The sequence below is a fragment of the Cyprinus carpio genome, chromosome B7, assembly GCF_018340385.1.
Source record: "Cyprinus carpio isolate SPL01 chromosome B7, ASM1834038v1, whole genome shotgun sequence".
Taxonomy (NCBI): domain Eukaryota; kingdom Metazoa; phylum Chordata; class Actinopteri; order Cypriniformes; family Cyprinidae; genus Cyprinus; species Cyprinus carpio.
Window position 1 is genome coordinate 5,096,529 of NC_056603.1, and position 65,535 is coordinate 5,162,063.

At 37.1% G+C, this 65,535-nt stretch overlaps 2 protein-coding genes across 11 annotated transcripts in view; both read right to left on the reverse strand.

Annotated features, from left to right (window-relative positions):
* Window positions 1-6,804, reverse strand: part of LOC109082624 — a 6,850-nt gene extending 46 nt beyond the window's left edge. Inside the window, exons 1-3 of the mRNA XM_019097475.2 lie at window positions 6,707-6,804; window positions 615-920; window positions 1-479 (exon numbers count right to left, since the gene is read on the reverse strand). The exon at window positions 1-479 is cut by the window's left edge and continues 46 nt beyond it. Coding sequence (XP_018953020.1) covers window positions 187-479; window positions 615-920; window positions 6,707-6,767 — 660 coding nt within the window. The 5' untranslated portion in view covers window positions 6,768-6,804 and the 3' untranslated portion in view covers window positions 1-186. The remainder of the gene's footprint in view (window positions 480-614; window positions 921-6,706) is intronic.
* Window positions 6,805-17,354: 10,550 nt separating this feature from the next.
* LOC109081467 (B-cell receptor CD22-like) lies at window positions 17,355-51,204 on the reverse strand. 10 transcript variants are annotated; one of them, XM_042726756.1, is made up of 13 exons: window positions 50,749-51,199; window positions 48,551-48,586; window positions 48,115-48,381; window positions 30,555-30,857; window positions 28,301-28,612; window positions 20,395-20,685; window positions 20,059-20,163; window positions 19,812-19,892; window positions 19,502-19,555; window positions 19,360-19,422; window positions 19,124-19,192; window positions 18,933-18,983; window positions 17,355-18,716 (listed from the first exon to the last, which is right to left on the reverse strand). In XM_042726756.1, exons 1-13 carry the CDS (start codon window positions 50,777-50,779, stop codon window positions 18,709-18,711), a joined length of 1,671 nt encoding a protein of 556 aa, XP_042582690.1. In that variant the 5' UTR covers window positions 50,780-51,199; the 3' UTR covers window positions 17,355-18,708. The 10 variants fall into 10 exon arrangements, with proteins under 10 accessions (XP_042582690.1, XP_042582688.1, XP_042582689.1 ...); XM_042726754.1 differs by having other exon boundaries at window positions 20,059-20,169; window positions 50,749-51,197; XM_042726755.1 differs by having other exon boundaries at window positions 19,502-19,552; window positions 20,059-20,169; window positions 50,749-51,194.
* Window positions 51,205-65,535: the final 14,331 nt, after the last annotated feature.

A 65,535-nucleotide genomic window follows, 5' to 3' on the forward strand; every position in this document is an offset into this window, starting at 1 on the left:
TTTATATACACAGATCCTGAAACTGCTCATGTACATATCGTGATAATTAGGCTAACAAGATCATTTTAGAGCAATGTAACTATAACCTTGGCATTCAGATGAGTCTCAACAAATGTTTCTGGGCATTGGAGTGTTACTTAGTTTGTCTGTATTTATTTCAAAGTATGTTTAGAGATCCTTAGAAATTTAAGCATTCATTTTTATGCAGAACCTTTGACCCTCTGATTTCTCTCTGCAGACTACAGTCTCAGTAGTGTACTTGACGCTGTAGGTGTTGTTGGCTGTGCAGGTGAGTGTAGCGCTCTCTGCTGGACGGAGGCTGATATTCAGGTAACCTCCTTGGGTCTGGATCTGATGACCGCTCCAGCTGTAGGAGGGATTGGGATCACCGGACGCCAGACACCGAAGATGAAACGTGCAGATGTTTTCTGATTGCAGCCAGGAATCACTGTACTCAATCTGTACATCTCTGATGAGCTCTGTTGAGAACATTAATTATATTAGCATACTGATTCCTTCTTAAAGGAAGCATTTAAATTCAGTTAAATAAGCAGTTCTTGTTTCCAGGAATTTGCTATATTGCATCATGATGGCATTGAAGTAATTAAACTTACCATGAACATGTAGCATAATAATTTTTGTTGGATACTGAACAGAATTTGTATTTGCAATAATAGAGAAGCTTCCAGAATCGCGGAGTTCCAGGTCTTCTACTGTAATACTAATACTGTCCTTTTTCATCTTTAACCTTTTGTGAAATAACTTAGGCCTCACTAAATTGATATTAGCTTCATCAAACTCTGCAAATACGGTCTCATTATATGTCCACTGCACTTCAAGACCATCTTTTGGATAATCAGCGATTAATTCCAGTGAGTCTCCGACAGCTTTGTGCACAACCCCTGGATCAGAACATGACCCTACAATACAGAAAAAAGGTTATACTATCACAAATTCATGTCGTATTTTTTCACATTCAACATAAGACAACGTGTCCATCAACACACTTAATTAAAAACTAGCCAGACTACAAGAAAAGGAACAGAAAGTTGACAAAATAAATAAGCCATGAAAGGAAATATAGGCTTTGCTATCAGCACAGACCAGCTCACACTTCTTATTCTGTCCTCACACTCCTGTCTTCTTAAGGAGCACTCCAAGAAATCAAGACAATCAAGATGAAATTGAAGTGCAGACTTTTAATTCAAGGGGTTGAACAAAAATATAACATAAAATGCTTAGGAATTACAACCATTTTTATACACAGTCCCCCCTTTTCCAGGGGCTCAAATTGGACTATTAAATATAATCATAAATAAAATGTTAATTTTTTTTGAGAATCCATTGCAGGCAATGACTGTCTTAAGTCTGGAACTCATGGACATCAGCAGAGACTGGGTTTCCTCCTTTGTGATGCTTTTCCAGGCCTTTACTGCAGCTGACTTCAGTTGTTGTGTGTTTGTGGGTCTTCCTGCCTTTAGTTTTGTCTTCAGCAAGTGAAATGCTGCTCAATCGGGTTGAGATCAGGAGATTGACTTGGCCATTTCAGAATATTCCACTTTTTACCTTCAAAAACTCCTGGGTTGTGTTTGCTGTATGTTTTAGGTCATCGTCCATTTGTTTTGTGAAGCGCCATCCAATCTTTGCTGCATTTGACTGAATCTGGCCAGAAAGTATATCCCTCTATAGGTTCATCTAAAAAAAATTTAATATCGTGAAAAAGTAATTTTTTTTCTTGTAACTTATTTCAAAAAGTGAAACTTTCATATATTCTAGATTCGTTACATGTAAAGTAAAACATTTCAAAATGTTTTTTTTTTATTTTGATGATTAGAGTTTATAGCTTATTACATGACCATCCCTACAGTATAAATTCCGGGTAGCTCTTGTTATTTGAAACCACAATAATGGGGAAGACTGCTGACTTGGTAATGGTCCAGAAGACGATCACTGACACAAAGAGGGTAAGTCACTGAAAGTCATTACTGAAAGGGCTGGGTGTTCACAGAGTGCTGTATCAAAGCATATTAAACCCAAAGTTGACTGGAAAGAAGAAATTGGGTAGGAAAAGGTGCTCAAACAACAGGGTTGACCACAAGCTTTAGAATACTGTCAAGCAAAGCTTATTCAAACACTTGTGAGAGCTTCACAAGTAGTGGACTGAAGCTGGAGTCAGTGGATCAAGAGTCACATGCTCAGCTGTCTTCAGGAAAAGAGCGACCAAGCCACTTCTGAAACAGAAACAATGTAAGAAGCATATTACCTGGGCTAAGGAGAAAAAGACTGGACTGTTGCTCAGTGGTTCAGAGTCCTCTTTTCAGATAAAAGTAAACTTTGTATTTCATTTGGAAATCAAGGTCTGGAGTCTGGAGGAAGACTGGAGGGGCACAGAATCCAAGCTGCTTGAAGTCCAGTGTGAAGTTTCTGAAGTCACAGATGATTTGGGATGTGTGACGTCTGCTGGTGTTGCTCCATTGTGTTTTATCAAGTCCAAAGTCAATGCAACCGTCTACCAGGAGATTTTGGAGAACTTTATGCTTCCATCTACTGATTTCCTTTTCCAGCAGGACTTTAGCATCTGCCCACAGTGACAAAACCACTTCCAAGTGGTTTGCTGACCATGATATTGCTGTGCTTGATTGGCGAGCCAACATGCCTGACCTGAACCCCATATGGAGTCTATAGGCCTATTCGGACAGTAATTGTTTCTCAGGGGGACGTAAGTGATTTTCACCATTTACAGGGGTAGTTGGTGGTTTTTTTTCCATCCGAATCCAGGATTTATTTTTTTTTTTTTCAAATTACTTTTGTGTAATTCCCGGCCGAATTACCTACTGTTTGTTTGACAAACACCGAGGTTGTGTGGTAATTTAATTGCCGTCCAAATCCACATCTCTGAGTTTACAAGAAGAAAACAATTCAAAATTCAGTGCTTAAACACTTTTTTAGCACTCCTGAACACTGTAAGGTACGTTAACTGTTGAACTTCTGTGTAATTTGCATACTTATTTCTGAAATGCTGTAAATTATTTAAAAGAACAATACTTCATAACTGCTAACAGCGACTGGGAGCAGAAAGAGAAGAAAACCATGCAAACATTTGAAATGGGTCTTTATTATGGCAGCAGCAGGTATACAATACAGTTTTAAAATGTGTATTATAAACGGACAAACAGGCTGCATAACTATATCACATATAATTATATACAACTATATATAACTACTAGCATCACAGAACTCACTCCTCCACTGTGAATAGATCGCCATCCGAATCCATGAGTTTTATCACTGAGGCGATGTGTAAGTTTTTTTTTTTACAGACGTCCACATGAGAAACAATTACCATCCGAATCGGGCTAAAGCTGTCATTTTTTGCAGAGATGGTACATGAATGTAAGGCCTATGTTTGGATTGATGCTAAGAGTTTAAGACAATGTATTTGTATGCATTTTAGAAGGACTCTTTATTGGTGAGGTTACCACATCATGGTCCAGTTTGAATATGGATTTAATGTTCTTTTCGATGGGAGACCATAGTCTGGCTTGTTTTAATTACAAGAGGTTGGATTATTAATTTGCTATCAGTGAACGTCAGCTATGGACAGTGTTTGGACATTGATGTACAACAGATGAGACTTTCACACATCAACTTTCACATGACGAAATCCTACAATCTTACATTGTTTTTTTTTTTTTACTTTTGTGTATTTACATTTTTTTGCATATATGTAGCTGTATTAACCTGAATTGAATGTTTTCTATTTTGTATTTAATAAATCCATTGGTTTGAAATCCCTTTTGACTACTGTACATTTTTGACAATATAGACATTAGTTATTTGGTGACTGCATCCATTTCAGATGTATAATAACTGATTTCCCCAAAGACTTAAGTTATAATAGCTGGAAGGTATTTAAAGTGAAACAGATGTGTTGTTATAGATCAGGGGTGCATCCTGTTCCTGTAGAGCTTCCTTCCTACAGAGTTCAGCGCCAACCCTGATTAAACAAACCTGTCTGTAATTATCAAGTGCTCCTTCAGATCCTAATTAGTTGGTTCAGGTGTATTCGATCAGGACCAGGGGCACGTTCAAGCTCACACCGGTGCGCAACGTTTTGCTACGTTTTCCGGGTTGAACGACACGTTTCCTGGAAACGGTGTGCAACGGTGTGCAACGGGTTTGAGATGCGTTTTCTCTTGTTTGGTGGGTGTGTCAGAAATGTCGGCCCAATCAGCGGCAGCATGTATATAAACCACGCGGTATTAAAGAGACACCTCGCACAATGGGTCCTAGTAAAGTAGTTTACAAATGTGTCCGCTGCAGCTCGGTATATGCAACATTTGAAGACAGTAAAATATAGCATATCACCATGATGATGTAGTTGTTTTATTTTTTAACTTCATTGCAAGGCAAGTTTATTTATATACCAAATTTCATACACAGTGGTAATGAAGTGCTTTTCAAAAAATGAGAATGATAATTAATACAAGGTATTTAAAAATTAAGAACTAGAAATAAAATAATTTAAATTAGAATTGATTAGCTACCAGGAGATAAAATAGATGTGTTTTCAGTCAGAATTTGGTAAGATGTGTGCTTTCATTCTGGACGGCAAGGGCAGTGACTGTAACATCGAGGGTACTTTGCAGTATTAAACAAGTATTTATATCAATATCATCAGGCTCCGAAAATTCTTCTAAAAGAACACAGAGAATGGCCTTCTCAGCTGCCATAGTTGCAACGCTTGCGTCATCACAACAGGGTGTTCAACACACCACCGTTTCCGTTTAAAAAACGTTTTGCAACGTTTTGTCGGGGCTGAACGCAGACCAGGTTGGGCACCCCGTTGTAGATTAACACTGCGTTCCATTTGGAAGGGCTCATCCCTATGCCCTAATCCCTATAAAGAGTTTACCCTTCCGGAGTGAGAGCTTCGAAGGGTTGAAGGGAGTAGTGGACCAAACAACTGTTTCTTGAAGTGCCCTTCTATTTCATCATACGTGCCCACACGGAAGCACCGTCATACAAAGAATATGCGCAAAGGATCATGGGAGCCCACAGTGTCCATCAGTTGTACCCTTTGAAATTCTTCTTTCCAAAGGGCCCTTTGAAGTGGCCAGTTTTGAGCACTTCGGTTTGGAACGACCCTTCAATATGGCAGCCATGATTGTTTTCACTCCGAAGTGCCCTTCGGAAGGCGATATATCCCGTTTGGAACACACCGTAATAGTGTGGGCTAAGTGAGGTCTGTCCATGCAGTGCCAGCACTATGGGGCCAATGTTTTGCCAATGAACAAAATCTCAGTGGCCCTGCGCTGGCAGCCCTTACGGTGCTTTTCCACTGCATGGTACAGCTCGGTACGGTTCACTTTTGGGGGGTTTTCCACTGGGTACAGTACTTGGTACCTGGTACTTTTTTTAGTACCACCTCTGTTGAAGTTCCAAGTGAACCGTACCATTACTAAGACGTGACGCGTAAACACTGCTGATTACGGATTGGCCGAAGAAAATCGTTGCTACCTGCGTCACTGAACTTGCGACACAAATACAAAAGAACCGCTAGATTTAAATCAGCACAGCCATGAGCCGTGTCGAGCAGAACTGTTCCATGCAGTGGAAAAGCGCCATTAGGCTAGCTCTAAGTGGGTCCGTAAAGGGCCAGTGCAGGCTTGTTTGCAGGGTTTTATGTTGCTGAGCTCACCAGTGCGTTCTCTTTTTCTCAGAATGTTCTGGACTGTTGATTTGGCCACTCCTAATGTTCCTGCTATCTCTCCGATGGATTCGTTTGATTTTGAAGCCTAACAATTGTCTGTTTCAACTGTACACAGAACCCCTTTGACCGCATGATGTGGTTCACAGCAACAGCTTCCAAATGCAAATGATACACTTAGAATCAACTTCAGAACTTTTACCTGCTTAGTTCATGTAGAAATAACAAAGGAATAGCCCACATCTGTCCAAGAAACCATTACTTATGGTACCTTGTAAAAGGGGGGAGGTACATACAGTATTAAAGTGCGGTAATTCCTTAACCTCTCCTCCAATTTTGGTCAGCAGCTAAAATAATTAAAATTGTGCCTGTGTCCATATATATATGGATCTATATTTGCACAGTGACTTCTGATCTGTGTCTGTATTTGGTAACTTATGTAACTAATGTCCATTTGTGCTCTTCTGCGTGTTTCACAGTACTTCCACCCATCGCACTGCACTTTTTTTTTATGTGTGAATTTTGTTCTAACTTCCACCACATCACTTCAACAGCTGCATGTCTTTCTGTAAGCGTTGGATGTTTTTGACATTTTGATAGCATAATATTCTTCTTCCAAAGCACTAAATGACAAATAAACTTTAAACCATGAAATAACAAAGCCTACTTTTTAAATTAGTCTAATGCTGTTTACAACAGAAAAAATGCTCTATTGCAGCTGGCCACCTTTGCTAAAGATAAGGCTTTAGGTTTCCTGAGCCGAACTGTTATTTCTTACAGATGAAACACTGACTGATGTGGCCTAAAGGTCCATGATAATTTGCCTTAATCAGTAAAATAAAAATACACAATACATTATAATTTTAAAACCACTTTAAGCATGCATTGAATTAAACACATTTTAGTTTCATCTTAAACATAAACATATTTAATTAATTGAAAATATTTATATTCATTCCCTATACATAGCTGTAGGCTATTTCTCGAGTCACTCACCTTGGAGAAGAAAAACCAGGAGAACTAAAACAGAGAAGCAGGACTTTTGAAAGTTGTTCATGTCCAGACGTTTAGACGACAGACTGAGGCATACGAGACGACACAGCAGAACGGAAGAGAGAAAAACAGACTTCCTCACATTACTCAAAAAAAAATTGGCGCTAAATAGCACTAAAAGTGGTTGCTCAAAACATCCTCATGAGGTGTAGTCTGTCCTCCGTCCTTTGTGAAGCAATTATTGGAACACTGGAACGTGGAAGTAAACGGTAACAGGATGGACTTGTGCATGAGAGACCACAAATATAATTTTTTTGTTCCCACAAAATCTTTGGGCCTTCCGGTGCAGAGTCCTGCACGGGTCCATTTTTGGAGACCCACCCCCACCCGTACCTGCAAAGTTCAACACCAGATCCGACCGTCACGTGTGATAATATCAAAATTAAATCCACACCCACCCAGACCTGTTAATATTTGGCCCGTTACCCAATCCGTGCCCGCGATAAATCACACACGCTAAAATCATTCCAATTAAAGTGCTTTATTTTTTATCTCTCACCTCTCTCAACATCACAACAGCGTCATTAATGGGCTAATGAAACAGGCTAAAGTGCTTTATTTTTTTGCGCATTCAAGTAGCCTACCATCGGCACCTAAATAGGCTATGGAACCTGATAAAAAAAAAAGAACAAGAAAAAATACAACCTGAGCCTGTCGCTCACAAACAATAGCCTTACTAGGCTACGAGGAGAATCAACAAAAGTCGCACTGTTGCAGTGGTGGTGACGTGATGGGTCAAATGCAGGGGCGATTTCAGGTTTTTCATCTTAGGGGGGCTCAGCCCCCAGTGAGGGTGTGTGTATATTTATATAACGAAAATGAAAATGGCAACATCGTTTTATACAGTATGTGTTTATATGTGCTTCATTTTCTCTGGGGAAACAGCTGTGGTGTGATGAGGGGTGAACGCAGTGAAATACATGTGGAACCGATTGCGCCCCCATGATATTTTGTAAACTGTATTTATGATAAAGAACTGCACATATGATATTATAAAAATCTATCGATAAACACACAACTTGTCCTCTGTTTCTCGCTCTGTGCCGCTGAGGTCTGGATTGAAGAACGCGCTGAAAGACGGGGAGGAGCCGATCGAAGTCTGCCGCCGTTTTCATATGAAATTAAAAGTAGGCTACAGAAATTTGTGTACAGTTAATGTAATCTCAAAATTTTAGGGGGGCTGAGTGGTCATTTTATATAGCTCCCCTAAAAATGGCCTAGCGACGCCCATGGTCAAATGTCATATCGTTGTTGTGTATGTGTAATGGTAATTTAGACATACAAATATTGCACATATTTTTCATCCGCGCTACTACCCGCCCACAAGGAGTTAATTATCTGCCCGCATCCCCACCCGTGCATTTTAGAATGTCACAATCCACCCATTTTAGCCACTTTTATGAGGGTACCTGACCCATTGCAGGACTCTATTCCGGTGTACCCAATATTTTATTTCATTTTGAAAAGACTATTATTGTGTAAATGTAAGTAAATCAGACATCTGCCCTCTGCTGGCTGCACATTGCTATATATTTAAAACGTTTATTTTAAGCAAGTACACCCGGCTGCAGCCTGCAGATCGAGGCGGGGCTGCATGTGTCGCCCCACCCCTTACCTACTCTGATTGGTTCGATCATCTTTCATAGACATACATGATAGGAAATGTGTGTGTAGTTGATGTAGGATGGAGTATGTTGTTTAAAAAGCTAAAAACGCTGTGCAGTTTTACAAAGCCTTCATTATAATGCATAGTTCTTTATTGTTAGCTTGACTCACTATGTCTGATTTATTGAATCACGAGATGTTAGCTGCTGCAAGTTTAATTTTCTGGACCACTCAAATTCACAAATGAATCACTGGGACATTCTAAAGCGCTTAACGTGAAAGTACGTGGCTTATTGCATTAAACCTGTGTTTTAAAAAGATCAAACTCAGTAAACAAATTATTAATAAAGCATTCTATTCACATACAAGCAGATATGATCCCATAATACGAACGCAACGCGATTAATTATGCGTTAAGCATTTTCCTTCCATTACCTGCTTATCTGTGAATAGAATGCTTTATTAAAAATGTTTACTGAGTTTGGTCTTTTTGAAACACGTTTTAATGCATTACGCCACATTAAGCATTTTCCTTTTAGGCCAATGGTTTTCCAAGATGGGTATCGGAAAAGATACACATTTAATACATTAATTTAATATAAATAGATGATACTTTATAAAGCTCATCTCAATATTTGACCGCAGTGGCTGTGAGACAACTGCACTAAAATACTATTATAGCAACAGATTACAGGTATGTCCTTTCAGAATCATCACTGGCCGGTAGAAATAAAAGTTTCTCGATTTCTTAACTTTCAAATATTGAGGAGCAGCATATTTTCCTGAAATAAAGGGGAGGAAAAGTCTTTACTTTGCAATGTAGTAAAGAAAATTTAAGTTTTATAAAAATATAAATGGCACACAGCAGATACATTAGCCTACTGCGGTGTCATTTATCAACTGCATGACAGATATTTATATGTAACAATAATTGTCTTGTCATGCTCATAGACTGTATAAAAACAGGGTCATGCTATATAAAAATACTGATATATTCTTTTTATATTCATAATTCATGCTTCTATCTGAAGAACTAATCCTCACACTGTGGATAATCAACCCAATTAATTTACTAAAAGTAGTGGGTTGTTTGTCGGTTAGCCTAAAGATCAGGTTAATTTAGGTAAACAAAAGTTTTTTTTTTCTTCTTCTGTGCATTATAATGAAGGCTTTGTAAAACGGCACAGCGTTTTTAGCTTTTTAAACAACATACTCTGTCCTACATCAACTACACACACATTTCTTATCATGTATGTCTATGAAAGACGATCGAACCAACCAGAGTAGGTATGGGGCGGGCCGACACATGCAGCCCCGCCCCAGATGCAGTCCCGCCTCGATCTGCAGGCTGCAGCCGGGTGCTTCACATTTCAAGCAACATGTTTACAAAATACATAGCCTACTCTGCAGCAAAAAAAAAAAAAAAAAAAAAAAAAAAAAAACTAAATAAAAAAATAACTACAACAAAAAACCTTGGAACAATCACATAAATTCTAATGGTTTCCACTACAAAAACCATTACAAACCTTACAAACCATCAACTTTTACCCATTAATACCATAAAACAATTCATTAGTGTGTTTTGGGACATTTCAATTAGAATTTAGTGGTTTTAAAAAGCCACCAATAGAGGGCGACCAATTACCAGTAGAAAGCCACAGGGTCCATTACAGTTTCCAGTAAAACCAATACAAGTCCCATTATAACCAGTAAAACCATTACAAATTCTTTGATGGTTTCTATTGTTTTTTTTGTTTTTTGTTTTCAGCAGTGTAGTTTTACTGTTGGATGTCTGATTTTTATTTTAACCTTTTAACTAGAATCTTAAATATTATTACCATCTTCAAGAATTGGCTAAAAACAAATCTCTTCCATCTTTATTTGACCCTCTAACTCTAGCACTCTATTCTAATTCTATTCTATTCTTAAAAAAAAAAAAAAAAACACGTCCTTTTTAGACTTGCACTCTATTCATTTGCTGCTTTGTGGAATACTTGATTCTGATTGGTCAGTCACGACATTCTGAGGTATGTTAACCTTCGATAACTACCGGTAAAAGCTAATAACACAGGCTCATCCAGCCAGGTAACTGAAGTCGGTGTTATACTTCTGCTAGGAACAGTTTTTCTTAGTGGAAGCTTTGTGTTTGTTTAGCTAATAAAATTTTAAAACTCAATTCAAAATGGTGTACAATTATTTAATTATGTCATCCTGGTGTCGCGGACTCGCTCTCGTTTCATACAAACGCAGCTGCTGCCATTTTGCTACGACTGTTTTGTACGCTGTAATGGATTATAAGAGAACTAACAAACTGGTAAGATTTTAAAATATTTTCATCTTAAATCTTTTATTGCCTTTGTTTATGTGGTGAAATGTTGTGTTTGACTGCACCGTTTCCCTTAAATGTCCATCTAGTTTGAATTTGCCGCTTGCTCGCAACTGCTGTGTTCACAGAAGCTTTGCGTTCAAATATTTCAACTCAAATCAATATTTTGTGTTTAATTATTTACTTATGTGGCAAATAGCCATGTAATAAGTGGGTTAATGTACATCCAGCTTTGCGTCGGGGTCCTGATCACCCTGTCAGGTTTTATTCTGAGCTAACAACCGGCTGGATGTACATTATACCTTATTTATTTAACCCATCCAAAGTGCACACACACAGCAGTAAACACACACACAGTGAACACACACCCGGAGCAGTGGGCAGCCATTTTTTTTTTCCCATCCAAAGAGCGTTCACACAGCAGTGAACACACACACGGGCACCTTGGTCGTGGTATTTAAGGTGGAGTGAGTGCTGTACATTCACTCCCCCCACCTACAATTCCTGCCGGCCCAAGACTCAAACTTGCAACCCTTGGATTGCAAGTCCAACACTCTAACCATCAGGCCACGACTTCCCCCTAAACTTCCTTTGCAACGATACAACGCAACGATACAACGACTTTGATACAACGACTTTGCGACCTGTATGGGATACAGAAGACATGCACCATGCCTTACCATCCCCAAGGCAATGGCCAATGTGAAATGTTTAAATGGACACTGCATGGCCTCCTTTGTACATTTCCCAAGTCTGCAAAAGCTGACTGGCCTAATTATTTGCCTCGATTGTTGTTCTCTTATAATACAACCATACATCAGACAAAGAGTGAGTGCCCACATTTTTAAATGTTTGGCAAAGAACCTAATTTGCCAGTTGATTTCCTCCTTGGGACAGTTTTACAGCCGACGGTATGGACAGTAATGGATTGGATGGAGGAACATCGGGAGCGTTTGCAAGTGGCTTTTAATGGTACTCGAGAGAGTATTCAAGCAGCAGCCAGACTGAGGAAGGAGAGGCATTATCAGAAGGGTTATAGCTGCCATTTGAAAGAAGGACAGTTGGTTTATCGAAGGGACTACAGTAATCGAGGTAGGAATAAAATACAAGATGTCTGGAGTCTGATAAAGTACAAGGTAATCCAAGCACCTATGGAGGGAGGAACTGTTTATTCAATTGCCCTTACAAATACCCTTGCACGAGTAAAAAGGTTACATCGTACTATGTTGAAACCTGTGCCTGATGTTTTTCCTCTGTATCCTTCTCCATATGTGGGCCCTGAGTCTTTGGGGTTTGAGAATGTTGGAAGAGAGGAAATGGAGGAGGGACAATGGATTCGTGTCCTACCGCCAGAAGAGACTCCACCTGCTACTGTCCCAGTTCCAGTTGTCCCCCCCCCCACCCCGGTCACACAGAATCGGTGGTTGGCCTACTGCATCCTGATGGCTGGCAGGAGATTTTAGGGCAGGTGGCTGATAGGTTGCCTTTTGCAAGCACTGAGGCATCAGACAGTGGACTGATCTCTCTACGCAGGTGGGCAAGAAAAACTGCAGGGAGACATGCCAGTCCTCACCACTTGCCTAGAGCTGTGGGGAGTAGTGCAAGGGGGCTGCGACTTCTTTCCCTAGTCAAAGTGCAGGGGTGACGGTTGTTTTTAGATGTATCATCGTATCGTAACTCTCATGACATTCTAGAGTAGAGCAGAATAACTTTTAATTGTGACACTAAAACAATTCTAATAACATAAATCAGCTTCTTTCCAGAGCAATAACCGACCTGAATATGAGCCAGATGGACAGCAGTGACTCTGATCTGAAGGAAACACACTTGGCTAAAGTTAAAAAGTCACTTTCCAGTTTTCAAGGGACACTGTCAGCAGGTGAGGAAACCTTAAACCAGGTTTCCTAACTAGATTAATTAACACAACTTCCTTGCTTATGCTGTTTCACACCAATTTTTTTTTTTTTCTGGTGAACCAAACCAGCCTGGAGCATGACAATCCATCCTGAACTTTACAGCAGAGAACAATTTAAATGTGGACTTTTTTATGCAGTCTTGGTAACAGTAAGCTGTTTGTTAATGAGTAGGATTTACCTTCTCTGCCTCCTCTCAGGATGTAAACGAGTTCTTCATGGCTTGTCTGTCCTGTCTGAAAGAGGAAAGCATGACCTTGATATCGTCTCATCCCTCATACACGTGCCCAGTGTGGAGTAAGCTTAAAAGTAAGCGCACCTGCAACAGGTGATGCCATCACATGACATTTCATGTGTCCAAACATTTGGCCTAAAGATGAATGCATTTGTATGAACTTATGGTCATTCAAAAGAAGCCTAACATTGAAATGTTTATGTTCACTCTGTTATTTTGGCTGTGGCGTCAAGTAGAGTTTCACAGAGGAATCAAACTGCCTCTCGCTGGTCATCGGCCCTCATGCGAGTCTCACAGACAGTCTGCAGCAGTACATGAATGTGAGTATCAGTGCTAAAGTGATATATTACATGAACAGGAGCCTCTCGTGTCTCTAATCAGCTGATGTCTGTCTCTGTTTTCCTCAGGCGTTGTTCATTGATTGCGTGTGCAGTCTGTGTGGTAGACCGCAGGCCTCTGAGACCCTGAAGTTTCTCACTCTTCCTCGGTACGACACACTGCTGATCAGTTAGTGATCTGAAGAACAGCTAAACATGAGCTGCTCTGTAACGTCTGATCTCTCGCATGTCTCTGCAGGGTCCTGGTCCTTCTGCTGCTGCGCTTTGACTTCACGTCCTCCATGATCAAGCTGAATAATCGACTGGAGATTCCTCAGGAGCTGACGTTGTCCTGCGTTAAAGTTACGCTGCTGTTTATCAAACATTGGTCAGTTACAGATAGGGTTGCAAAAAGGTGGAACATTTCCAGTAAATTTCGGAAACATTCCAGAAATTTTGGAAACTTTGCAGGGATTTTTGGAAAGTTTCCAGAAATTTCCAGAAAAATGTTCACCCCTTTGCAACTCTAGTTACAGAACAGCCATCCTGTCCATCATATAACTGTGAGTGATTACAGTGGTTATTCCTGTACGCATGACCTGATTGTTCGTGAACAGCCTTCTGTGCATCTTATTGTTTTGATGTCAGTCTCTTTCATTGATTTGCATGTTATTATTGAGCTATTTTTAATAGTGATTTGTTGCATGTCAGTGTGCATTAGGTTTAGATTTGTGCAAAGTGTAGAAATCATATTGCTGATTATTAGTTTACAAATGTAACTACTGGAATTAGGAAGTTATTTTGAAGACCAACCTGGGAAGAGAGACGCATCTTTTATCCAACTACTGAGTGATATTTCAGTGCTTGGGGGTTGTAGCCTTCGAAGATTGTAATTAGTGCAATTACAAGACAGCTTCAGAAATTAATTTCTTCCCCCTCACTCGGACTATCCCGCCCCCTCTCCCAAAATGGGTGTGAAAACAGATTTTAATTATGAAATATAATGGTTTATTTAAAAAATATAGTTGCCAAATGCATAGGCTTTCTAGCATTAATATGATGCTTACTATAGCAACAATTTAGGACAGTCGTTTCACAAAGCCGAATTTTAATTGTTACTCTGACACAAATTCCCGCGCAAGTGGTGTAACTAAGAAAGCAGCACTATGGAGTAAGCTATGATGAAATATTTCCTTCATGTTTAACAGAGGGATAGATGTTTGTAGTTTGTTAATTATTTCGCTGTATTGTTATTGTTTTTTGCTGTTCAAGTTGTTCTAACTTAAAATGATGCATCTGTTAAATGGGTCGCAATGAATGTATTATGTCAGGGAATCGGTCGGAGCTTGTGTTTCATTGTAAAGCAGACACAATTAAGTATTTCAGGTGGTTCTGGCGGTATCACTTGTCTATATTTATGGTAAAAGTGCTGCCTAAAACTGCTCACATTTTTATTTCCTGGATGTCAGATTTTTTTTTTAATTTGGTGGCTATGCGATTTTGTTTTATTTAATACTCTGCCATCTGTATTTGCTAAGTAGCATTTAATAGGTTAACTCACTCAGATTCAGAACGCATTTTCCATTCCACTGCTGTACTTTTCCATTCTATTTCAATGTAAATACACTACTCAACGTCTTGAATGCTGCACTCTCGTCTCAGGTCTTTAGCAGCTCCTCGCGCATAATTCTCGTGCATTATAGTCTACATCATTCCAAAACACAGCGCTCAAGTTCAAAGAAATTCAGCTTCTAAAACACGTCTCTAGACATTTTACTTAAAAAAAAAAAAAAGTAAAAAAAAAACTTCCACTGACCTGCTTCGCGATCAAATCTATCAAATCTTTATCTGTGTGAATCCTGTATTCTAATAGTTGTATTATCAGGCCAACATATACGTGAATGCGCCACAAAAGGTGTTTTTTTTTTAAATTTTGCTCTGTGCTATGTCATCGCCTCCTTTCATCACCTCAGCCGCCCCTCATCAGTGCTGAGTTGGTGCCGGCTCTGACAGACTCTCTGCTGTTGTGTCTCATGTGGGAAGCCATTTGTTTTTTGGTAAGAATTTTCATTGGTCCCACTCGTTGATTCACTGATTATGTGTAGCATGGACTGACACTGAAGTTTGTCTGTCTCACAGGACACTACATCAGTCAGATCCATGAGCGCAGCGACGTGTCTGTCAGAAGAAGCTGCTTTGGTGCTTTGCACTGATTTGAAGAAGCAAAGAGCAACAGATGAAGAAGATCCCTCCACTCAATGTGAAACAGCTCGTCCCTCAGTCCTCCCGATCAGAGAGAGTGGATCTTGAGAATGCTCTGGTTTCTCCCTTGTCTCCTGGTTGATTCTGGGTCAAACTTGCATCTGGTGGTTTGACTTGATCAACACCCGTTCTCTTGTGTCATAGTGTGAACCTCATCTCAGGATGAAGATATTTTGCAATCCCTACCAACTCCGCTGTACTTTAGCACTGTACAGCCGCTCCCCTTCCTGATCACCAGATGTATAATTATTAATTACATTACTAAGCCAGAGGGAGCAAAACATATATATATATATATATATATATGTAAGGATTCTAGGGAAATGTTCACAAAAAAGAGAATGCATTTTTATCCAAGTGAAAGAAATGCATTTACTGTATTTTATTCAGACACTTTTATCCAAAGCGACTTATGTTGCATTCAAGGTGCACTTCTAAAGTTTAGGGTTATTTGTTGGTCTTGATTGTTCCATGAAGAATCTTTAACATCCATGGAACCTTAACATTGCACAGAAGGTTTGTTATTTTATATATATATATATATATAATATATATATATATATATATATATATATATATATATATATATATATATATATATATATATATATATATAAATAAAGACCGAAAATATCAGAACTGAGAGGCATACTGTATATGCATGTAACATTGCAGTTAGGCTATATAATTTTCACATTTTCCATCCAGTCAGTTAGTACCCCCCCCCCCCCCCTTTTTAAATAATAATCCAGGAAAGTGCTTCAAATCTCTCTGAACTCATTTAATTCACTCTTGGTGAAGGAGAATATAATTTATAAAGCAATTTTTCACTATGTTTTCTTCAACCACTCAATAATTCCCAACTAGGAGCCTCAGCAAACACCTCAAGATGACTTGAAATGATTTAAAATAAGATAGAAATAAACATTAAAATGAGCTAAAACAATTGAATCAGAATATTTCTTTATTCAACAACACGTTTCTTGTGGTCTTGAAAAACTTTAATATATGAAGTAGCCTATTATGAAGTGTTCTTTTCATGCAAATTATTATTATTTTTTTTTTTGAAAACTTCAGCATTTTCCCACACACCCTCTTTAAACTCAGATACTTCATTAAATTTAAAATAAATAATAATAAAAAAATCTTAGAAAATATTTATTTGCTTCCATACACTATAAAGCATAAGGAATCATATATTTTCTCTATAGTCCATTCATTTAAAAAGTACTTGTTTTTAATTATATTTAAAAAAAAAAATATTGTATTAAAGTTTAAACTCCTCTGAACGTTTACTTGTATACATTTTAATAATATAAATAATTTCTGTAGCCTGTGTGATTTTTCTGTGGTGAATGAGTGTATCATCACTTTACAACACATCAGAGCTGATGATATTCTTCTGGTATGCATTGGTTTGTTTATCATGCATCTTAATTTAAGAATTTGAATCTCAAAGTCTGTTTAAAAATAATTCTATAGCTTCTAGTTCTTTTTTTTAGAAAGATGAAGCTGATTGTCTCTACTTGTCATGAAGATATAAGTCAGGTGTCTCTTCAGGAATCATAATGCTGGACTGTGACTGACTCCACAAGGTAATCTCACATAAGTGTTACTTCATGGTTTCCTCATCAGGATCTGATCTGCATGACTCATATCTGGTGCTGGATGCTAAAAACACAAACATGTCCTCCAGCTCAGAAAACAGACATTACTCTAATGGTGAACTGTCCAACCTATGGTGGTCATTTTGTTCACAACAATAACTGCATAATCAACGTGCACCCTCAAAATAAAATAAAAAAAATAAAAATAAAAAAACCTTCTCTACAGTCAAAGCAAATATGCTGACTTGTTGCTCACCTGAAATTACTTTTACCTATGGTTAAAATGGCAGTAGATTAACAATTGTGAAAAACTCATGCAAAGAAAATATGTATGTATTTTTATTTATTAAACATAAAACTCAAAATTGATTAACTGTAAAAAAGTGTGAAAGATATATTAATATAAAAAGCTGTATGTGGATATGTAAGAAAAATCTTCATCCATCTTAATGACTTGGCAAAAACACAAGCATTTATTAGTATGAAAAAAAAAAGATTTAAACAAAAAAATATTTAACTCCTTTTAACCAAGTGCCAATAACACTATTATTTTATACTATTTATTCTATATTTTATTCTATATTTTGAAATATTTAATTGCTATGATAACTTTTAGGGAAGTTAACACTGAATTGTGTTAAACAAAAGTGCTCACTGGTAAAAGTATTTTCCTATATACAGGTATTATAGATATATTTGTTTGCTTGCATGTGTACAGATAATACAGTAAATATACATCTCTAAAGTATTTTAATCAAGCATGTGCATAAGCAGTTCACTCAGATTTATTTCTTAAAGGGGTCATCGGATGCCTATTTTCCACAAGTTAATATGATTCCTTAGGGTCTTAATGAAAAGTCTGTAACATACTTTGGTTAAAATTTCTCAATGGTAGTGTAAAACAACACCCTTTTTACGTGTCAAAATCAGCTGTGCAAAAATCAACCCATTTTGTGTTTGTAGCTTTAAATGCTAATGAGCTTTGCTGACCCCGCCCCTCTCTTCTGTGAGGTGACGAACCCTGCTCTAAGACTGTTTACTAGCCGCAGAACTTGCTAACTAGCATGTTATTAGGAACAGCGATTGCAAAGATTCATAAAAAACCATATACTCACTTCTTCTGTTGGAGAAGCTAGATCATGAATGATTCGCGTGAACATAAACGCATTTAGTTTGATCGGGGCACATTCCCTTCAGAAACAAACATAATCCACTGTGTCTTCAGCGGCTCAGATGTTGTGAGTAAATGACGACTGCTATGTTCATTATTACATCCAACAACAAAACACCTCAATCGCTCTGGAGACAATCTTATTTACATCTGCTCCAGCGGTGAAACAATGTTGGACTGATGACAGTCACTCAGGGGGCGGAGCTAAGGTAAGACGCTAGTGTCAATCAACTTTCGTGGGAGGGGCATTCATCCGTGTGATGTCACACAGACAAGGAGCTGAGAATGGCCTGATTTGCAAAAGGGGATATTATTTTTAGGGATTAAATTAAAACCACTGTGTGGATTTTATCATCATAGGGTAGATGTGTACACACACTGCCAAAACACATTTATGTTAAACAACATATAAAAGTGAAATTAGCATCCTATGACCCCTTTAAGCAATGCAAGCGTCACTGTGTCTGCTGCTGTGAATCTCTTTCAGCCGTCTGTTATCTTCACTGCACTCAGGGACCTTTAACAGATAAAACAGATACAAGATGATGCAGGTGATGTGAATAATGCAGATCTAAGAAGTAACTGAAACCCTTATAGTAGATTTATAATGTAAAAGAACCAATATATGCCACAATCTGCGACAACAAATTGTGAGCTTGCTGTCAGTTATTATAAAATTATTGTACAATTATAACACAATTATTATTTTATTTTATTTTATTTTTTTGATTACCCTTCTTCCTAACAGAAGCATAAGTTGCATCACCAACTCCAGCATCAGCATCTGAAGAACACAAATCATCAATAATAAAATAATGATAAAATGTAAGATTTATATATTTCTTCAATGAGCCAGATGACTTTAGGAGTCAGTATAAGAGATAGTTCACCCCCCAAATTTAAAATGTTCATAATTTTGCACACCTTTGCATTTCTTTACTTTTGTTATGACTTCTGAATATGTCACATCATTTGACTCTGCCATGGAAACATCTGCAAAAAAATAATAATAATAAATAAATAAATTATATAATAAATTAATAATTAAAATGTGTGTGTGTGTGTGTGTGTGTATATATATATATATATATATATATATATATATATATATATATATATATATATATATATATATATATATATATATACAGGTATATTACCTTTATCCAAATATGACCATAAGACCTCTGAATATGTGACCTCCAAAAATGACTCTGGATCATCTGAAACAAACAGGTCAACATTAATGACTGATATTTGCTGATTATGAATAGTATGTGTTAAGATGGTTTAAAACTCAACCTTTGTGTCTCTTCTTCACTTCAGTCACGTCGTCATAAATGTGATCAGGACCTGCTGGACGGCAAACAAGCATTTGAGGATAAAAGGTAAAAAGCAAAGCAGTCTTGAAGGGAAAAAAATAATTATGAAGCTTAAAGGGATGGCTCAAAAATATGTTTTGAAGAATGCTGGGGTCCAAACTGAACCCAACTGATTATTATTTTTTTGTTCCACAGATGTCAAAGTCATATGATTTGAACTGATATGGGTAATTCTTTGTGTGTGTGAATGTGTGAACTATCACTTTAAATGATTAGTTAGTGAGGCTGACCAGACTGTAGAGGAGAGTTTTCTGGTTGAGATTCTGCAGATTGATTTGGGACTGATGTCTGGTTAATGTTATGCTGCTGATCTATAATAGAAACAGAGAGCATTATGGTCACTCAAGAGTATCTGCAGTGATTACACTGACTCTTTATGCTGATATTTAGATCTTCTCATGAGCCTTTATTCATAAACTGTATCTTTCATGTGTTTCTGTTCAGTTGTATTAATCATTGTCATGAACTGCTCCACACCTTTGTTCTTCTTGTATCTCCACAGCAGCAGCAGTGAGATGAAGATCAACAAGCAAACACTTGATCCCAAAACCACAGCAGTGACCAGAAGAGAAGATGAAGCATCTGAGACTGGAGAACACACACATGCAGATCTGATCGTAAGTCACATATAATACTATTTCATAAAACCTAATATTTCAAGGCTTCTGACTTCACACCCTTTGCTCCTGCTGGTTATAACATTAATTTTAACAAAGATATTACATTCTATAATAAACCTTATTTGCCTCAAAAGGGGGCATCTTAAAGCCACAAAAAAACTGATAAATAATGTTTATCACAGTATTTCCTCACCCTTAACAGACAGATGTATTCGGTTACTCTCCTGTGATGAGTTTGGTCTCTCATCTCTCTGTCCTCTACACCAGTACTGATCCAGATCAGACTCATTCAGTGCTTTAATACTGAGAGTGTCTCCGTTTACAGTGTAACGATCAGATGACTGTAACATTACACTGTTGTTTGTACCTTTATACCACTCATATCTCCAGTTACTGTAAGTCTCAATCACACACTTCAGAGTGACTGTCTCTCCAGTGAATACAGGACTGTCTGGAGTCACAGTCAGTGTAGATCTGGGTAAATCTGATCAAGATAAAAGCAGACAAAGATAAAGATAAAAGAGATGCAATGAAGCATTAACTCAACACAGTAATTGTGTATTATACATCTTATTTTATCTATGAAATGAAATTGTTTAAGAATCGACCATTAAAATCCCATATTATTTGATCATTAAGATGAATGTCTATGACATCTCTGGTATTTTGGGACTAAGGTGGGAAAAATACATTTTCTGAAGGTTAATCTGTTTCTTATCTCATGAAATTTATGAATAGGTGCTGTCATAAGTCACATTCATTGTTTTGTTAAGATTTTAAAGGGTTCATGAAATAGTGAATCAAATATGCGTCATGTTTACACAAATAAGAGGTTAATCTACAATACAAAATCTTGTCATCGTCTCATTTCAGTCGTGAAAAAAAGATCAAGTGAAGCGGAGGCCAAACAGTTTGGTTGAGTTTTGGCTTCACTTGTCTATAATAGAAGGAAGTAGAGAAGTGATGTCCATTTTTTAAGACAGTCTATGATTTTGAAGAACTCATGTCTGTCCATCAACCACAAGAGTGATACTTCTGTTATAAACTAACCTCAGTAAACAAAGATCTGAAGCTGTCTCTCATGAGCATCATGATCTGTGATCTGTGTAATATGCAAGGACTCGTGTACACATGTTCTTTGTCAGTGGTGTATAAAGTACCTGAAAGTGATACTCAAGTAAAAGTACAGACATCTTACCAGAAAATGAATTTGGTAGAAGCTGAAGTCACCATTTAGAAAATTAAATGCAAAATGGAAAAGAAGCAAATATATACAGGTCCTTCTCAAAAAATTAGCATATTGTGAAAAAGTTCATTATTTTCCATAATGTAATGATAAAAATTTTACTTTCATATATTTTAGATTCATTGCACACCAACTGAAATATTTCAGGTCTTTTATTGTTTTAATACTGATGATTTTGGCATACAGCTCATGAAAACCCCAAAATTCCTATCTCAAAAAAATTAGCATATCATGAAAAGGTTCTCTAAACGAGCTATTAACCTAATCATCTGAATCAACTAATTAACTCTAAACACCTGCAAAAGATTCCTGAGGCTTTTAAAAAACTCCCAGCCTGGTTCATTACTCAAAACCGCAATCATGGGTAAGACTGCCGACCTGACTGCTGTCCAGAAGGCCATCATTGACACCCTCAAGCGAGAGGGTAAGACACAGAAAGAAATTTCTGAACGAATAGGCTGTTCCCAGAGTGCTGTATCAAGGCACCTCAGTGGGAAGTCTGTGGGAAGGAAAAAGTGTGGCAAAAAAACGCTGCACAACGAGAAGAGGTGACCGGACCCTGAGGAAGATTGTGGAGAAGGACCGATTCCAGACCTTGGGGGACCTGCGGAAGCAGTGGACTGAGTCTGGAGTAGAAACATCCAGAGCCACCGTGCACAGGCGTGTGCTTTTGAACCAAAAACAGCAGCAGAAGCGCCTGACCTGGGCTACAGAGAAGCAGCACTGGACTGTTGCTCAGTGGTCCAAAGTACTTTTTTCGGATGAAAGCAAATTTTGCATGTCATTCGGAAATCAAGGTGCCAGAGTCTGGAGGAAGACTGGGGAGAAGGAAATGCCCAAAATGCCTGAAGTCCAGTGTCAAGTACCCACAGTCAGTGATGGTCTGGGGGTGCCATGTCAGCTGCTGGTGTTGGTCCACTGTGTTTTATCAAGGGCAGGGTCAATGCAGCTAGCTATCAGGAGATTTTGGAGCACTTCTTGCTTCCATCTGCTGAAAAGCTTTATGGAGATGAAGATTTCTTTTTTCAGCACGACCTGGCACCTGCTCACAGTGCCAAAACCACTGGTAAATGGTTTACTGACCATGGTATTACTGTGCTCAATTGGCCTGCCAACTCTCCTGACCTGAACCCCATAGAGAATCTGTGGGATATTGTGAAGAGAAAGTTGAGAGACGCAAGACCCAACACTCTGGATGAGCTTAAGGCCGCTATCGAAGCATCCTGGGCCTCCATAACACCTCAGCAGTGCCACAGGCTGATTGCCTCCATGCCACGCCGCATTGAAGCAGTCATTTCTGCAAAAGGATTCCCGACCAAGTATTGAGTGCATAACTGAACATAATTATTTGAAGGTTGACTTTTTTTGTATTAAAAAACACTTTTCTTTTATTGGTCGGATGAAATATGCAAATTTTTTGAGATAGGTATTTTGGGTTTTCATGAGCTGTATGCCAAAATCATCAGTATTAAAACAATAAAAGACCTGAAATATTTCAGTTGGTGTGCAATGAATCTAAAATATATGAAAGTTTAATTTTTATCATTACATTATGGAAAATAATGAACTTTTATCACAATATGCAAATTTTTTGAGAAGGACCTGTACATATATGTATGTTCATACACCGCTTGAGTAGCAAGATTGTGTTCAGTTTTATCTCTTTCGTCCATTTTGTATTTTTGGGTAAGAATAAGAAGCACTTCATCCGGTACTTAGTGTCTTTCATTCCAACATAAGAAAACATTTCTGGAATCTACATCTGAAATAGCATTTAGATGTATTTACACAGTTCATATATCTCAGAGGGGACATGAATGCATCTAAACTGCAGTTACAGATGCCTAAATAGGCTTAATGTTTTGTTTTTAACATAAAACGCTTAATACTGATATTTGAAATAATTTAAAACGTGAAAAAAATAGTTGAAATGTGAAATTAAAACCGCCAGTAGGTGGCAGCAAGTGAATGTTAATGAGTGAGTCTTTTGAGATTCAACTGATTCATTCAAACGACTGATTCATTCAGACATTCAGAAATGTTAATGAGTGAATCACTGAATCATTTATTCAACCGATTCGTTCAAAAAGCTAATTCATTAAATAAGTAAACTCGGTCCATTGCTCAGAGATGCAAAACAGTGCTGTGATTTTTGTTTGGGACTATTTTTGTTGGCAAAATTGAGCAAAAACAAGCAATATCATGTCTAAAATGAGTGGGAAATGAAATAATTTGCAGTTGTGCACGGCGCACACTTGTCTGCACACGAGCAAAGGTGTTTTTAGGAGTCTAACTTGCAAACGCCAGACCACTGATTCTTCAAACCTGCGTTCCTGTAGTCTGTGTTCTTCTGACTATTTTGTAGTAAGTAACGAATATGCTTCGGGGAAATGTATAATCGGAGTAAAAGTATACATTTTAATTAGGAAATGTAGTGGAGTAAAAGTAAAAGTTGGCTGAAATACAAAATCTCAAGTAAAGTACAGATGATCGCCCAAAAAACTTAAGTACTGTAACAAAGTATTTTTACTTAGTTACATTACACCACTGTTCTTTGTTACAAAGTGGTTTACTGTGGTTTACGCATTCATAAATCAAGGCACTGATTAAACAATCAGTCTCAAACTGCTCCTGTTAGTAGCATGATTTATTGATACTGTGATTATATTATATACAGAAAAGTGATCAAAGGTGGATCTCTTTATATTCACTAGAGTCTATCAGTGATTCAGTCTGTGACTCAAACAGTGATTAAACTCCTGTAATAATCACTGACACAGTTTACTCTGCTCAACAAGTCTTTTTACATTATGTTTTTATTGTGTTAGTTATGATGATTTGTGAGATTGCATTTATTGCATCATGTTTCAGACATGAGTGTTCGGGTACAATGCTCACTGCTGCAACCTTTGATGCATTGGGAATAGATCTAAATATAATGCTGTAATCAACACTTTCACCATTAGTTCATCTTGGTGGTTGTTTTAGTAAAAGTTTTTGAGAATTGTCAGCCAATCATAGCAGTGGTGTTTACATTAAAGTCCTGCAACAAGCCCCTTCCAACAGAGCATTCAAATCAGAGGATAAATGCAGGGAGGTCACAACATGACCATTTATATCTATAGTTTGAACGTTTTGATGAAAAACATACTAGGGCATATAAAAATTCGAATTTTTGTAAAATTGTAAAAACGTGTCTCGAGACTTTATGGCGGTTGTTCCCCATCCCACTTCATCTTATCTCACCAATTCAACTTTGTGAATATTCTCGATGTCATGAGTCTGAACCAAAGAAATGTCATGTTCAGACCCATGCTGATGTAAATAAACCAGCTTGTTGCTAAGCAGTCTTGTATTGAAGAATGCATGCTCAGCACCTCCAGTGGTTCCCGCGATTGTTAAATTGAAACATGCACGCACATTTAAAAGCGATATTAAAAGCAATTTCACACCAAGAGCAGCCTAGGGGCCCCTGACCACCTTAATGTGCCCCTGTAAACTACACATACTTCCATGATGCTGTTTTGTTTCTTGTTGTTTAAGCAACTTAATAATATATGTTTTATAAACATTTTCAACATTATGCACTTTTTCAAAGATTGTCCTGTTATTTTATTACTTTGAATAAACGTGCATTAGTAATATTTTGCTCAATGCGCCCTCTTGTGGCCTCAGGAGAAAGTGAAATTTTGCATTTTAAATTTGAATATAATTTGAATAAGAATAAGTTTAGAAGTACGGAAGTTCTAAGCGGCCATGCATTATAATTTTTTTTCTTTTTGTTTTCTCGTTATAACGACTTAATTTTCTCGTTATCTCGACATAACGAAGTTCGTTTTCTCGTTATAATGACTTAATTTTCTCGTTATCTCGACATAACGAAGTTCGTTTTCTCGTTATAATGACTTATTTTTCTCTAAGAATTTACAAAACTGCGCCAGCAGGTGGCACTATAGACCTGAATATAACTGATGGGGTGTGTTGTATACTATCCACTTTACTGTACGCGGACCTTCCTCGTGATCGCTATAATTTGTGCAGTCTTGTTTATTACTGACATTTAATTAATTCATAAATATTAAATGCTTGAATCAATATGAATATTTTGTGTATTAAGTTCCTGCTAGATGCATGAGTTTCACCAACGCATTCTGTTTCATCAATAACTGCTTATCAAAACCAAGGTTGACATCACTGTATTCTGTTTGCACCAACTATATATTATATTTGTGCTTCTTTTAGGCTCATTATTAATTTACATTTAATTTTAATTTAATGATTAGGTAGTTAATAAGCGGAGATGTTCTGTTTATCTACAGTAGGACGGGATTTATCGATGTAGGCTGATGTGCTTCTTTTCCTTATTACTAATCTTTATTGTTAACCATATTGATGAGAAATGTGATGTATATGTAAAATCCATAGGCTAATTTAATTCAGTTTTGTTCTGTAATGTTGTAATGTTTTTTTCTACACACAAACACATACACTACACGTACACATGAACGCTCTTTTCAAACAGAAGCTTGTAACACACATGATATCTGCCACATAATGACTACTACAAATTACAAATTATATATAATTTTATTTCATATAAAGGGAAAATTAAAAGTGAGTTTAATCCAAGCAGCTCTAATGGCGCGGTGTTGCCATTTAAACATGTTAATTACAAAAACAAAACGTTCGTTGTACTGTCTCTGGAAAAAATCAACAGTGATTGATCAGCCTTTATTTATACAGTATTGTAGACGTTATTATTACCTAGGCGAAGCAAAATTTGCTTTTATAGGCTACAGTAAGAGCGCCTGCATGGCTGTCCATCAGATGCCTGTCAAAGTTGAGTTCGTTACTATAGCAACAGTAAAACTTTCATGTCGTTATAACGAGAAAACGACTTTCGTTATGTCGAGATAACGAGAAAATTAAGTCGTTATAACGAGAAAACAAAAAGGAAAAAAATTATAATGGATGGCCGCTTAGAACTTCCGTATAGAAGTGCAACTAAGGAAACATAAAATTAATTATAATTATAATTATATATATATATATATATATATATATATATATATATATATATATATATATATATATATATATATATATATATATATATATATATATTAGCGATTACCTACATCTGTCCTTCTTCAGGTCAAGACCTGCATTCATGAAACATGTTTGCTACAAGTTGTCAGAAGATTAAAGCAATATTTGTTGAAGCATCCTTGCAACATTTAAGGGGATTTCTCTTTTTTTTTTTGGCATCAGCACTGTTTAATGCATTGAATCAACATTATTGATCTCTATGTAATGAAACGTCACAGGTGAAGTGTTGATCGTCGACTGAGTCTTATAAAGTGGTGCTCAAAGTCAAGGTTATTTCAGCACCTTGTTTCATTCATGAAAGACTCAGTGTTTTAAGAGTATCCCTTGAATGAATGAACTGTAAAAAATAATCAGTAAAAATATACGGTAAAAAACTGGCAGCTGTGGTTGCCAGAATTATACCGTAAAAAATACGGTAGCACCGTTTTAGGTTTAACGGTTTTACTTTTATATGTACAGTTTAATTTCGTAATTTAGCTGATATAATATTAATATACCAACTTATTGAATACTGAAATCTGTTTTGTACCTTTGTAATACACTGGTAACCACCAAAAGCAGGTGATGATGAGAAAGTCATGTGATGAAACAAAGCCCATCACAAGCAGCTTTTAAATAATAATATACATAGAAGGTGCACAGTGTCAAGCACTAAACACCATCATGGTGAGACTCATTAAACTGAAATATGCAATAAACATTAATTTAACAACATTATTTGTAACATACAACACTAATAAACGTAACAGATAAGAAAAAAAATAAGAAGAAACAGTTATTTCAAAGAAAAAACATCAAATTCAAACAAAATTTGAAATGCAACAAAGAAAATTCTGGGAATGTCAGTTAACGGTACAAATTACCGTTAATTATTTAACAGGTTTGTACTGTAGCATTTTCACAGTTTTTTACCGTTAAAATCACAGTCATTTTAAAGACAGTTCCTTGCCTCCACCTACTGGTGTAATGATGTAAATACACTGACAGACAGCCTGTCTAGTGCACGCAGAGGAAAATATACCTGTACTGATATAACTGAAATATCAACACTTTTGAAAGCCTCTTAGTATAGCATAATAATAATAATAATAATAATAATAATAATAATAATAATAATAATAATAATAATAATAATAATAATAATAATAATAATAATAATATAGCATTAAGACTGATAGATATTGATCCACTCAAAATCACTGCCAGCTAAGTTTCCTGATGAACTTCCTGCAAACAGGCACAGATGATATTATCTCTGTTTGGCAGTTCCTACCTCTGTGAGCAGACGTTCAGTCTGATGAACCTGAACAGCAAACTAACTGACTCTATCCTGCATAATATCCTGACTTTGTCAGTATGTGAGGTGAATTTAATTTTTTAAAACATTTGAAAAATAAGCACCAGCTTCATGTCTCTCATTAAAAGTCACTGACTTTGCAAGAATATGACTTTATTGCTTTTATCCTGAACAGCTGTGTTAGACCTTGAACTCTCTTATACTATAAATGGGATTGTTTCTATGTTTTATTGTGCTATCATTTTAATTGAACTATACAATTAAAATAAATTTAAATATATTGTGTTGTTAAATCAAACTGAAATTAGTAAAATTATTCAAATGAAAAATGACTAGTGCATTGTGAGTGACGTCAGCATATGTGCATTTATATTTATGTGTATATAAACTATTTTCCATAAAAATTAGTTGGAAACACCATTTAGAAGACAATGATATTAATCTTACCCATCACAGTGAGATTAACAGCAGATCTTGATTGTGATGAGTTTGGTCTTTTATCTCTCTGTCCTCTACACCAGTACTGATCCTGATCAGATGTAATTACTCCTCTGATAGTGAGAGTGTCTCTGTTTACAGTGTAACGATCAGACGTCTGTAACATTACACTGTCTTTATACCACTCATATCTCCAGCCATACGTTTGGTCAATTCTCCATCTCCAGTTACTGTAAGTCTCAATCACACACGTCAGGTTGACTGTCTCTCCAGTGAATACAGGACTGTCTGGAGTCACAGTCAGTGTAGATCTGGGTGAATCTGTGAAGAAAGAAGACGGAGCTCTTTCAGTGAACTCGTCAGAAACATGATCTGATCATCTGAGTTCCTGTATTTGTGTGACACTGATGTTAAAGAGGAGAGTGATGCTCTCACTCTTTCTCTTTTTTTTCTTCTGTCAACTAAATGTTTTCATGCCAGTTCTTCCGAGAACTTTAATATAGTGAAGTTAATAACTTGTTAACCTGTGTCTCAGCTTTTTTTTTTTTTTTTTTTTTTTTGTTGTTGTTGTTGTTGTTGTTGATTATGTGAATATTTATGTAATATTTGGTTAGGAAATAACATAATTGAAAACTTTCAGTGTAACTGTCATAATGATAAATGCACATGGAGAAACAGTCCACTTTCTTCCAGCTGTGTTTTTCTCTGTATTACTCAGTGTATATGTGACCTGTGCTGGTAAAATGAGTTTGAATGTGCACAGGTTAATTACGAGCTACAGACAAAACGAGTGAAATGTCAAATTTGGTTGAATGAGGTTTTCACAAGTACCACAACATATTTTCTTGTCTGATCAGGGTGATAACCACCGTAAACATTGAGGGGGGCTAGTCCCCCCAATAATTAGAAATCACTAAACCCTTTTCTCAAATATATATATATATATAGAGAGAGAGAGAGACAGAGAGAGAGAGAGAGAGAGAGAGAGAGAGAGAGATGGAAGTTGTGTGTATGCGCGTCTGTGTGTTTCTCTTTGTAGAGTGAGTTTACTTAAAAACAGTGATTTTATCCTCTCGTTGCTGGAAAATATCATGTAGCGATTCAGTATTTAAACTGTATTTAATAAAAGTCGTGGGGCAGCGTTGACAAGTTTCTTTTTTCCTGGATGTGTGAGCTGCGAGATTTCCAATGTGTGTGTGTGTGTGTGTGTGTGTGTGTGTGTGTGTGTGTGTGTGTGTGTGTGTCAGTAAGCAGCGCATTAATATAGAATGGTAATTAAAGGCTTTAATGCACACCAGTATATGTGTGTTTTGTAGGAGCTAGACGACGTATGATGACATGTGACGGCATAGTAGTGGTGTCCCAATTCTTAGGGGAATATTTTCACCCCTACCCCTTGACACTGTGTTTCAAGGGGCAAGGGGAAGGGGTAGGTGAAGGGGTTTAAAATAGAATTGGGATTGGGCCTAGAAATGCCTTTATTTGTGTGCTTTCTAAAGGGGTTTTTTTTTTTGTCATTACTTGACACCTGGTGCTTCCTCTCAGCAGAAGTGTGGTATTGTTGTAAAGCGCATCAATCCAACTTTGCGAATATTAATATTGGATACTCGATGTCATGAGTCTGAACCAATGAAACATCATTTTCAGACCCATGCTGATGTAAACAAACCAGCTTGTTGCTAAGCAGTAGAAAAAAACACCTTTGGTGATTGTTCAGAACACACTGCACAGTGCTTTGTGTCTTATCACAGAAATCTAAATCCTCTGAATCCTCCAAACCATTCTGCAGTGTGAAGAACATTTTAATAATCTAAAGACCCTTTTGTTTAATGGAAAGATATCATGTATGTTAAAGGTTCTTCATTAAACCATCAAAGCCAATAAGAAGCTTTATTTTTAAGAGTGTACTTATAGAAGTTCACACAGAAATATGATGATGTTCAGGTCTGTGCTCACACACATCAGACTGAAGCCGTTAGCTGTTGTGTGTTATAGTGCCATGAGTGTTATGTTTGTAAGATGACACTTCATACTTAAAATTTAAAATACATTTTGAGATTCCTGTAACCAGTTCATTGTTGCATCTGTTGTGAACACAAGAACAGCTCTTTAACAAGTTAAAAGAGAAATAAATAAACCCTCGTATGAAGTGTAACAATCATTTTTATGAGTAATGTGAATGTAACATCTGAGAAGGAGAACGTCTTTTGATTGGATGTGTGATCATACATGTAGTGCACAAGGACAGTGAAATACAACTCACCCTTCACTGAGAGAGAAACAGCAGAGCTAAACGATGACCAGACTGATCTTATCTGTCCTCTACACCAGTACTGACCCTGATCAGATGTAATTACTCCTCTGATAGTGAGAGTGTCTCTGTTTACAGTGTAACGACCAGACGTCTGTAACATTACACTGTCTTTATACCACTCATATCTCCAGTCATATGTTCGGTCAATTCTCCATCCGTAACTGTAAGTCTCAATCACACAGGTCAGATTGACTGTTTCTCCAGAGAATACAGGACTGTCTGGAGTCACAGTCAGTGTAGATTTGGATGAATCTGTAAAGAAAGTCAAAAACATAGTGACTCAAACACCTCTTCCTTGAAATGTTGTAAATGTTTCACAGAACTGAACAATTCATCCATGCACACATGCAGTGAAACGACAGACTTCTCTTTAGTGACGTATGCTGGATTTCTCAGTTTATTACATTTAGTCCACTTTAACCAGGAGCTGCAGCTCTGCAGAGTTTAGCTTCATCTTTAATTAAACGAGTCATTCCACGAAATCTGTGACTTTTCCACTTGGAGTAATTAAAAAAAATAAATAAATAAAGTAAGTTTAATCAACATTTTTTAAATATCCATGAAATGAAGACACCTTAAAATGACAAGAAATTGTTTTGTGCCATCTCAGGTTATGTAATTTATTATTTTATGACAATTTTTTCTAAATCCGTGTATCATTCGTTCTTTCGTTTTTCCAACTGAAACCAAAAATGAAAAAAAAAAAAAAACGACTTGTTTTTTTTTAAATCTGTTTCCAAAACCAAAAAGAAAAAACGGATAACACTTCGTTTTCCAATGTTAAATTTTGTGCTAATATCAAAAATCTAAAAAACGGATAACGAGCGTGTGCGTTTCACTTTGGTGTTCTCCTCTGATGCCAGTGACGTCAACCGGAAGTGATCGTTACCCGCGGAATACAAAAAAAAAAACAAGGGATAGTGAGTAGATTTGAGCAGAATGTCCGGGTTGTATGGCAAGCCGAATTGACTTTTATTCATTCGCAGGATATGTATTCTTGATATCAACAATTCAATTTTCACTAGTTAAAATGTTAATTCTTGATATCAGGAATTAGATTTCTACTAGTAACAATTGCTATTTTTGATATCAACAATTACATTTCCACTAGTAACAATGCTAATTCTTGATATCAGCAATTCAGTTTTCACTAGTAACAATTGCTATTTTTGATATCAACAATTGTATTTTCACTAGTTAAATGTCACCATAGGCTGCCATTCAAATTTAATTGTTGATATCAAGAATTGCTTTCTTACTAGTAACAACCTTTATTTTTGATATCAGTAATCACGTGGTTACTAGTACAGACATAGATTCTTGATATCAACAATTTAATTCTTGATATCAACAATTTAGTTCTTGATATCAACAATTTAATTGTCACTAGTGACAATGTTCATTTCTGATATCATGAATGTGATTGTTACTAGTAAGAAACTAATTTTAGATATCAGAAATTATATTGATATCAGAAATGCATTTTCAGATATCAGAAATAACAATTGTAACGTGTTGAAATACATTTACTGATATCAAGAATTAACATTTCAACTAGTAACAACTTAATTTGTTGATATCAAGAATTCACATTTTTACTAGTAACAAAGTAATTGTTGATATCATCAAAGGCAGTTGATATCTGAAATTGTCCTTGCAACTAGTGAAAATAGAATTACTGATATCTTAAATAACATTTTAACTAGTAACAATACTTTTACAGATATGTAGAAATGCCATTTTAACATGTAAGAATAGCTATGGTAATTTAGTTCATGAATATTAATGAGATTTTCAGACACTCCTTTTAGCGTCAGCATTGGCCCCTGGCCAAAGATGGCGGAAGAACATCCATGCGCAGAAACGGCTCTTCTTTTATTTATTTGCTTTGTCATTGAAACTTGAAAATTATGTTATGGCTGGATTCATTTCTTTATTTTTTGTTAATTGTAAAAAAAAAAAAGGAAGTTTATGGTGTTTCTTTTTATTGGCCACCAAGTCCTTCGGCTAATTAAAGGAAAAATGAACAAGGCATTAATTTAGTTTTTAAAAATACCTTCATGTCGTTTTTTCAGGTGTTTATTTTTGGTTTTATTACACTTTCTTCTAATACATCAAATAAAAAATACAACTAAAAGGAAAAATATAACAGATAATAATGCATCATACAAACAGTTTACTGGATTTTTTTTTTTTTTTTGGTAATATCGTTGTCTACATGAATGAATTATTTTTATATAACATGTTGTCCAGTTCTTGGAGCATCGGTGGACAAGATGAATGATAAAGTAAATTTACACTGTTATACAAGCTGTACTCTCACTACTTTACATTGTAGCAAAGTGTCATTTCTTCAGTGTTGTCACATGAAAAGGTTTAATAAAATATTTACAAAAATGTGAGGGGGTGTTCTCACTTCTGTGAGATACTGTATATTTAATCAAGTTTGTTTTATTGCGGTAAATGATCTACAAGCATTTCACATATTTCTATGCACACTAATAATATTATACTACTGTCGCTACACTACGGTTATACACATTTATTGCATTTATTTTCAATAAATAAATCCTTATAGTGTGGCTCCCTCTAGTGGATAAACTTAATACCACAGCCTTCATCTTCCAGTTGAAATGGCTGATTAGTTAAGAATTTGATTTTGGCAGGGGTTATTTGAATACAATGAATTCTGTTTACACTAAGTGAAAATAGCATATTTTATTAGCAATATATTCTATTTACACTATTTAATAATATGAGTATTTTCTTCCAGTAATAGTAATTTGATGCTGTTCGTACTACTTAGTGCAAATAGTGACCAACATCTGCACCTCATTATTGTAGTAGGCCACATTATAAAACAGTATAGGCTACAATAATAACATATTGAGTGTAAATTATAATTTTTATTTAAAAATTATTAAATGGATGCCGCCGCTACAACTAGCCCTAACCCTACACAATATCCACGTTATTTTTCACTTTTCGATAATTTCGTTCAGTTTTATAGAAAATATATGCCTTTCCCGTGATACACGGGATGTGAAAATGGTGAAGAAACAGCTCGGCAGAAGGCGGAATCGAACCCGGGTCCGTCGCGTCAAAAAACAACCACTTAGAGTCCAACCATCTGCGCCACAGAATTTGGTGAATCATCGAGGTCTTTCTGTATTGTTGAGTAACACTACCACACGTTGGTAGGCGGAGTTACATAGCCTTTGCCAAATTAAACATTCATAAAGGGTTGCACTCGTCATTAAATTATGCACATATCCAAAAAGGAATTCATGATATCTTAAATAACAATTTTTACTAGTGAAAATGTAATTTTAACATGTAAGAATTAAGTTACTGATATCAAGAAGTATGTGTATTACTAGTTGTAATTTCATTTTTGATATGATAAACGCATTTCTGCGAGTGATGACGTCATTTTTGATATCAAGAATACGTGTCGTTACTAGTGACAATTAAATTGTTGATATCAAGAATTAAATTGTTGATATCAAGAATTAAATAGTTGATATCAACAATTCATATGTTTAAATGTTAAAACGGCGCCGAAACTATTACAGATTTCAAAAATGTATTTCTTACTAGTTACAATTCTAAATGCACATATCAGCTTTTTATTTCTTACTAGTAGAAATATAATTTTTGATATCAACAATGACATTTTTACTAGTAAAAATGTGAATTCTTGATATCAAGAATTAATTGTCACTAGTTAAAATGTTAATTCTTGATATCAACAATTTAATTGTTACTAGTGACCTGGGCCGCATTAATGCACGGGCTTACCTGGGCTTAAGCCCAGGGCCCCGGGCTGGGGGAGGGCCCCGATGATGCCGGAAAATATTGTAATCGGATTTTATAATTCGTTGGCTGTCCCTTTAAAATTACGCTTTATCGCTTTGCTTTGAATGCACGTGCGGGCGTTGCAAGTCCTGCTCGAGAAGTGTCAGTCAAACCCTCTCACTCAATGAACCCTGCAATCATCAGTCACAGTGGGCATTGTTTAATTGTCTGAAATCCAATAAAATTCATCATTGTCTGAAAGCATTCAGTTATTGGCCTGTATCGAACTCACGTGACATACTTTCGTTGAATTCTTTATAAGATAATTGCCGCCTATTCTAATGATGACAATAACTAATCTAATGGCTAATCTAATGTGACAACAATGTCTCGTAAATATGACAGTGGTTCGCAAAAAAGAAAAACAGCACAAGATAAAGTAGAACGTCAGAACAGTTTGTTAAAAAAAAAATCCGAAACTAACATCATATTTTAACGCAGGCCCAGGGAAAGATGAAGATACAGATAATGGTGAAGGGAAAAGGGAATCACCGCCATTTACAGGTTGGTTGTGATATACTAGCAGGCTGGCAGCAGTAGCTAGATATGATAGTCTATCAAAATAATTAACTCTTTTTAAACTTAACAACTTAGTTGAGCTCCCAGTAGCCTAGTTAGTTAGCCACCTTACTAGAGCTGTGGATTATAATAATTTTTTTGTATTGCAATGTTGATGCGAACGATTCTGCATACATGTAATTAAATAGGCCTTATAATAGTGGCATAATGATTTAAATAAAGCACTCTTGTTACTATTAAAGTTGTGTATGCCTTCAGAAGCAAACACTTAATTGCGCTTGATGTTCGTATCACTTCTTTAAAGCAAGATATTTGGGCACATTTCGTTTTTTACTAAAAGAAAATGCATGAATGAGAAAATCGTGTAGGACGTGCTTGATGTTAAAACTACTTTTTAATCTCAATAATAAGTCATAAAAAAGATCTCTGTAATCGTGTTGACTGACACACCCTAAGCGCGAGTACAAAAAACCCTCACAGTAGAGGTCTGCGCGGGACTGTTTTTAAGTCCCGCTCCCGCTGGGGTTATATCCGCATCCTCCGTTTCCCGATATATATATACTCTTTGTTCACCCGCTGTCTGCTTAGAATAATTTTCTTCCCGACCCGACCATCCCGCTAAATTTAGATCTCGTTTCCAAAATTTCCCATTTCCATTTCCACGGAGAAAATAAAAATGTTGTCTGCACAAAAATTGTATTTATTATTTTATTCGCCTTGTCAAGATACGAAATTTAACATTTTACTACCAACACAGTAGGGGAAAAAAATGTCGAAGAGAAAAAATAAATAAAAACGCAGACTCTGAGCCCTCCTTTATATATTTCTTGATACTGTTGTTGGATGTGGAAGTATCTCACTGACATTAAACTTTCCGATTTTTGCTGCTGTGTCGACCAAATGTTGGGCCAGCTGATTAAAACCTTTTCCGGACACAGTATCATACAGTCGAATGTCTTGGCAAACAAATTCAACACATTTTTCTGTTGTCTCTTTTTTAAACTGCTCTGGCACCGGCCTAGACTTTGTAAATGCCAGTTTAGTTTGACCCTTTGTGATGATGCATGAGTGCCGCCTTAAACCCGAGGTTCCAGTCTTGTGATTGCTGAACGGGAATACTTTTAGGCATTTATCACATTGCGCAAAAGGTATTTTTTTTCATCTGCGTCTATGATACATGAAAAAGACTCCCATACATCAGACTTGCCTGATGTGGGTTTCTTAGCAGTAAACTGACCATTTTCCAGTCCAAGTTGAACGTCCTTTAAGGACAGCGCATCCACACTTTGCTCTGCCATACTTTTTGAGGGCCGTATATTTACAACCGGTAAAGTCTGCCCTGAGGACCGTTATTCACATGCGTGCATAAAGGTCATGAGTGCAGGGCAGGCTGTAGCCTATACCGGGTGGTCGATAAGATTAAGTAAAGCGAAGATATGCTGTTCTGAAAGGACGTCGGGAACGTGATATTGAATGACCGACCGCTCCCGTTCCCGTTTACACAGTTACCGACCGCTACCGTGTTTTAGTTGGAAATTTAAACCCGCGGCGCAAAATATGTAAAAAAATGTTTGTTTGTTTTTTTTTTTATAAAGTGAGATGCATTCTCGATAATATCAGATCGTTAAATCAACAATTACGATATCATAGACTACATCGCACACCCTACAGCACTGGCCCGATCGGGCAAGTGACCGTTCCGTCTACTGTCCCGAGCGTCATTCACACTAGCCTCGGGCAATTGGGCAGTCCTTAATGTCGAGCCCTGGAAGGGCCCCTCAAGAGGTAAAGCCCAGGGGCCCCTTATAGTCTTAATGCGGCCCTGCTAGTGACCATGTTCATTTCTGATATCTGAAAATGTATTTCTGATATCAACAATTGGGAGGGTAATTTCTGATATCTAAAATGGCTTTCTTACTAGTAACAATCATATTCATGATATCAGAAATGAACATTGTCACTAGTGACAATTAAATTGTTGATATCAAGAATTAAATTGTTGATATCAAGAATTAAATTGTTGATATCAAGAATTAAATTGTTGATATCAAGAATCGATGTCTGTACTAGTAACCACGTGATTACTGATATCAAAAATAAAGGTTGTTACTAGTAAGAAATCAATTCTTGATATCAACAATTAAATTTGAATGGCAGCCTATGGTGACATTTAACTAGTGAAAATACAATTGCTGATATCAAAAATAGCAATTGTTACTAGTAGAAATCTAATTCTTGATATCAAGAATTAGCATTGTTACTAGTGAAAACTGAATTGTTGATATCAAGAATTAACATTGTTACTAGTGGAAATCTAATTGTTGATATCTAAAATAGCAATTGTTACTAGTAGAAATCTAATTCCTGATATCAAGAATTAACATTTTAACTAGTGAAAATTGAATTGTTGATATCAAGAATACATATCCTGCGAATGAATAAAAGTCAATTCGGCTTGCCATAGGGTTGAAGAATTTGCACACGTAGTAAGACAGCTTTTTGAGGGTGAAAAAACTCATGCCGAGATTTCCACACTGCAGTCATACCATCTGTGCATCAAGCTCATCGCGCGGCAGATTAAAGCGCGAGCGTGTTCAAGACGCTACCGTCTTCTTCTTTAGTAAATCCTCCTTTGGTTGTCATGTTTATTCATATCCATATTCATATTCACTGGCTTCTATTTAAGTTTTCACTATTTATTTTACTATAATTATGTGGTTTTATTTATGTATTTTTGGGTTCAAAGCTGTATACTTTTTTATGTGGAATGCTGCTAAATTAATGCATAATTTGGATTATGTTTTGTACAACTGTCTTTCTACTTATATTTAACATTATTCTAAATCAGTTGGATCCATGGATTATTTATTTATTTATTTAATTATTTTATTAAGAATGACGGAATTCATTCTCGTTTTAAGTGTTATAAGTGCATGTTATCATTCAGTCTGTACCTGCTATTGTATGCTGTATACTTATGTGGAGAACATCAACATAAAGTGAGGGGGAAAAATTATTAAAAAGGACAAAACCAAACTGTTTTTATAAGTGCATGTTGTTTTTTTGTTTGTTAATTGCATGACAAAATAAAGAGCAAAATAAACAAAAAATATATAAATAAATTGTTAGTTTTTGTTGTACATGTCCATACATACCACTGTGGTGATTTTCATATTATTTTACTGTATCATTCTTTAATAACTTCATGCCAAAATCATGAAAAATGCCATATTTCTCACAATACACTCATATTTGAAAATTCATTGAGAAATAAAATCAAATTGTTTTCTGCAATCTCCAGCAGACTCTTGTTCTACGTGTCCCCAAGTACCACTGTGGTCATTTTCATACCATTTTACTGTATCACTATTTAATAATTGCATGCCAAAAATATTGACATTCTTTGTACTTTTATCTTTGGTACCTTGGCATTAATAAATTAAAAAAAAAGAAATAATCAATTCTCTTTCCGGCTCAGACTGCATTGACTGAAACAGGTGAACTAGACTAACTCCAGTACAGAACATATAGAATTTGCGCATGCGTGACTGAACGAATCACTCCCCCAGATGACTCGTTTTTCACGAGTCACATTAAAGATTCATTCAAAATGAACGAATCGTTCAAGGACGACTCATCACTAACTGGCATCAGACGAAAACAAAATTGAAAATCAGGAAAACGAAGCGTTATCCATTTTTTTCAAACATTAAAAAAAAAAATTTTTTTTTTTTTTCATTTTTGGTTTCAATTAGAAAAACGAAAGAACGAATGATACACGGATTTTTCTACCTCATGTTTTGGTATTTTTGTCAACCCTGTTACCGACACAAGCGTTACTATAGTTTAATAGATTAGGGCTCATCGGATGTGACATGCACTTTTACAAATTGTTTGAACATAAATGTGTGTTGGCAGTGTGTGTATACAACCACCTTATAATGATAAAGATCCACCCAGTGTTTTTTTTTTTTATTAATCTCGTTAAACCATTACCCCTTTCTTAAATCAAGCTGTTCTCAGATGACGTCACACAGACAGGCCCCTCCCACGATAGTTGATTGACACTAGCGTTTTACACCTTAGCTCCGCCCTGAGTGACTGTCATCAGTCTGCTATTGTTTCACCGCCGGAGCAGATGTAGACAAGAATGGCTCCTAAGTGATTGAGGTGTTCTGTTGTTGGATGTAATAATGAACACAGCAGCAGAGGTGCAAAGAGTACGAAAATATTCTACTCAAGTAAAAGTACCATTACATTCATGAAATTTTACTTCAGTACCATTGAAAGTACCAGTCTAAAAATCTACTCAAGTAAAAGTAAAAAGTAGCTCATTTAAAATTTACTCAGAGTAAAAATTACTTAGTTAGATTTTAACAGTGGGAGGGAGGCAAAAATGGGACCAAGGGTGCCACAGCCCTGCACAGTTTAGATATAACCCTAATTAAACACATCTGAACATTTAGGCTTATTTGAAAACTGCATGGTATGTGTGCTGGAGCAGGGTTAGAACTAAACTCTGCAGGGCTACGGCCCTCCAGGATATGAGTTTGACACCCAGGGCTTTAAATCTCAAACGAGTTGTTTTTAATTAAAGGAATCAGTTATTTAGAATAATAAGACATTTGGGCTGTTGCCAGGCAAATTAAATCAGTATCAACAAAATTAATTTTTTCAATGCAGAGGAAACACAGAAGCTTCATCTGAAGTGGCATTTAGATTACACACTGTTTAATGATGGACATGAATGCATTTAACCTGTAGTTACAAATGCACAAATAATGTTTTGACATACAAGACAAAATGTTGAATACTCATTTAAAAAAAAAAAAAAAAAAAAAAAAAAAAAAAAAAAGATACTTTAAATGTGACATTAAAACTGCCAGTAGGATTCAGCAAGTCACTGTTAATAAGTGAGTCACTGATTGAACCGAATCATTTAAACGGTTGATTCATTCAGGAACGAAACACTGTCATGTTGCTCAGAGACACAAAACTGTGCTAAGGTGGCTGTGTTTGGAAATATTTTTGTTGTCGAAATAGAGCAAAAACATGCAATCTGGTGTCTAAAACGCGAGTCTCTTAATTAATTTCTTGTTTATTGAACTGTTGTAAAAAAAAACATCTATATGTATTCATGCTGATTTTTGGAGAAAATGTCTATAGTTTTTATATAATTTTGTGATCATTCTAAATGCATTTTAACAGACTGAATCACGCAGTGAAAGAACGCACTTTAAATGCGCGCTCGCACTAGTCTAAAGCCTGGCTCACACTACAGGATTTTTAAAACCCTAACCGATTATGAAATCTGGCTGCAGCACACACATTAGGAGAATCTTTGCAGATTATCTTCCCTCAAATCTTAAACATGAACACACTACAAGATTTGAACATCGCGGCGCAATACACACTACAAGATATCATTAAGATTATCATACCAGAGGGAACGCCTCACATGATCTCACGCAGCAGTTCATCACTGATATTTGTTTACATATGTTAGCTAGCGTGCTAGCAGCTTTCTGCACTCACCCAGTGGTCACAAAACTGAGGTGATTTTACTCCAGCGCTTCTCTTTCTCCTTACGGTTGTGATGCGTTTCCGACACATTATACAGACTGTCGTGTTAACTACAAAATGTCAAGAAACAGTTTCCTCTGTCTCCACTATCCAACGGAGCTGTACATCAGCTGTTTTGCGCATTGGCTGTGAAAGTACTGACATAATCATATAGCCATCACCATCCCGATTAAAATACTAAATATCAAACATGTTTGTGCCCCGATTTGTGTGCGAGCAGATCAGGAGGTGCAAGATTCAATCGGTGAACGCCTCACATTACCAGATAATCCACGCTGAACATCGGGACAGATCGAGGTGCTCGACAAGATGTTCGCTCTGATTATCGGGAGGGTAATCGGGGCTAAATCGGGCTAAAATCCTGTAGTGTGACCCAGGCTTTACCTACTAGACTTCCCGGCACTCTGTAGGAGTGTTTTGTTTGGTTTTTAGCAAAATACTGATAATGTCAAATCACACATTGTTAAAACAACAATTAAGATATTATCGCAGACGATATATATCGCGCACTCCGCACCACTGTAATTTTGACTCATTTGTGTAAAACCTTTTGCTAAACTGTCAAAGCTTCATTTTAACCACCAATGCAATGCTGCAAGTATTTACCTTACCTCTACATGCTTGCGAAGGCCTGATGTCGAGATTTTATAAGCTGCTAGTTTAGTCTCCCTAGGCAAACACCGCTTACACTGCATAGAGCGTATATATGGCCAGGGGTTCACTTCATTTCCTTTGAGTTCAACTTCAGTAGATTACGACAGGGTTTCATTTTCAGCTGGGTCTGCACCACTAACGCCTGTCTTGTCCGTCTGCATGTTTCTTGTGATTTTTTAGCACCAGTTCTCCTGCCCATCATTTAGCCTACTGTAGTAGCCTAGTTTCCAGGGAACAATTTTTTTTTACTCAGTAATTTATGTGTTTTAAAATGTAGGGAAGTACAATACTTCAAACAAAATATACTTAAGTAAAAGTAAAATTACAGATTTTAAAAATTACTTTAAAAAGTAGAAGTACACAATAAAGCTACTCAATTACAGTAACGCGAGAAAATGTAATTTGTTATTTTCCACCTCTGCACAGCAGTCATCATTTACTCCCGACATCTAAGGGGTTTTTTTTATGAATCTTTGCAAATTGCCTTTGTAGGGTATCAGACCCGAATCAGACAAATTAAAGATTTGATCAGGAGCATGGTTGAAACACGAGGAGCCGAATTCCACACAAAGGCTCGAGACAACAGGATGTAGTAAATCAAATCCTAGCGCCACATTCTGAAGCAAGGCCACTAACTAGCAGCTTGAACAGCTTTCAACATTAGAACAAAAGAACAATTATTGATAATTCCAATTCGGAAAGGAAATTTGGGGCAAGTAATCAAGATTAATGGTCAAAGAGATGCACAGCATGACCATCACATGTAAATCCATGATAGTAATCATGATCTCAAGATCTTTGGATTGACTTTCCCCACCTAGAAGAAAAGAACCAGACTGAAATTCCTTTAAGGGGACCTTTTAACCTCTGGTCTCCACAGAACGTCCTTATGTCAAAGAATGGCACAGAAACTGTCTTTTACAGATGTAGATGCACCAAAATGAACTCTGAAAGACTTAGAAACGAATATCAGTCCATTGCTTAACTCCGTATCATATGTAACCCACACATTTGACTATCATGTTTCTAATCACTTACTGTGTATGTCTTTTTAATAACTATTGAATAGCTTAAGGATTCATATTCATGTTTAGTATGTGTGTGTTTGAATCTTCTTGCTTGAAAAGTTTCTGACAATCAAGTATTTGTCAAATATATCATATTGTTGTTATAGGAATCATGTCCAAAATTATACCCTGCAAGAGCGGGAAAATTCAGACCATGTGATTGATAAGATAACATAAGATTTATGAACGGGCATGAGAAACATCACAACACCCCGAGCAAAGACAATATCTAATTGGTCAAGACAACATCTGAGGTGCGGCCGAAAGGCCAGTTTAAATACTCAGGACACCATCAAATTTGGCTCTTAGCTTTTGCTTTTAATCATCACTTTTAGCCATGCTTTTTGTCATTACATTTTGCGTTCTTTGAGCGCTGTTCCAGTGTGCTTCGGCCTGCACGCCTGCTGCTACTTAGCCACGATGAGAAGAAACCACCTAGACTCGTGAAACTTTACTTCTATTCTTTTACTTTAGTTTATTTTCTTTTCCGTTGAGAGTTTTGTGTTCTGGGTTAAGTTTTGCTAAACACAGTGTCTCCGAGTCTGACCTCGAGTGCCCGTCTAAAACTTCAACCAGCCCACAACTCTGCATCATCAGCCAATCAGCAACCTCGATTCCCTTTGAGCTAAATTGACCTGTTTCCCTTACACTTTCCTAATAATGTGCTAGTTAGCACGTTTCACGATGAATGCAGCTAAAGTTTACCGTTTCTCAGAGAGCAGCTGGGAAGAGAGGGGCGGGGTCAGCAGAGCTAATTAGAATTTAAAGCGACATGCAAGGAAACGGCTTGCTATGAACAGAGCTGTTTTTGACAGGGTAAAAACTGTGTTGTTTTACACTACCATTGAGAAATTTTAACCAAACTATGTTACAGACTTTTCATTAAGACCCTAACGAATCATATCAACTTGTGGAAAATGGGCATCTGATGACCCCTTTAACATTTTTATTCCTAATTTTGGAGGGTGACCACATGTCATTTAAGAAAAATATATTTTTACAAGAGACATAAAAAAGGGCTTTGTCCAAAATAAAATATAGTTAAAGTTACAATGGAAAAACCTGGAAGGCTGTATGAAATATATTTTTTTTACCATTTTTATGAAATTAATGACAGTAACAGGATTGACATCATAGTCACAGGACTGACAGGAATGATAGGACACATTCTTCAGCACACTGCACATATTTGTTTACATAATACTGTACAGTTACAATTTTAAACTGCTTTATATTGTTTTGCCCTTACTTAGCATAGTTGTATGACAATAGTAAACAGTAAATTTTTCAGTTTAAGTCAGATCATTGTAGATTTAGCACATTAGAGATCTAATGTTTTAAGGGTATTGCAATTAGAAATGCATCCATTTTTTTGTCTGTGTCCCCTGACAGAACTTCAAATACTGATCTGGTTCAATTATTAGACAAGGAAGATGATCAGATCTTGGTCTTTCTGTGATCATCTGAAACCCAGTTCTTGACTTTCTTGAACATTGCAAGACTGGGATGAAGGTCTGCAGTCACCTCGCTGCTGCTGTTTGTAAATGAATTTACATGGATGCATTATTGACAATGAGTTATGGAAAATGGTCATTTACAACAACAGTAATAGTAACAATACCAATAATACGAACTAAAATTAGTGATGTAAAATCCGGCTCTTTTCAAAGATTCGGCTCTTACGGCTCCCAAATGGCACTTCATTTAGTATCACTCGGAGCCTTCTATTTGAGCCCAATTTAGCAATTGTGAATGGTTTGTATGTTGGTAAGAATTTTTTTTTATTATTATTCTGTGTTTTCTTAAAAGCCTTATTTTTATGCATTTTTCGTAAAAAAAAAAAAAAAATTACAAAAAATACAGTTAATTTTATTTTATTTTTTATTTTAATTTTAATTTAATTGTTGAATTGAACACAGAGCCACAGCAACCACAGCAAACAAATCAAACAAATAAAGGAAAAAATCTTAACATTAAGACACTTTATTCTTTAGTGCAGGTTGGCATTCAGATATATCAAATGCCTCAGCTTGGATGTGCTGATGCGATTTCTCCTCTCTGTGATTATTTGTGCTGGTTTTGAGAAGACTCTGTTTGAGGGGACCGATGTTACAATAATGCATTTTCTTCCTCCCTTAACCAACACGCTTGTGCTTATCGGGCTCCCGTCTCTCTCTGTCGCTGTACCTGGCCTTTACCACTACACTCGGTATCTTGTGTCCCCCTTCCTTCTTTCACATAATGGTATGATCCTAGTCTGTCCTCCCATGTGATTTGCCGCATGTGTTTTTTTTTTTTTTTTTTTAACGAAATATGCATAAAAATAAGGCTTTTATGATAACACTGAATAAAAAATTGCTTACCAACACACAAACCATTCACGATTGCTAAATTGGGCTGAAATAGAAGGCTCCGGCTGAAAATTTGTCTCTCCCCCGACGAGAGTCGGCTCTTCATGTTCACTACAAAGAATCGGCTCTTAGAGCCAGCGCGTTCACGAACAACTCATCAGTAACTAAAATGTAAGTCATGCTCATATGCCACTGAATGATATAGACGTTAGCTCAACATTACACGCAGGGTGACCTTTAAACATGTTTGCATTTTACACAGACAGTCTTTAAAAACAGGGGGACACCTAATCTGTGTCATCCCTGTTACCCAAATGTCAAAACCTGTTACCCTGAAAAGTAACAGGGTTGACAGTAACAGGTTTGACGATTTCAAACTAATTTCCTTGTTTCCAGCTAATAGTCAAGTTCACAAAATCACATGTTATACAGTTTGAAAGGATTTTAATTGTAGATATTGATTATATTAAATGTAATAATTGTTAAAATGTACATTTTAAAAATGGTAACAGTACTGACACTGCATGCCCCCTCCCGCCTCAGTCAAGCCTCATAAATCATCACAAATAGAATATTATAGAAGTGAGAGAGAAACATGCTTGTGTTTTAAGTTTAGGAATCCTCACTGAGGGATGATGTGATCTCCTAGAAGTGATGATACTTGAATGTACATTATTTTACAAGGGTTTTTGATGAGGGTAACAGGGATGACATGAAATCAGGGGAAACCAATTAAAATATTTAAATTTAATTAATTCGTTGTTATATTAAATCTATGTTTGATTATTTCTTAGGAACGTAAAAGGCACCGATTTCGTGGAATGATTAAATTAAATTTTTTTTTTGCTCCTCGTAACGAATCCCTGGTCTAAACATTGGGTTGAAGATCCAAATCCAGCTTTATTAAGGGGTAATCCACAATTGTAATCGCAAACAATAGAAACAACAGTTAAAACACAGACAAACCGGGAAATCCAGGAAACCAGGCAGAAGATTAAAACCATGACATGAAAACCAGAGAGAGCTCAGAAATGCAGTGTAAAACACAAACAAGACTTCACAATGAGAGTCAGAATCCATCAGGGACCATATTCACAAAACATCTTGAGGTTAAAAGCTCCTAACTTGCAGATCTAGAAGAAACTCTTAAAAATAATGGGTGAGTCAGTCCGAATTTTAAGACTCCTACATTTTTGCTTTTAGAGTATTTCACAAAGTGTTTAAAAACTAAAATCAGGTTCTAAATCTGTGAAAAGTTGGAAATAGTCAAGACCAAATCACAAACCATCCTAAAATCGCTGTTGCCAATAATTCGCCTCGCAACATGAACATTTTAGAAACAATTCCCAATCATTTTCCTTTAGTTTAATTATGTCCTTCTTTTTATGTACAAGTTAGGCAAGAGGTAAACAACAGTGAGCCTTTATACCCTTTTCCACGCTCAAACACATAATGAATGAATGTGACAGTAAACCAAAAAAAAAGTTTTTTTTTTTTTTTCATTTTTATGAAACGCTCCAGTTCAGTGACTGAGACAGCAGAAAGCACAGCATGTTTGTTTTCTTTATTTTACAAAACCACAATGTTTTGTTAATATTGCAAGTGTACACACATGAAAGTAGGATGATGTATTACTCTTATCTGTATGAACAAAAATCCTGGCAGATTTTGCAGTTTCCACAACAGGAAATCAGTAAAAAATGCCAGTGATCGCTGGCACCTTTGTGCACTAATAGCTTCTTCACAAGCACTCAGTAGTGCACATTTCTCTAGTTTAATGCTAGAGCGAGCAGCCATGTAAAGCTGCTACATCACTGACAGAGACCCATGCCCATGATAGAATGGCTCGAGGGTGAATAAAACACAGGAACTAACCCTTTAATGACATCATCTATATCAAAAAGGTTAATAACCCCACAATTTCCTTAGCTTAAGATTTCTCCCTTTTCTTTAGTAAAAATGGGTCTCAACAGCTTTGTGAATAGGTTTTAAGAAGTACTCTAATTAAAGAACTTTTACAGCTACTTATGAAAACTGATTTGTATTTGTGTGTGTGTGTGTGTGTGTGTGTGTGTGTGAATAGAGCCCCAGGCTTATTCAGTGTGAGTTAACAAGATAATGAGATGATAGATGAAAGTAATCAGGCAAGATGAGTCCAGGCAATGGGTGATGGGAAATGCAGTCCATGATAAGAAAACAAAGACAGAAGGAGTGCCCTCTTGTGGCTATCATACACACTACAGCTGGCAGGAGTGACACTAATCAAGTCCTTCAGGCTTATTTGAGAACTACAGGTAACAGAGTTTTATGCCCCTGGCTTAAACTGCCTCTTTCTTACAGTCGACTGCAAGCTCACATTCATATCTGCCTCTGGTGTTGAGTCTCAGAATACACTCAACAAACACTGACAAGTGATGTACTAAACCAAGTCCTGCCTTCCTTTTTTATTTTTTGATAATCATTAAGAATACAGAAGATATGATCTGTTGCTACTTCTGTTTCCTTGTGACTTTAAAATGTGGATGTGAGTCCTGAGAGTTTTAAGAGACTTTAGTTAAAAAAATGCAATTTTCATTCTCATGAACAACTGGACTCTATGTAAAGCCTATGTTATAGTTTCCTCAATGGCAATCTGGACCCCTTGTGTTTCATGTAGAAATGGTTTATTCTCTTTCTGAAACTCTATTTACACACACCGTCTCCATTGTGCAGGTATGTTGTTAATTGTTTGTTAAATTGATTTATTCAAGATGAGTTGCTCAAGTTCTCCGCTTCTACACTCTTGTTAATCAGCTATCAATTCCCTCTGATTTTAGGAATAAATTATGGGTAGGGTTAGGTTTCGGGGGAGGGATTGGGTCTTACTTGGCGAAATCACGATGACCCTTCCTAAAACAGTATCAAAATCACTGATAAGTCTTTAAACATCTTCTGCACTTCTGCATTTGAACAGAACAGTGACTAGAACGTGTGATAACAGCATTAACAGCAATCATAGACTACAGTGCTTCCACGGATGGACAACTCTAGAATATCCTGCACTTAAACAACTAACTCAAAGAAAGAAAAAAGAAAGAGAAAGAAAAAGAAAAATGCCTGGTTTATTTATTTTATGTATTTATTTTTCTCAGATGAATGTTTTCAGTGATGATTGAAACTGAATTGCACTATTCATAATATATTTATTTATACTGGGCAATTTATAACGTATACCTACATGATGATTCTATTTTTTTTTCTGAAAGAAAATGCACAGGGTTACAGTAAAAAATGCATCTTTCACATGTATCTGACTGATAGATATACTGTGTGCTGTTATTTCAGTGTTGCTGTTAGTGTAATTATTTTAGCAAATAATTTTCTACATACATTCAGTTCAATTAAATCAGTCAAAACTATATTGCTAAACTTATGCACCCTGGAGTAACAAATAATGATTTAAATGAGCGTTAAACAGATGTGAATCTGAACACTCACCTGATACAGTCAGTGTAACAGCAGCACTGGTGTCTGATCTCTGTGAGTCTGATCTCTCTCCTCTACAGCTGTATTCAGCACTGTAATCAGCTGTGAACCTGATCTCTGTTGTTGTTGTTGGATATGGATAGAAAGTGTATCCATCTTTAAACCAGCTGTATGTCCACTGAATGTCTCCTGCTCTCTGTATGTCACATGTGAGAGTGACTGTCTCTCCTCTGAACACACGCTCATCTGGACTCACCTTCACTACAGGTTTTGGTCTCTCTGTATTAATACACATATGAGTAAATATAGATCATCTACAGTATCATTGTATCAATTACTGTTATGAACTCAAAACCTCCTTGTGAGAAAAACACTGCATTGTAGGCAAATAAACATAAAAAAAAATTAAAAAAAAAAATTAAAGTTTGTTAAATTTACAGCACAGTACCTTGAGTGAGTCCAGCGTGGATGAAGGACATCAGCACTAAAAACAGAAGAAACACAGATATGAAGCATTTCCATTCATTCAACACAATGCAGATCACTGAAACATGTCTAGAGTTTAAACTGAACGTGTTTTTCTGTGTTTTGAAGCTCATCATGAGAACTGATGGTGGAGATTCTCCATCATTTAACATCAACACACACAATGACGTCACAGGACTCATGAACGATACGAGAGTCGATTCACTGATGGATTCACTGCTGCCCAGAGAAGCACTTTCAACCACAACATACAACACATGACCATATTCTCATCAACCTGACGTCAGTTTCTGTAGTGCTGTCTGTTTAGCTTTTCATTGCTCGTTGTGTTATATTTGTTTTGCCGTCTTTGTATTTTTGCTTTTCTGTTTGTATAACCATACGTGTCTCAAATTAATGTTGTATTGTTTCCTCTGTTTGCTTCACCTGTTTATTTGCTCATTTTTTGTATAACATGAAAGATGATATTGAAATATATCAAATGTAGAATCATGCAATTTTCATGCCATTAACTATAGACAGATTCAGACAATAATTATTTCTCATGTTGACGTCTATAAAAATAAATTTACACAACACAATTACTGTCCAAATAGTGCTCATGACATAATTATATCATAGTACACAAAAATTCACTTTTGTATGAAGACACTTGTGAACACGTTACATGCAGAAATATAGTTAACCTTTCTCATCACTGATTATTCACTGGAACAAAACAAGCCACAAAACTCCTAAACAAATGAAGTCAAAGTGTTTGAGATGCACTCACTTCCTGTTTGACGCTGGTATCATCAACTTATTTGTGACTTCACATTTAGACACAGTGTTTTCACAAGAAGTATATTTGAAATGAACCAAACTCAGTTCAGTTGAAGTGAAGCAGAAAAGAAAACTGCTGCAGGTGACCTCAGTGCTTTCAGAGTTCACAATGTACACAGACTGATACAACATATTCATATTTGCAGTATATCAAAACAAGTGGCCTTTATTTCAACTAAATATAGCACAAGCATCAATAAAAAAAAAAACATTTCACAAAATAAAACATGATAATAAATGTGATGTGTAATAATTATATTTTTCAAACTGGAGTCCAGAGTCTTTCTGATAGTCAAGCATTAGTGGAACATGTTTATGATAATTTCTAAAGGTCTATAAACCTGAGCAGAACTGACCTCAAACATCCACTAAAATGATGTTGAAACAACCTGCTTAAAAATGAGTGAAAAAGTGTCTCAGAAAAAGCAGTTAGTTCTTAAAAGCTTGAGAATCATTTGTTGGCACGTGGTTGGACATGTTGTGTCTAATGCAATGAAATTCATACATTTTTAATGAGATAGTTTGCCCAAAAATGCTACTCTCATGAATGTGCATTAAAGACTGACACAGAAGAGAAGAAATGGTTAAATAAAGTTATTTTCATTTTCTTTGCACAAAAAAAAGTATCCTCGTAGCTTCATAAAATTACAGCTGACTATTTTAAAGATGCCCTTACTATGTTTCTAGGTCTTGAATGCTTCAGTTCCCTTGCTGTCTAATGAGGGTCAGAAACCTCTCGGATTTAATCAAAAAGATCTTAATTTGTGTTCTGAAGATGAATGAAGGTCTTATGGGTTTAGAACGACATGATGATGAGTAATTAATGACAGCATTTTCATTTTTGGGTGAACTATCCCTTTAAGTGTGACTTCGTTGTCCAAATACTTTAACATAAACTTTAACATGTCATCACACTGAATCTGAACAATAAAGAATACAATCTGCAGTTGCACTGATAGTCTTGTGAGCAGTGTGTCAACATACAGCGCCGTTATTGTGTTAATCCTGACACAAGGACCTTTTCCGATCCAGCCACCTCACACACACACACACACACACACACACTCTTCACTTCCTGTCCACACACATCTGTCCTGTCATAATAAAGGCAAAAAATGCCAGAAAAAGAGAACAGAATTAGCAGTAAGGCTAAAGTCACAAACCCTCCTACACACAGCACAACCTGCTGAAACTGATCTTCAGCTGAATACAACATATTAGAAACAGAAAACAGAAGAAAGTGTAGAAGAGGGCGGCTAAAGTTCCTCAGTTCCTGGAGGTCTGCAGCTCTGCAGCTGAGTTTTTCATCTCAGGTATAGAATATAATAAAATACTTACAGAGAATGAGAGCCAGTGCACCGGACCCCATACTGACACATTAATAAAAATAACTGCTGTTCGGTGTCTTCTAAAACAGACACTTCCTGTTTAAACAGTCATTTCACACATCGAGAAGAGATGAGGGAGGAGACAGAACTCTTTACAGAAATAAACCAAGAAATAGGAAGAAAAAGAGATTAATTCTAAGATATTTTGCTTCTTTCTTTTAGTGCATGCAGGTTGTTGGAGCTCTGTTTCTCTGCTTGAAAAGAAGTTCTTTCAGAATTGTTATGAATCTTATTTTGTTCATTCACACACAGCCTTTTCATGTAATGAGTTCTGCTTCCAGCTGTACTTTGCAGCTGAAGTGTGGTTCATTCTGGTGAGATTGTGAGGAGATCTCTGGTCTCGGTATGTTGTCTTCAACACAGACGACAGACAGCTGCAGTCAAGACGAGTGGAAAAGAGCTGCAGAGAACAAAGCAGAAGTAAAACCAACAACTATCAGCTCAACGCCACACTCACTCAACGCTTTTATTACGCCTCTTAAAGACCTAACTGAACCTGAAATTTGACCCAGAATTTAAAACTCTGTCATGAATTACATCCTCATGTCGTTCTAAACCTGAAAGACCTTCGTTCGACTGAGGCATCTGTGACAGCAGGTATACAGCGAAACAGAAGAGAGATAAAACTCCTCAGACTGGTGCAAGAGCAGAAGTGTTTCATCACCAGCACAGCACTTCCTGAGAAGATGAAGTCAAGCATTTAGTGACGTGTTGATGCAGATGAGTATCACTGACCCACAGGAAAATAATGACCATTTCTGTGATTACTTTTAGAGGTTTCAGTTCCTCTTGAAGCTCCCAAACTGACACAATGTTCAGGTCATTTCACGATAGTCAGTGTTGCAATGTCAGCTTTAGAGGAAAAGGCAGATGGATCTGCTGCTGGATTCTGAGTATAATCAGCTGAGTATAATTAACAAACAAAGATTTTGTGAAGATGAGAGCTCCAGACTGTATTCAGCTTTCACTCATGAAATCTGTTGATGAAGTGTGAAATAAGAAACTTGTAATAAATATTAGTAAAGAAAGATGCAGTGTTAAAATGTATATGTGAATAATATCTTGCTCAAAACATCCTCAGGATTCTTCTGCTGTCCTCCATCCTTTGGGGAGCAATTAATGGACCCTTTCACATTTCCAGGATTGAAAAGTGGAAGTAAACTATAACAGGATAAACTTGTACATGAGAGACCTCAAATATAATTTTTGTGTTTCCACATAAATCTTTGGACTTTCCGATGTTGCTAATATTTTATTTCAGTGCCAAAAGACTGTAAATGTAAGTAAATCAGACATCTGCCCTCTGCTGGCTGCTTATAGACCCTGAGGATTGATTTGTATGTTTGTGATAACACCCATAGTCACAATAGTGATGTCTGTTTTGTGATTATTTTCTTTATTAATTTTATTAATTTTTACCATGAAACGGAAAAAGGAAGACATTTTTGTAAACTAAGTCTATTTGTTTATTCTTCACCATTAAATAGAGGCAGTGGATGCACGAGGTAAAAATAACTTATAATAAATAGGTCATAAAAAGTAAAAAATAAGGAATAAATGAGTAAAAACAAATTAAGTGACAAAATAAAAAAAAATGTAGAAAATAAAATAATACACAAAAAATAAATAATAAAAACAAGTACTAAATAAAAAATGAGCCATAAAAATAATAATTAATAAAATAAGCAATATAATAAACAAATAAATTATGCCGCCCATTGATTGAATGCGAGACTCCGGTTCCATTTACAGATATTTATTAACACCGTAGAACTACAAATTTTAGATAGAAAAAAATAAAAGACAACATTAAACATTGCAATCATTACATAAATAGCATGGCTTGGCACTGTAGCGAATGCTAATAAAGAATACAGAGAAATACTGACCACTTTAGCCTGCTTCTCAACCAACGGCAGAGTCATTTCCCAGAAGCAATCTTCACAGTCAAACAAAACATTCTTCAACTCACACGCAGTTGTAGCAAACACCACGTAACATGGAGTGATAAAAAAAAAACTAGCAGGTAATATCACCACTGCATGTGCGCTTAGATCACCGCTGCATGTGCTCTTTGATCACCGTGAGTGGCTTACGGTACTTACAGGCGCTACTTCCGGTTTTTAACCATGTCAAAATAAAAGTGCGTATTTTCAAAAAATTCAAAAAACGGCTTCATTTACACTCCCACCATCACACACTGTGTGATTTACAATAAATAAATTACATTGTTAACAGAACCTTATAAAACATTGATGTAAATACACAAATATACCTTCAAATATAAACAAAACATTGGCATTGAAGAGCTAACCTACTTATTCAGATTCAAGCAAAAGTACTGTTTTGTGTATTGACCTTTCTAAGTAAACTGGCTTATTTGAGCATGTGCCTTTACGGTCTAGTGTTGTGTCATTGATTAAAGGTTTGGTTTTTTTTTGTGTTCCATCAGCTCCTTGGAAGACTTCAACTACTTTCGCCAGCTTCCATTGATTTCTTGGCGTGCCATCATCTCGCAACAGGACAATGTCATTCACTTTAGCATTACTCCTGTCCTTGTTCCATTTGCTCCTCTGCTGTAGACTCAGCAAATACTCCTTTCTCCACCTGGTCCAGAATTCATTGGACAAGAACTTTACTCTCTTCCATCGCTTCTGAAGGTAGAGATCTTCCCTTACAAATTCACCAGGTGGTGGTGCGATTATTGAAGATTTCATTGTCAATATGTGGTTTGGAGTTAGGGGTTCAGGTCCTAATGGATCATTGAGATGTTCTGTGGTCAATGGTCGACTATTCACTATAGCCATCACTTCGTACAGGAATGTTCTTAATGAAGAACTGTCTAATCTTCCAGCAGACTGGTCTAGGATGGATGTGAGGACACTTCTCACGGTCCGTATCTGCCTCTCCCAGACGCCGCCCATGTGACTGGAAGCAGGTGGGTTCATGACAAAGTTGCATCCTAGCTCTTTCACACGTTCTTGCTCCATTCCTTTCATTAATACTTGAAATTCATTGCGTGCTCCCACAAAGTTTGTGCCTTGATCACTTTGTAGATGACTTACATTGCCTCTTATGGCAATATAACAGTGCAACGCATTTAAGAAGGCATCAGTGGAAAGGTCATCCAATACCTCAATGTGGATGGCACGTGAACACATGCAGGTGAATAGAAGCCCTTATCTCTTCAGTTCTTTCCTTCCATCTTTAACATAAAATGGTCCGAAGCAGTCCATACCACTATAGGTAAATGGAGGGGTAGCTTCTATCCTCTCTGGTGGAAGATTGGCCATTTTTTGTTCTTGATTACACCTTCTGAGCTTTCTGCATTTGATGCACTTTTAAAATGAGTGATGACACTTCACTACTACACCCTATGATCCAAATCCCACTTGAACGTAGTTCATTGATGGTCATTCCATGACCCTGATGCTTCACCTTCTCATGATAGTGCTTTATCAACAATCAAGATACATGATGTCCTTTGGGGAGGATAGCTGGGTGTTTGACATGAGGGTGGAGTGTTGCTTGTGTCAATCTACCTCCCACCCTCAGGATATCTTGGCGATCCATGAAAGGGTTCAACTTGTGCAGCTCGTTTGACTTGCTCTGTTGTACCTCTTTCTTTTGTTTAAGAGCCTTGATTTCATCACTGAACGCCTCTTCTTGAACTGCATGGATTATGAATTGTTCAGTATCCATTCTTTCGTCAAGTGTCGTAGCTTCATTGGATCTTATTTTAAGACCTTTCACCTCTTTTGCAAAACGCTTAAGTCTTGCTATGGCTCTTACGGCTCTTTTCCAATCAGAAAACTTCTGAAGTCGATCTGATAGGGACCTTTCCTCATTTGCTTTCGTTGTGTGAATTTGTGCCCTTTTAATTTCTGGGTCGTCCTCATTGAGGTCTTGCACCTTAATCTTTTCTTTGTTAGGGAGCTCCTTTTGCCCACAAGAAACTAGGTCCCGTGAACCAGTTAGACTCTACAAGCTCCTTTGCCATGAGTCCGCGAGAGGCATGGTCAGCCGGGTTATTTTCTGAGGCAACATATTGCCACTGACTTGGTTCTGTGCTCGATTTGATCTGCTGGATCCGATTGGCTACGAATACATGAAATCGCTTTTCATCATTGTTAATGTAACAAAGGACGACCTTGGAGTCGGTCCAAAAGTATTCCTGCAGATCTTCGATCTCCATTTCTCTCTTTAACAGAGCACCTGTCCTTGTGGCCGCGAACGCAGCTGAGAGTTCCAGCCTTGGGATTGTTGTTACCTTCGTCGGAGCAACCCTTGCCTTCCCCATAACAAGAGCACAATGGACTTCTCCAGACTTTGAAACAACCCTAAGGTAAGAACACATTCCATAGCCAGAAACACTAGCATCGGAAAAATGGTGAAGTTCACACTGTAGAACTTCCTTGGCTGCCAATGGTATGAAGTGCCGTGGTATCTCTACCGCAGATAGATTATGAAGTTCTTGGAGCCATGCTTCCCAACGCGGCCTGAGGTCGTCAGGAAGTGGCTCATCCCATCCTACCTTGTCTTGGCACATCCTTTGTAGAATCTCTTTACCTTTCAAAATGATAGGTTCCACAAATCCAAGAGGATCAAAAATTGAGGCCACTGTTGACAGTACTCATCTTCTGGTAAAAGGATGCTCCTTTACCCTCACTCTGAACTGGAATTTATCTGAGCTAATGCACCACTGGACCCCAAGAGCCCGTTCCATCCTTTGCTCGCCCAAGGTCATGTCCAGGTCAGCTGAAACTTCAGCAATTTCTTGCTTTGGGATTGTGGCAAGAACCTTCTTGTTGTTGGTAATGAATTTGTGTAAACGGAGTTTACCTGTGTTGCAGATGTCTCTTGCCTCTCTAACAAGCTTGATAGCTTCCTCTTCACTGTCCAAACTTGTTAATCCATCGTCAACATAAAAGTTGCTCTGTATAAATCTCACTGTAGCTTCACTAAACTTGCCTTCTCCTTCTGCAGCCAGGTGTTTGAGCCCAAAGTTTGCGCATCCAGGTGACGATGCAGCACCAAACAAGTGAACCTTCATGCGGAACACTGACGGTGGAGCTTCCATATTGCCTCTTTCCCACCACAGAAATCTGAGGTAGTCTTGGTCCCTTGGTGCAACAAGAAATTGATGGAACATCTGCTTTACATCACACATGATGGCTACTTGTCCTTTGCGGAAACGGCACAAGACCCCTACAAGGGTATTTGTAAGGTCTGGCCCGGTGAGTAGATGTTCATTCAGTGATGTATTCTGAAACTTAGCTGAGCAATCAAATACCACGCGAATCTTTCCTGGCTTTTGAGGGTGGTAAACTCCATGGTGAGGGATATACCACGTGGTCTGATTGGTTACCTCAGACTCTGGAACCTTTTCAGCATCACCTCTTGCAATAATGTCCTCCATAAAAGCCACATAATCCTTGTGATATTGATTATCTTTCTTAAGACATTTTTCCAGACATCTGAGTCTATGTTCTGCACACACTTTGTTGTTTGGCAGACTTGGCCTCTCTTCCTTGAAAGGCAATGGCATTTTGTAATGCCCATTTGGCTTTTGCTTGATTCCTTCTTTCAGTTTCACCAAGAACTTAATATCTTCTTGAGACATTAGAACTTCTTCACTAAACTTCTCAGTAAAATCTGACTCAAACACCTTGAGTATATCTGACGGAGTGATCATTTCCTTGACTTGAGTTCTATAAACAAAATGGACCTCAGACTTGAGCTCTGTAGAGGGCTTGGTAGCTGGCTGAACTTTCTTTATGATGATACGGTGGCTCACACCGATTTCATCCTCATGACCATAATCAACTTCAGTGCTGCTGTAGCCGATAATGCTCCAACCCAACACAGACTTTTGTGCATAAGGCTGGTTTTCATTGCCCGTGATGACATCTCTGGGAAGTAAAGCTTGTGGACAGTTATACCCGATCAACAATCCTACTTCACAGTCGAGCTCTGGAGACATTTCATCTGCCAAATGTTCCAAGTGAGGCCACGACTTTGCGGTTATGCTTGTGGGTATATGGGATCTGTTTGCTGGTATGTAATCTCTGGTATAGGTTGTTGGGAGTTTGATTTTTGTGTCAGAGCTGATGCCTCTTACCTGTAGTCCTTGCACCTTTTGGCTATTCACCACTTTTGTTTTTGATGTTATCGTGGACACTTTAAGTTTTACTGGCTCTTTCTTGGCACCCAATGTTACAGCTACATCCTTCAGGATGAAAGTTGTGTCGCTCTGACTATCAAGTAAAGCATACACTAAAACTTCCTTGTCTGGTTCCGTTGTCGTGGAGACATAGACTGGAACAATAGCTAAAGTATGCGTACTGCTCTTCTCTTGAACAACTCTGTTAGAGGTAGCTTGCTGTATTTCAACTGATTCAGACTGTTGGTTCTTGTCTCCTTTGTTTTCTTTTGATCTTTCTTGTTTTATTCTTACTCCTTGTTCTTGGTCTTTCTTCCCACGATCTTGATGTAGGCAAGTGGGGTGGCGTTTTCCACATAAATCACACACTCCTGGATGTACAAGCTCTGGAGTTATGGCCAAACCTAAGACAGCCAAAACATAATTTCTCCAGTTGCACAAACTTATCTCTCTCTTCAACTGGTCTTTCCATGATCTTGAGACACCCATTGGAGAGTATGGCCTTTCTTTTTGCAAAACATGCATGTGATGCTTGTCTTCTCACTTGTATTAGTGGTGAAAGTCTTAGCACTGATGTTTTGATTTCGCTGATACTTAGACTGTTCTCGTTCTGTTGGCTTTGTTCTTTCTTGGTCAATTTGATTCACTGCATATAATGATGTGATGGGGTTGCATGCAATTCGAGCCTCCACGCTGAGAAATCTGACAAAGTATCTGAAGTCAGGGAACATTTTGTGTTCATCTTGATAAATCGTGGCTTCTCTGTTCCAGCGTGAGCTTAACCAATCCGGGAGCTTGACAGCAATCTTTTGGTTTTCCACACAGTCGTTGAGAGTTTGTAGACCTTGAACATATGGCATAGCTGATTCCACACTGCTAAGGAAATCAACAAACTCACGAAGATTTTCGCTGTCCTTGGGGCCAATTTTATGCCATGTATGTATCTTGTCACGGTATGACTTGGCAACTATGAATGAATTACCAAATCTGTCTTCAAGTATGTCCCAGGCAGCACGATAAGCTGTTTCTGTTCCTACAAGGAAATGGTCTTCAATAGCTCTCTTGGCTGAGCCACCAACATACTTACGGAGAAAGAAAAGCTTTTCTTGAGTCAGCACGTTCTTGCGATCAATCAGAGTAAAGAAGGAAAGCTTCCAATCATTATACTTGAGAGGATCTCCTTTAAAAACTTCATGTTCTGGGATTGGAACTCGATTAGCTGTGATTGCTTCAGCAAGAGTTCTCACAAGGTCATTGGAAGCTTCATGAGAGTTTAAAAGGGCTTGAGTGGCTGGAGCTTGAGTGGTTGGGACTTGTTGCATGAGTGGAAGTGCAGTAGGGGTGATGACTTGACTGGGCTTGGCTTGTTGTGCAGGACGAGCTTGGGAGACTGATGCTTGATAGGAGGGAAAAAATTGATCCATTAAAGGGTTAAGTGCAAGTGGTGGATCTACAGATTCTGAATAAACCTGCAGTCTTGCTTGAGCTGCAACATGCCCTTTAAGTTCTTCTAGCCGTTCTACTTCTCTTCTTTTCTTTTCCCTTCCAATTTAATTTTTCTATCAGCACTTTCTGCTATAAACTGAACTCTTTTTTTAGCACTCTCTGCTTCAATTTCCCTTTCTTTAGCTTCTCTTTCAGCCTTCAAGATTTGATCTTCCACCTCAAGTCTTTGAATTTCTTCCTTCTGCTGATGTTGTGCATTTGTTATCTTCATCACCTCCTGCGTAGCCACAACTTCAGCTGCCGCTTGTTTTGCATTAAGGGACAGGATAGAAGAATGTCTGGATACTTTAGAAGAAGCTTTTGACTTAGCGGTTTGAGCTGAGGAGACACTAGAAACTGTGCTGTCAAACACTGACTTAGCATCAGGCCAAGATATGATTTCTGAATCATCACCATTGCGGAAACGTTGAACATTTGTATTTGCAATCCTAGTGAATGCCTGGCATGTATCATTCATTCTCCGAATGTCAGGTTCAGGACTTGAAATGGCTCTTATTTTGAGGTAAGTATTGTCCATTTCACTTGAATGGTGTTGATTGCATTTACAATCTCATCAATCAGATCATCAGCATCATTATTCTTAATGGACCGTTTTAAGCCATTGATATGATACTTCCATCTTCTGTGAATCCTTACAAAACTCACATTTAGATCCTTCCATTTGTCATCTAACAAAGCTTTTCCTTTTTCAGTGAGCTTTTGTGTGCGTCCAGATTTCCTAATTCCAGGAAGCAGTTGTGTGTCATTCGCACCAACCTGAGAATGTGTTTCCTGCGCTGTGTCTTCAACTTGCTCATCAGCATCACCTTGCTGTGATCTTTTTGAACGTCTCCAAGAGTGACCTCTTCAGTTGGAAAAGTGCTTTCCTTTGAGTGTGACATATTAAATGTACAGAGGTTTAAATGTGTTGAAATTTGAATAAAATATATTCTGTTCTCTAATGTGTGCAAATATGAAATTACATGAAATGTTGAAAATGAAATGAAATGTAAATATAAATCTCTTTGAATACCTTAGCTTAACCTTTGAATACTGTACATCAAACACTACAGTGTCATAATAACACACTTCAATGAATGAGCAATAAAAAAGGCAATTAACAAAGTGTGAAAAAACTCTTGGAACAGTCTAAATATGAAAACTCACTTGTATGAACAATACTTTTATATTAACTTACAACATCTTATATTCAACTGGGAGAATGCTTAATTTACTTATTTACTTAGTTTCTTGATAGATAATCAATTGCAGGAAAAGAGAATGTCCACTGCTGCTTTAAGGAAAAAAAACACAAATGAAATGTCCGTGTGTTATAATGGCAGTACTTGCACTACTTTCAAGACACTCTCACATGCTTGCGTAGCCTTGTCTGTCGCCCTTTGGATTCACATGAACAGTTCACATGAAGGCCTCTCCTTTACCGCACGTGGCCTGCAACTGGTCCGTCTTCGTCCGCTCTGAGTCTTCACCGATGCAGAAGTGTTCTACTATGCCGCCCATTGATTGAATGCGAGACTCCGGTTCCATTTACAGATATTTATTAACACCGTAGAACTACAAATTTTAGATATAAAAAAATAAAAGACAACATTAAACATTGCAATCATTACATAAATAGCATGCCTTAGCACTGTAGCGAATGCTAATAAAGAATACAGAGAAATACTGACCACTTTAAGCCTGCTTCTCAACCAACGGCAGAGTCATTTCCCAGAAGCAATCTTCACAGTCAAACAAAACATTCTTCAACTCACACGCAGTTGTAGCAAACACCACGTAACATGGAGTGATAAAGAAAAAACTAGCAGGTAATATCACCACTGCATGTGCGCTTAGATCACCGCTGCATGTGCTCTTTGATCACCGTGAGTGGCTTACGGCGCTTACAGGCGCTACTTCCTGTTTTTAACCATGTCAAAATAAAAGTGCGTATTTTCAAAATAAATTCAAAAAACGGCTGCATTTACATAAATAAATAAATAAGCAATTTATTATTAATTTATATTTATTACTTTTTAATAAATTACATTTAAATAATACATTTATTAATAAAACATATTATACTTTTACCTAAATTGATTGTATTGCATTTGAGGAACACTTTTAAAAATAAAACATTATAATATTATTGGCATCAGTGGATTCATGATGAACCCTTTAACATCCACTGAAACTTTTCATTGCACAAAAGGTTCTTTAGATTCTTAAAAGGCTTAGAAAAGGTGGTTCTTTTAAGAACTGTTCACTCAAAGCTGCTTTGGGGAACCAAACATGCTTCTTTCATGGCATCACCGTGAGTTTACACACAGCACGGAGTGTCTCTCTTCTCTTCTGTCTGTCTTTCTCTCTCAGTTTAAAGACACTTTAATAAACGACAAACATAAAACCTACTCGTTTTCTATTCTATTCCTTCTTTGCAAAACTTTCTGTAGTGTTAAGACCCCAGGGGTGTATTCCAGAAAGCAGGGTTAACTTACCGTGAACTAAACCCTGAACTCTCGGTTGATTAACCCCAAACCTAGCTTACTCGAGGTATGTGATTCCAAAAACGCATCCGGGAGTAAGTTCATTCAACTCAGAGTATGTTCCTGGTTAAGACTCGAGACATTCTCAACAGAGCGACGAATTGACGAGTCACTATGGAAACGGACGCTAAGAAAAATCGCGCCAAGCTGTTTCTTTCTTCTTCTTTTGTTCATTAGTTGTTTACATGCTTAGTGCATATCGCCACCTAATTGATGGCTGTGCAGTCATTTTAATTTTTTTTTCCATTTAATCTTTAATCCTTGAGAATGTGAATTATATTGTTTGTTTTATGCTAATTATATATTAAGTCATATCAGATATGTATTTTGATTTAGAATTTAGACATTATAGAAAATGCTGCTCCATGTGTGAGATAATATAACATGTAATAAATAAAATAAATAAATATATATATAAGTTAAACATTACCTTGTCATAGTGTTTTATAATTTATACAGATAACTCTTATATATGCCAATTAAAGAAATAATCATATTAGAATAATATATTACCTTATTTATTACTTATATTAGCGCTTCCTCATTAACATATCATATATATATATATATATATATATATATATATAAATATATATATATATATATATATATATATATATATATATATATATATATATAATAGGCTATATTACATATTGTAATATTATATAATGCTGTGCGCTATCTGTCATGCCCACTGAAGTCTCGCTGAAGTGAACTAACCCTGGAACAGAAGCTGCTCCGGAGCAGGTTAAGTTCAGAGAGTGAGTTGCTATGACTACTAACATACCCTGAAAGTTACCTCCATTTTTTGAGGTTATCCGCTTACTTACTCTTAAACATACCCGGGTATGTCACATAACCTGCTTTCTGGAATACCCCCCAGGTCTAGGGTTCAAGGGTGAAACGTAAAATAAAGAGTGATAGTCAGCAGGTTACTTTTTTAGAAACCTCCTCGGTTTCTTTTTTTTTATTGTGAGGATAAGGTACAGTAATACAGTTGTTTTGTAAGAGGTTCACACAAAGAGTAAGAACACAAAAATAACTTCAGGTCAAGGCCAGGCCAAAATAATAAACAAAAAGAACTACCTTTAACCCAAAACTAAGTGTCCTAACAAACATAAAATGAATTTACTCTTTAACTAACCCAAAAACAGGAGAAAAACATGTCCAAAAATAAATGGCACCTAACTCTACAGCATTCATAAGCCACTTGCTAAACAGATCACATGATCGATCACACACAGCAAAGGAGAGGAGAAAACAACGTGAGTGAGAGAACAATAAACTTTCACAAAGTCTCACAATGAAGATAACAGCCTCAACAATCTCCAACAAGATGAACAACACATATTCTGCTCTCTCACGCCCCGATCAATTAATGTGGGACGTCCTGAAACATGACAGGAGAGAAAGAGAGAAAGAAACTGTGCTTTCTCTTTGTAGATCAGTTTAGTTACAGCACATCAGAGAAGAATCAGAACATACTCCAAAAAAACACCTTTGACATGCACAGAACTGTCCAGAATATGGTTGTTCATTTTTTATTTATTTATTTTTTTATAACAAAAACAACAATCTAAGACTCAAAGTGTCTAAGTGTCTCCAGACTCACTGCTCTTCCCTAGTTTGTTATTTTTGTGCCGACGCTGGGCTGAGGGCACTGCCGCAGATGTTGTCTCTCTTTGGTTTGTCCGAGAGAGGTCGGCGCTGACGGTATTAGAGTGCTTAAAGTCACTTAGCTCTTGGCTGAAGTACGAAGTCTAGGGTTGAGGTAGTATTGTTAGGTAGGTGGGAAACGTTACTAAATGTGAGAAGTTTGAGTTTGTAAATATTGTGAGTTTTTTTTCTGTCTCACAATGAGTGTAGAATTGACGGATTTTTTTGAACATCCTTCTGAGGAGGGCTTTAGTCAGCTTTCTAAAAAACAGCTATTAGAGGTCGCAGACAAATTTGAAATTCCCCTTACCACTAAAGATAAAAGTCTAAGGTAGGGTGTGTGGGTTTTCATTAAGGCTGCTCTGGTAAAATTAGGCATTTTGACATGTGAATTAGGAAGCCCTTTACCTCTTATAGGTGATCAGGAACAGACTAAAAAGAAATTTCCTGAAGGGACCGTTACATCACTTACATTTGAACAACAGAAACAGTTGCTGCTCTTGGAGATGGAAAAGAATAAAATGAGTCAGGAAGTTGAATTGCGTAGGTTGGATGTGGAGGCTCAGAGGTTTGCTCTGATTAGAGAGGGTAGATTGGGAAACTACGATTCAACTCCAAAAGCTTTTGATGTGGCACGTGCTCTTAAATTGATGCCAAAATTCGATGATAATGATTTGGATTTTTTTTTATTTATTTGAGCGGTTGGCAGGTCTTATGAGGTGGGAGGATTCTGAGCAGACGCTTCTGTTACAATGTGTGTTTTATGGTAAAGCTCAAAGAGCGTATTCCACTCTTACTGTTAGGGACAGTCAGATTTATAGTAAAGTGAAAGAAACCGTGCTAAAAGCCTATGAGTTTGGTTCCAGAGGCCTATAGGCAACGATTTCGAGCTTTAAGAAAAGGGGCACAACAAACATTTACTGAGTTTGCAAGGGAGCTAAGGATTCAATTTGATCGTTGGCGCTCAGTCTCACAGGTAGAGGATTTTGATTCTCTTTGTGAGTTGTTGTTGTTGGAACAGTTTAGAAATACTTTGCCAGAAAATTTGTCTGTTTATTTAACAGAGCGAAACGTTCAGAGTGCAGGGGCTGCTGCTGTTTTAGCCGATGAATATGTGTTGACCCATAAAGATGTAAAAAGAACTAATTGGCGTCGTCCAAATAGCTCTGTGGACAATGTTTTCAGTGGAGGTTCCATCTTTGCCTGCTAATGTAAAAGCTGAGAAAAAGTTAAGAGCTTTTGGTGACAAGAGTGATCAGTGTGCTTATTGCTTAAATAAGGGACATTGGAAAAAAGATTGTCCAGCCCTTAAGGCAAAAATGAACCGTACTAAATCTGATCTAAAACCTGCTCTTGCTGCTTCCTCGGTTACTATAGTAGTTGAGGGGGTTGATGTAAATACTGCTCAAGGTAATTTGGTGTTGTGTAGTGATGAAAAGTTGAGTTATGCTCCTTTTATTACTGATGGTTCTGTGTCTCTGGTTGGGAGTGATGAGAAAATTCCAGTTAAAATCCTTAGGGATACTGGTGCTTCAGAGACATTTATTTTGGAGTCCGTATTACCATTTTCAGAGAGTTCCAGTACTGGGAGTGAGGTATTGATAAAAGGAATTGGTTTACAAGTTTTGTCTGTACCTTTGCACACTATGGTACTTGAATCTGAATTGATTACTGGTCAAGTTGTAGTAGGTGTGCGACCCTCTTTACCAGTGGAGGGCATCGCTGTAATCTTGGGAAATAATTTGGCTGGAGGTCGTGTATGGAGGGATGTACCACCCCCACCTATTGTAACAGATTCTCCTTCTTTACTTGAACAGGTGGATGTTGATAAACAGTTTCCTGATGTGTTCGTAACGTGTGCTGTTACTCGGGCAATGAGTAAAAATGTTGTCGAAAATCAGGATAAGGAACCTAGACAGATTAGGGATAGAAGGAAAGTGTTTTCCTAATCTTTCTCTTCTTTTCCCTACAGTCTCTCGTCAGGAGTTGGTGGTGGCACAAAGGGAGGACCCCAGTCTGAAAGAAATGTTTTCTGAAGTGCTAGCTCCGGAAGAGGTAGCGAGTGCAATGAGTTGTTGTTTTGTTGAGGATGGCCTCCTGTTAAGAAAATGGCTATCTGGTAGGGAAGTACCCATAGGTGAGCCTTATGAACAGGTTGTTGTGCCAATGTCTCTTCGAGATACTGTGTTGCGTTGGGCACATGGAGATCTTGTGGGGCATCTTGGGGTTAATAAAACGTACAATCATTTGTTGCGTTATTTTTATTGGCCACAGTTAAAGAAAGATGTAAGGAGGTTTATTAAAACCTGTTCAACCTGTCAGCTTACGGGGAAGCCAAATCAGTGCCTTAAACCGGCACCGTTATATCCCATACCTGTAATTGATACACCGTTTCAACATCTGATTATAGACTGTGTGGGTCCATTACCTCCATCTAAGTCAGGAAGTGCATATCTTCTTACTGTAATGTGCCAGAACACTAGATATCCAGCTGCCTATCCGCTTCGTTCAATCACTACCCGTGCTATTGTTAAAGTTATGACACAGTTTATTTCTGTGTTTGGGATTCCAAGAGTTATTCAAAGTGACCAGGGATCCAATTTTACTTCGCATATGTTTAAGGAAGTGTTGCAGCAACTTGGTGTGAAGCAAAATCAGTCTAGTGCTTACCATCCACAAAGTCAAGGGGCTTTGGAACGCTTCCACCAAACTTTGAAGTCGTTGCTGCGGGCTTATTGTGTGGAGTTAAAGGGTGATTGGGAGGAGGGGTTGCCCTGGTTAATGTTGGCAGCTCGTGGGGTGGTTCAGGATAGTCTGGGTTTTAGTCCCAACCAGTTAGTCTTTGGTCATAAAGTGCGTGGACCATTGGCTTTACTTCATGATG

Bases quoted from the DNA above. Each gene is read 5' to 3' on its own strand.
- LOC109081467 (XM_042726754.1), bottom strand. From the start codon at position 50,779: ATGGGGTCCGGTGCACTGGCTCTCATTCTCT. The intron at 19,556-19,811 runs GTCAGCCTCACT...TTTGCCGTCCAG, and splicing joins AAACTCTCCTCTACAGTCTG to CAGGTCCTGATCACATTTAT. The intron at 18,984-19,123 runs GTGTGCAAAATT...TGTGTTCTTCAG, and splicing joins AAAAGTAAAGAAATGCAAAG to ATGCTGATGCTGGAGTTGGT.